A 64339-nucleotide genomic window follows, 5' to 3' on the forward strand; every position below is an offset into this window, starting at 1 on the left:
TTTGTTTAACTGGTGTAGGCTGAAATAACATCAATACAAAGAAGAACCCAGTCTGATAACTGACATAATCATATCAGTTATGTTTAGATTGGCAGTTTTTGCTAAGTTGCTGATAAAAAGTGCCAGTATAAACAAAACAGGAGGGCTAATTTTAGGTTTACAATGTAATGGTATTTTAACCATGTTAAGGCTAGATTGCGCCTGATCTCTGCTGAAAAGGATCTTCAATTTTTTTAATCTCTTGAGCCAGAGAAAGTCAATCACTATGATATAAGTACCTAAGGCCGACATTTTTCCCCAAATTTAATAATCCCAAAACAATGTAGGAGCTCTAGGATGATTTCAAGTAAATTACAGCTCCAAATTTGTCCTCAATGCTGATTTAAAGGTCCTAATCATATGAGATTAGACAAATAACAAGCACGGTTATTTTATTTTACAATAAAAACAATTCTTAGCAGTCACTGTTTGAAAATCATAAAACTAACAAGAGAACATCACTGTTGTGACAACATTAGTCAAATCTTTACTTCGTAATACAAATTAAAAAATTCATTGATAGCTGATAACCAGTTTTGTTAGTCAGAGAGTTGCCACTATATATTTCATAATTACACACTATTTTAATGTAAAATTAATTATTTGAGTCATTATAACAGCATGCTCAAAATGTTATTGGTAAATTTACAAATAGATACATTACCTTTTAATCTATCGTCATTAGGTGTGAAAAAGAAAGATTCTTTCCATGATCTTAAATCTACAAAATTTAATTTCTGGCTATTTTCTCCAAGATCATTACAGGTCTTCTCACTAACAGCATTGGAATTTGATGCTGATTTAGAAGACGATGGGGGATTATCAGTTTCATTATGATCATCTAAAATTATAATTAAAAATTATGACAACTATTACTTTAAAATGTAGAAAGAAAAATATAAGACACATTGATTACACATAAAGATAAATGAATTGTTTGTAAAAAACAAAATAAAACTTATATTCCTCAAAAGTTTCTGTTTTTGTTTATACCAATAGAGAAATACCTTTCCATAAATTAAATCTCTATGGTGTGAAACTGGCTGAGAATAAAATGAACTTATGCATATGAATAACAAAATCAGTTTTTAAAAAAGGACCTGTAAGCTTAATGAATAATGTAAAACCAACTAACATATATCAATAAGTAAGACAACTTACCATTCCCGACTAGGCTAAACAACGGTTTTTCACTGTTCTTCCAAATATCCTTCAGAGATTTATGAAAGAAGTAATTTGATTCTGGTTTTGGTTCACCCATCGTGTGCTTTATCAAAATTCAATTGTGTTAAAGCTCAACAAAAATATAAGCCGTTCGGGATCAGACTTCACAAAGCTTGTGTCAACCATAGAGAAAAGAACTGATACATTATCCTTACAAATTTGATTATGTATAGTTATCAATTTTTTTAGAAAACTAAAGTCGATTCATTTAATGAAAAATATTTAAAATTATTGTACAGTTAGATTGTACATACAAAAAAATAGGCCAAAATAACGAGGAAAAGTCTGGTATGAATTTTAAAAAAACTGGTCAATTTATAGATTCATCAAATGACTTGGACAAATTTATTAGAGAATCGTATAAAAAAATTATTAAGAAAAATAAGATTCCTTCAGAGCTAAAGGTTCTAGTTGGTCATGTATGACATGTAACTATCACTTTACTAAATATACACCCTTCAGGGGAAAACTATTCATTTAATTACCAAAAGTTATAGAAAACAAGTACACTGTCATTAATGTAAAAAATTATTGTTCGATTGTTAAGTAAACGATTGTTCTCGTCTAGCGATTTTGAGCAAAAGTGTTAGTTCCAACGATCCTAAGTTGTATGAAAATTTAGAAAATAATTATAGGTATGAATATATTTCATATCCGACTTCTAATAACATTAAACATTCGTGAAATTAAACGATGAGTACGGTTTAGATGAAAATATTTTTTTTTTCATTAAGAATAAGTAAAAGGGAAACCTACAAAGAAAGATTTATCCTTTTATTTCTTAAAAATGAAACTGACTCGTACTATTATTACATCACAAATTTAAGCCGGCTTGGTAGCAGTCAAATATCCTATGACCAAGAAAGGTCACAGATATTTAACATTTATTTCCTGGAGATAAAAAAAAAAAAAAAGTGCTTGCACTAGAATGATCATGTCGAGCCTAGCCTAAGCAATTTGTTGTTCGTCCATCCTCACCCTTTGTCCGCTTATCTGAGAGTTAATTCTCTACTCGCTCAGACGTTAGCATAGCTGAACCACATTGATGCGTCACTTTGCATTCACAATAACAATTTCATTTGGTGTGGATTCCATGTCTTCTGATATTGAACGCATCAATCTGCCAATTAATGCAGTCGATATTGGCTGTGTAAGTGCTCCTTGAACAATTAGGCTCTATCCAATCACCTTAAGGATTAATCCATTAGGCGATTAAGTTTTTTTTGGTAGTTCTCGTTTCGGAGGTTCTCGTGAACAACCGAGAGCGCCCAATCCCACTCTAAAACAATAAGAAGTACCCAGGAACTTGGAGGAGAGGCAAGTACTTGGCTTCGAAAATGCGTCAATGGCACATAGAAGATGACCATACTAAAAAATTTCCACCTCTACTCTTCCGTAATATGAGAGGAGGGAGGGCAGGAAGATTTATTATATCGGTTCTTCAATTATATCTCGAAAACGGTGCATCGTAAAGAAAAAAATGGTGCTAAAATAATTTAGAAATCACTCTTCACCTCGTTTTCTTCATCATTGATAGGTACATGCTCATTAATCGACAATGCGCAATACACTTGTCCTCTCGTTGGTTGGAGCGAATTTCATAACCTATTTTGCTGGAGCTAGCCTTGCTATAAATACAAAGCCAGCTGTTCCACTGTTTTCCTTTCTCCCTCTGTAGAACAGTGTGTGTGGCTGTCGATGATTGTTTAACCACCTTCTGGCAGTATTCATTTTTATACCGTTCTTGGCCATTTCTGAAATAGGGGGTCCTATATACCTAATCCTATAGGTTACCACCTTATCCTAATCAGAGTGGAACGGTTGAGTTTTCATTCCGTGGGCCACGAATAAAAGTTAACTTGCCCAGTCAAGAATCGAACTTGCGCCATTGCAGTTTCGAGATTTCTATGGTGATCCATTAATATACACCAAAAACGGCCTCCACTTTCTGGTTATCTTTTTTTTTATTTATTATTTATGTTTTCTACCATCTGTCTGGTCATTTCTTATATACAGGAGGGGGGTTATCAACCTATTCCAACTATGGCGAGGATATAAAGTTTTCATTCTGTGGGAGCACCACGAAATAAAAGTCAACCATGCTTCAGGCTAGGGCCGTTAGCCGAGGGAGTTCAAGCGAAGGTCTTAACAACCTCGAAAATACAACGCCACCGGTGCGAATCAATTGGGTGGGTCAACATTTATTTCGAGGAGGTCCCACAGAATAAAAACTTAGCCCCCTGTTCTGTGATTTATAAGACCAAAGCCTCATTTCCCCCGGCTACAATTGTCTTCTCTCTGACTATCTTACCATTTGAATAAGACAATATTAAATTACCGTCACTTTTAACCAGGTGAAGATAAATTTATATATTATTTCGGGGAAAATACAATGGTCTACAATTTCTGTTCAATCGATTAATATGTGAAACTACATATTTAATAACTGAGGGTTAAAAAAAAATAGGGGTTTAAAACAGATTTACAGAAAACTGTCAATTTTAGAAAGTGAAAATCTTGAAAACTGATACGAAAAAGTTGATATAAACATTGTATTTTGTCAGCTTTGATTTTTTTATGGAACATTTGTTTTTTGTACAACGCTCCGCTTTTAAGATACAAGTGAAAAATCGAAAAAAAGAGTCCTTTACTTCCACAACCATCCATGGCGGGAACTAGTATGTTCATCTGCTATGTACCTTTTTTTTCTGATCCCTCTAAAAACAGAAAATAGTCATGAATTAATATAACATTATATGAGGAGAACATAATTCAAATTGCATTCTACCTTTTTCTACCGTGGGTATTTGAAGATATGAGTGAAATACTTATCTAAATATTGAGATGCTCGTTCTGTAGAAACTCTTACTATAATGTCTGGAGGTAAGGGGCCTCCACGAGATGATTGTTATGTACCCTTAACAAATTCTAGAACTTAAATGCTTTTCCCTCTCCCCCCCCCCCGTTGGGACTGTTGTATAGATTTCAGAGTCTAGTCATGGAAATGTATCCGCTTGTTCTTTAAATTAACTGTTTGATCTTTATATTGCCTTTAATTGTATACCCAGATTCAGCATAGATTGAAGAGATGTATAGTTGTATAATAATAACAGATATAAATGTTCCTACTGCAATGATCGGTTAACGAATTCCATTTGGTTCTTATATAATTGTAAATAGCCAAAATATAATAACTCGTTGAATTTAAATGTAAATATAAATAAAATTAGAATTGGAGTACAGCTGTTATAAACGCTTCTTAACTGATTGATGTTCCTATTCGGCGCTTCAATGTGAACATTTGATCGGAATCACTAAAACCTTAGCAGTATTTGTACACTATTTTGTTTCTACCAAGTTTTAAAATTACATTCAAATGATGGATGAAGATGACACTGAAGTTATATTGGAGGTATAATTAGTAAACATTATAGTAGAAAGAAATATTATTCTTGATTTTAGAGAATTAATTATATTTTACAGAATGTGGATTTAGTCAATTTATAAATGTTATAATCATAGCTCTGTCATTTGTAGAGATTAGACCATTAGCCACTGCTTCCTATCCTTAATTACTTGTTTCAAATCCTAATTTGGTAAGTTAAATTATATCTTGGCCGAAAATTAATATACTTAAAAGGAGAACCATAGTTTGAAATATGCTTCTTACATTTTTCCAGAGATAAATAAGGTGATCGTATCTAAATTATTGTATTTAAGATAAATGCTCAGAAATATCATCTTTTGAGAGCTCGTTATCTCTGTGAGTGCCTGACTCCTGGACCCTATTGATTTACGGGAGACCGATTTATTATTTATGTTCAAGTATCTTTAAAAGATTTTTAAAGTTATTTTATTTTCCCTTATCTTATAGTGATATTCATCCTATGGAAATGATAAATGATGTCTTTTTTTTAGACTGTTGATGTGAGATATGCTGCCTTCTTTTAGTATTTGTTTGTTCTTCTTTTTTTTTGCCTTTATGATGTTTAAAATGGCAAAAATGTAACTTGTTAGTTGTTTATCTGTATTTTTAGGCTTCAGCTTAAATATAATTGGAAGCTATTATTTATTCTATCAATTATCTTTTGTCAGTTTCTGAGCTGTTTGTTCTTTTTTATGAAATTAAAAATTCAAGTTAGATTTTGCATCTATATTTTGTACATGAAATAAAAAAGAGCGGCTCTTTCTCAAAACATAAAAGTTTTTGGCAATGATGCGCTGTAAACAACAATTATTAAATTTAGAATCTGTATGTTTATGGATAGTCACATTTTAAGTGTTGCTTATCTCAAAAATAAATAAGGAACTATTTATCTCGATTTTATACTTTATCCATTTATATCTTTTTGTTTATTTTTAATTTTATACTCTGTTCTCTAATGTTTTAAACATTTTTTTTCTGTGTTTTGTTTTCTTTTCTATACTTTGTAGATTTTCGGAATATAAGTAGTTGGGTGTATCACTTTCATTTTTTAGTTTCTTGTAACTTTTACTGTGAAATATAAATTCTTCTAACCAAATAGCTAATTATTGTGACATATTTATTTATATAATGACAACAATGCTTATTTAGTTTTTTAATTATAAGTTCCAAGAACAGTTTTTGTTGTTATTTGAGACATCAACTAGTTGTACTTTTAAGAATCGCTTCATCAAATTACGTATAGTATATCTGTAAAACATTTAGTTTTATCTATAGTATATGTGATGTATCAGTAGCTGCTGGTGCAATCCATTTTTGGATTGTCAATTAGTCTCATCATGCTTTAAAAAAAAGATCTTACTCATTTTAAAGTTGGGTAAGCCATTTTGATTTTTTTTAGGGAGGAATGCTTAAATTTGACTTTTTGATTTTTCCTGTAGGTTTAGTGAGTTTGCCGATTTTCAAGTTCATAGCTTATCTATTAAGTAGGTTATAATTTGTACAGATAAGTGAGTGAGGATGTGAAGGGTATGCAGTACAGTAAAATTGGATAAAATAAAATAAAAAAGTAATGCATTTTGAAAAGCAAAAAAAAATGTGTGAATCAGCCTCCAAGGTTTACAAACTAACGATTCTGTGAAAATAATCTCAGAGAGTTTAAAATAATTTATAACTTGAGGTAAAATTAGAGAATTTTTTGAAGATGAAATTATAGATTAATGTGTTACAATTGGAGCTTAGTTCTTAGGTCATATATGTATGGCCAGGGATGGATAGGATTGAGTTTAAAGTTATAGTACAGAAACAGGTTCCGATTAATAAACTTGGTGTCACCATGATTTTATAGTCATCAAGATTGGCTAATGTTTCTGGGTGTTACTTTTGTACAACACATATTAATAAAATATAATAGAATTCATTAGGATTAAAATCTGTGTAATACAAATAAAATAGAAAAATATACATTTAGGAGGTGAATAATTTCACAACTTTTGTTATTTTGGTGTACCAAGTTGATCTATTTCAAAATTATTTTTCTTGTTTTTTAAAATTTATTCTTTACCAATTCAAAGGGAACAAGTTAATTGAATAACTGATTCAAGAAGACTTAATTAATAAGAAGTTCCTAATTGCCTGTTTGTTAATTTTGACTACAATTAGGAAATGAAAAGTTATAGACTAGATAAATCAAATGTTGGCACAAAACATTTTACTTTCTTTCTTCTTCACTCCACTAACCGCACCTCCAGTCATCTTCTTATATTCAAGAAGTTTTTTTATGCAAGTCTTGTCCATGTTGAGCAAGGGTCTATAGACATTGATTTGTTGATTATGGAAAGAGCTATTTTGGAGGAAAATCTGTTTGACAATATAGTGGTTGAAAACCACTGTAGACCTCTTGGTGCTCCTCCAAAGATTAGAATTGGTCGGAAGAATATTTCTTTTCAAAAAGTGTGGTGGAGTAAAAACACTTTACAAGGTGTATAATTCAATCTCATTCAAATACTCTTATCTGAAGGTTATCATCCTTCTCATTCATGGAATAAGTGGTTGCGATTCTTCGACAGCTATTTTATAGCTTTTATATTTTATATTATATTTGGCCAAGAAAAAAATGTGGACATAACCTCAACAGGCCAGGGATCTGGTTATATCAATATAATCAAAGATCTGGTTATATTGAACTGATTCCCAGACACAGAATCTTGACCAGCTGAGATACCAGTTATCTTGTGCAACAACCATTAAAACTATATGTAATGTCGTAAAACCCCAGTTACTGATACTGTAAAGTTTCATCATCGGTGTTATCTTTCACCAGATATAGTATTGGTTGGGAGTGGGGAAAAATCCTCTGGAATGAAGCTTGATAGTTAACTTATACACACATCAAAATAAGTTTTGCATCACCCCTGTTTTTACTAAACTCAAAAACATTGGAATTCAAGAAGCTAGGTAACATAAAGTAGCATCCTATATCTCCTCTGTGTTTATTATTACCTACTGCTGTGCTGCCTAGATCAAGAACTACTTTTGCTGTCCCTTATATGCTATTATGGAAAGAAGAGGTGATGCAAAACTTTTTTTTTATGTTTGTATATTCTTTGCCCAGTAATGACAGAAAATCCATAATAAACTCCCTAACCACCCAAACCCACTCGTTTCTAACCTTGCTTCCTCTTCCATTCCTGGCAATCCTCCAAGGCGCCTGAAAAGAAGATGGCCTCGTGACCTTATATTGTAAACTGTTTTAGAGTTCTACTACTGGGTAGTTTCTCTACATCTTGTATCATATCATATGTCATTATGATCAAATTTACTGGTTGTATTTTTTTATACAGTTGTAAATATCAACAAATAAATAAATAAAAAAAAAAAAAATAAATAATGACAGAAAAAGTACAATACCTCAGATCTTTTAAAATTCATTTCCTTCAACTGCTAGAAAGGTTGCAAAGCTGTTTGTAGTCATAGAAAGTCAGGATTGAAATTAACCACAATGCACTTTTTTTGAGTGCCAGTGTTGTGAAAATGTCACCAAATCACTCATGGATAGTGGCAAAAAAAGATAAAAAATTATCATTAATTTGAAAAGAGTACAAACACAGTTTAAAACTTGGTTACTGACTTTATTGAAGATATAGAGGAGGGGAAGGATTAACCTGTTGGACCACAGTGACAAATATTGTAGAATTACTTATCATGTATGTAGAATGTATATTTTTTTACATTTCTCTGTCTTGTACCGCTCAACTGCCCATCTCAGTCCCCCCTCATCACATCCGGTCGTCTTCTTTTTCTTTTTCCTTCCACATACCTAAACAATATTTTCTTAACCTTTCGATACAATTATGAAAAAATTGAAAAAACAAAAAATTTAGCCTTCAAATCTCTTAATGAGAAGGATGAAAAATACAATTTTTTGGGGGGCTTCCGACTACAAAATCTTTAAAAAAATTCTAACATTGCCAAAAGAATAAAGAAGCAAAAATAATGCTATAAACTGGTACAAACCTAACCCTATAACTAAGGAATTTTTGAGGTAATATTATTATTACTTTTATTTAGTTTATATATATATACATATAATTTATATATTCAAGCATATGTAAATTATTTTATTACACAATTATATGTTATTTGTCTTTTCATTAGTAATTTATGAATTTATCATCTTTCAGATGATATCAATCAGGCAAACAAATATTGTCTAATTTGTACTTTTTTGTTATTCCTAGGGGACTGAATGTCCCAGAATATAGATCAATTTTTCATTTTATATTTAGTTAATTCATGTAAACTTAAACTTTTCTATTTGATTTTTACTTATACAGGGAGGAGAACTCTATAAATATTTTACATCCCAGGGTGAGACTATTAATGATGTTTATTCTTCTAAGCCACTTGCTTATTCTTCAATTGACCCAACATTGGTGACTGAAGAAGCTTCTAATCCAAATTCTATTATAGTTGTGAGTTTTCAGTTATTTCATTACTTCATTTTTTATTTTATGTTGTTAATATGAAACAATTTAATTTTAATATTATGGGAATTGATTAAAGTTAACTAATCAATAATAAATAAATAAATGTTATTTATAATTAAAAAATAAAATAAATATTATTAAAAATGAATATACACACGTTTTCAAAAAGAAAGAAAAAAGTTTAACACTTCTGTTCAAATAAAAATATTAAAGAAAATAATTGCTATAGGATTTTACTAGTCTGACCCTATATCAGGATTGGTAGTACCACATGGCGGCAGTTGGCAGACTAGTGGAGATCTATTTAAAAACAAAACCAATTAATGTGAAAGTTTCTCGCCAGTTGAATTTCAAACCACCTTTATAGCTTATCCAACCAACTGACAGTTGCATGAAAGTCATCCTTTTTTCATAATTTTTGTATAAAATAAGCATGTATTTTTTTTTTCTGGAAACCAAGCATAAGGTGCATCTTCTACTTTTGGAAACTCACCTCCTTGACCATGATTATACCATGACCTCACTGTGACATTGATTATCAAAGCAGCCAGTTTTTGGTTCTCTTGATTCGAAACCTAATACTGCCTTAGTTTTATAGTTATGACGTGGGAACATACCTTCCATTTATCATTAATACTATCACTCTGAAGCTCAGTTGTCATTGATGTCCAGGGCTGTCTGCTATTTGATTTGAACATTTGGATCCTTGAGTCTGCACGTGTTATAGCCTCTTAATTAATTAACTTCTTCTGGCCTCATTCCTTTTGGTATTTGTTGTGAGTATTCTGGCTCTGATTTTGATGACACTCGTATGATCTGAATCAGTTCTAGCACCTCTGTGGGTTTTCAGATCTATTATGTCAGTTTTATGATAAGCATGTGATCAATCTGGCTTGTGAATAAACCATTGGGTTATCTCCATGTAGCTTGTGAATTTTTTTTTTTTTTTAAATATCCCACACACCACCTACCTGTTAAATGCTGCTAAGTTTACAAGTCTGTGACCATTGTCATTACAATGCTCATGTATCCTGAATCATCCAATAGTTGGTTATAGGCCAATTCATGTCCTATTAGGGCATAGAAGTCCTCAAGGAGAACTTTTATATCATTTTTAGGGCTGTTCTCAAAGATATTAGCCAGATAATCTTCAAAATGCCCTATTCCTCTTCGTTTGACACCTCTGTGGAGGTACTACAGCTAATAAGGCTGTAGTTAAAAAATTTTCTCCTGATCCTTAATCTACAGAGCCACGGGTCAATTTGAGTGAAGTTGATAATAAGTCCCAGGCCTGGCCTCATACTGTAAATCCTGTTTAAAATACGTGATTTGTATCATGGCAATGGTAATACCCATTGTGCTGTTTCTTTTCAATAATACCTTTTCCTAGACATAGTATTTCTTGAATAGCTGCAATGTCAATCTGGTAGGTGTCAAGTTATGAAAGAAGCACCCGAAAGGCTCCCAGTCTATGAAGGGATCTAACATTCCAAAAACAAAATTTTAGATCAAAGTAGCAGTTCCTGGGTTGATTCCAAAGAGACAGTCTGGCCTTTTTACTATGTGGAGATCTTGTGATTATTCAATAACATTATTAAAATACATTACCTATCTAACTAAAGTGAGACTCAACAAAATAGAAAAAATAGTGTATAATTAGAGTAGAATGAAAGAGGCTTTTGGAGGAGGCCTAAGGCCAGAATTCAGTAATGAATTGTTGGACCATTTATGAATGAATAAATTAACATATAACTAAAAAATGTACAAAAGTTTAATTTAGCTCTTTAAAAAAATTAAATTGTTGTCATTATGTTGCTTGTCTTAATTTAGATGCTTAAAAATATGTATATGCCCTTACCATCTTAATTTCAGTTTTATTTTTAATTTTTTTAACAATTGCTTGTCAAAATCCCTTTAATACTTAGTTGATTCCATATATATTTTACAGGTACCTGATAAAATATTAAATATTGTAAACATGATACTGAACAGTGACTTATTGTTGGAAGAAGATGCTAGTTATTTGTTCAAGCGATTTTCTGAACTTGTTCCACAAACTCAAAGGAGGATGTAATGTATTTTATATATATTTAGATGATTGGCTGTTAGTTAATTTGAAGATGGTCAGGGCTGTGGTCAAAAAGGAAGAAAAATAGTTATAACTATTTATTTATTTTAGGCTGTTTCGCCCTACATTGTAGTTCTTCATCAGGGCTACAATAAAAATATATAAAGAAGATAGAGTTAACATAAGGGTAAAAGTGTGATAAAAAATATAAGATAAAATTGTAAAGGTTGTAGTATATAAACATTCAAAAAATTTAAGTAAAATAATAAAGAGGATAAAGATAAATACAAAAAAATTATTAACTAAACTAATAAAGTGAACAGATGCATCAAAATATTAATTGATTGTAAAAGGAAACTTTAGGGGAAAAAAATTGTTTATTATATCTTATAATTATATCTCTTAATATCTTATTATACCATGTATGTGTAATTTATATATGTCCGATTACGGATTGATAAGTATGATTATGTATGATATCTGTGTGAGATAGCAACCTGATGTATTTAGGCAACATAGATGAATAAAGTATTTAGGCAACATAGATGAATATAGTATTTCTCTCTAATTAAAAAGATCTTTTAATTTAATTAAATTAGGAGCTATAATAAGTGCTATAAAATGGTAAGCATAACAGGTAAATTATTATTACAGGTTAGATAGAAATGTAATGTAGAAGAAAGAATGTGGGATGGGTAAAAGGTAGAATTGAGAATGATAAGAGTTTGGAACAAAAATTTTTGAATGTAAAAAGAATAATAAAGATAAATTATAATATAAACTAATTAGAAAATAATCAGAAAATAACATAAAAATAGTATTATAAGGGGGATTAACATTAGTTATAGTAATATAAGTTAGTTTCTTTCTTCTTGACCTCAGCCCTAATGTATTTTATGTTGATAATTAAGTATATAACAACATTTATTGACTTAATATATACATATATTTTTTTATTTAGTATTTTCTACTCTAGCAGTGGGTTTTCTGAATATAGATTTTGTATGGCCTCCTTCCAGATCATTCTGTCCAAGGCACATTCCTTTCTTAGGCTGTTCCATCAAGGATTTTTCTATTTCATTGTCTCAAGTTTTCCTTGGTCTACCTCGACCTCTTTCTACCATCTGTCTTCCATGAGTGTATCTCCCTTGGTAATCTTTTTTAAATCTCTATACCATTTTAAGCATTTTTCATTTTTTGAATGTTTTTTTAACTTTCATATTTTCTCTTACTATTGCATGTCTTTCATTATCCATTGTGGATATTCTAGGACCTCATCGCTCATAGTCCATTTTTGGAGCCAGAATTTTCTTCCTTTTATCACCTTTTATGGTCCAGGTTTCTGCTCCATTTGTCATAATGCTCAATATTATACTTATATATATTTATTTTGGCTTTAGAAATGATATTTTTACTCCATAATATTGAATTGAGCATTGATTCACTATTATTCTCATCCCTTCACATTGCCAACTACCTTCCAAGAATGGTTCTCTGTCTTCGTTCATCAATTCATTGAAATTCTTTTTCCATTCAAGTAAGTTGTTAAGATTGACGTATAATTTATGTGTTGCTTCTGTCCTCCACACACTTCAGTGCATCCCAAGCAGTGGCTAATCTTATATAGCCGAATTGACTCTATATATTTGCTCAAAGTTTGTTCCATTCTTCATATCTTTCACTGTTTTTGCTTTCTCAACTCCTGAAATTAGAGAAAGTATTTATCTTGTTATTTAATAATTCTTTATTTTCACTTATTTCTATACTTTATTACTTATTTTTAATCTTTTTATGTACTTCTTTTTACATCTCACCTTGTACTTTTATATATATTTTTATTTTATTTTATATTTTCACTTCCGATTTTTAAATTACCTTATTTCAATTTATATTATTCATATTACTCCTGTTATCTTAACTATTACTATTATCAGTGTAGATAAATGATTATTTTCACGATTTATATTATTGTTTCACATGTTTCAGGTCATATAAATTTGTATTACCTGGAATGATCATCGGATTTTCTGCCTATTGCTACTGTAAATTTAATTTAAGAAAATTGTATTCTTCACTTATGGCTTGTTCAACAGTTTATTTATTTTCACAAATCCTTCTTTATAATCCTCTAAAACAAATAGAAAAAATTAAACAAATACTATCTAACTTGAAAGAGATTACAAGTTACATCAGGAAAAATATTAAATTGGTGCAAGTAGAAGATTCACTTATCTATTCAAAAGGGAAAGTTCAACAGTTAAGGTAAAAAGTTTACCTTTTTATTTTTTTTTCATGTTTCTATCTAGAAAATTTAACATAAAGATAATACATATCCATTTGTGAAACTGGTGGTAAGAGAATATATGAAGTTTGTGATTCCCTGAATTCAATAGAGGATATCAATTTAAAGAATATATTGTCTAGTCCAGGAGTCCTTAATCCTGTGCCTAGGGACAACATGGGTTCTTTGTGCTCACAAGCATTAGCAATAGCTTAGCAACCTGTGACAGGGATCTTCATGGTAATCAGTGACTGTTCTACTACAAGGCTATTGTCTGAAAAAATTTCAGTAAAGTGTGTATGCGTGCATAATTTCTAGTAAAAATTGTAGTATTTATTTAAGGAGATTTGTTTGAAAATTGCTAGATATTGATTTCAAAGTATTCCATATATATCAGTACTTCTGCATTCCTCTTCATTATTATTTTTTTCTTCTCCTTGTGCAGTACAAAAAAACGGAATAACAATGTTCGCAATTGTGCATTCAACCTATCCTAAATATATCTAATTATGTGCCCATATTGCCCTCTCATATTTCTGTATTTAGGTCCTCCATTGTAATATTATTTCAAATGTTAATATTAAGTGTAAGATATTCTTGATGTTATCAAGCCTAATGACCAATGAAATAAAAAGATCACATGAACTCCAGTACAGTAGAGGGTCGATTATCCATACTAATGTTGTTGTTGTGTTCATTTAATTTAATTTCACTTACAAAACGGAAAATGTTCAAACAATAACCCTGGTTGAACAATAACCATTTGATGAATAAATCACTGTTCATTCATGCATTTTTTGGTTTGTGTATGTTAAAGGAACTTTTACATTTTTAAAAAATCTTGGGTTTTCAGATTTATCTATTAAAAGAAATGGAAATCTGTGTATCCTCGTCGCATTGGAACTAACCATGACTGTCACGCACTTCTTGCTCATCTTGTAACTTGGAGTTGTTGCTCTTCAAGATAACAATGACTTTGATAGCAAAACATTCCAGTATAGGCCCATTTATTGTCATTGTAGAGAAAATCCATGTTATATTTATTATCTCCAAGGAATTTCTTCAAGTTATTAGAAAAAAAAAACTGCTGCTAGAGGGTCAGCACTTAATTTTTTACCATGAATCTCGTTTTGCTGAATCCTTTGTCATAATTTTAAATTTTTTAATCAGTCAGAGCTTTCAATGAATGAAGAGTCACCTCCAAGCTCCATGTTCATGGAGCCACTGCTTTTTCATACTAAATGGGTCCTCAAAAACCAAGTGAATATAGTAATATTCAACAATTCATATTTCAGTGTTTTCTTGGTTTTACGACGAACTGCCTCACTTTCAAGATTATATGCATATGCCTGACCTGTTTCACCTTCTTCAACCGCATAATAATGTCTGTTTTATCTTTTAATGAAGGCACTACTTCCTTTCTTTTTGTTGACATGTAAGTTTTAAGTAAAATACACAAATATCTGTGATGTACATTTAGCAACAGACAGGTTTTACCTGGTTACAGTTGTTAATGTGAAAGAATTTATTGAAAAATCCATGGAACCAATAGAATAGAGCCAAGTAATCAACTGTGCAACAGTTCGTAGTAGCAAAATGTTGACAGTTTGTTTCATCATACTGATTTCATCGAAAAACTAACATGCCTCACACTGCTAAAAGCATACTTATTAAGAAATAAAACTGGAATTCCATTATTATAGTTCTAGGAAATCTAATTTTAGAGAATGTACTCTTCAAAATTATTTTCTAGGAATGGTTATATTAACCTTGTTTCTTTTCTGCTAAGCCAGTTGAGATCATTTTTAGTAGTGGCAGTGTCGACTCCCTCCTTGTAATTTTTCTGCGAAGCCAATTGGGATAATCAAAGCTCTATTGTATTCATATTTCTTATAACTAACTAACTTATATTATCAAATAGTTGTTCATTTTATATATTAAAATAAAAAATAATATTTATATGCTAACAATCTCCAACTAGAAACAAAGTAAAATATAAAAAAAATACACTGTTCCTGCCACCTGACTCATAACCTAGAAATGTGATTTCAGTTAGAAACAGATTGTGGACTCCCGGTCTGTTCTATCTATGAAAATGGGTTTTGAAACGACTAAGAAAAGTAGAGTATCAACAATGTTTTGGTATGCTCGTTCTAGTGTTGGTGTTAGTAATATGAATGAACCAGCTTAGATATTTTTGTTCAGAATTACATTAATATTCATTTATTCAAATTAAAAATAGTTTTGGAGTCTCCAGCTTGATACCTTATCAACCAGATCCACACGTTTCTCACTTGTCGCAAATCAAACGTATCCACAAATGCATGGTAAACAGAGAAAGTAACAAACGTTAGTACCCACACATTTTTTGTTCCAGAGAGGCATACATCATGGATATCAGACTCTTGTTGGCTATTACCTTTGATTTATATTATTTTCATTATAGAAAAATACAAAATAAAGATTGGGGAATTGACAGGAAACATAACTGGCTCGAAATTTAGTGTTAGATGACCAGAAGTCATAGAAATAGCACTAGATAACCAATAAATTCAACTTGTATTCTAGTATTTTTATCAGATATTTGTTAACTTAATTACTCAGACATATAATGTCTTTATAAATGTATATTTGTGCTTTATTAAATCAAACATATACTGCTAAAGTTAATGGACCAGGTTTAAAACAATTTATTTATTCCCAATTGATAAACCTTCTAAATATGCAAGGTTAAGCTAGAACAATTATTGATTCCTAAGGTTAGAAAAATCTTTAGTTAATTAAAATATGGAGAGCACAAATATTTATTTGTAAGCAATTATAAACGATACAAACATGGAGAAGCATCACAAACTCTTACCCTCAGGACCTCTGATTTAACCCTAAAAACCAACACATTTTAATTCGGGCCTGTATGTACCTGACTATCCTATATTAACTACCCTTATGCTTGCACATGTGGGAATTTACATCTATAGATATATAGGGTACCAGTAATAATTACTTTTAATTTCGGATCAATTGTTAATATCAATACTTACTAGGATATTTGTTCATTTTTTTTTTAACCTCTTGAACACACCCCATTCTTAAATGTTGACTAATATATGTATATATTTTTTTTTTTTTTAGAAATGATGTTAATATAATTACTGAACACTCATTAAGTAGGAAAAAGCTTGAAATTTTCATAATTTGCCAAAAACTAATTTGTATCTTGAAGTCACTAATATTGCTATCAAGGAATATTACAGTAGATCTATTAAAAAAGCAGAATCAAAAATCATTAGATTCTCATACTTCCTATATTGCATTGTACTCAGATGACCAACTTGGAATAAACAAGTATGGAGATGAAGCGAATGAAGAGACTAACGTATTGCCATTTATCGATGTGAGTTTTATTGGTTTTTAATTCAAATGTTTTCTTGTTATCAAGTTTTACTTGTATATATAAACCAAGATGTAGTAACCTACAAACTGTATTTCCTATGAATTATTTCTTGTTCTTGAAGAACTGAGTCATTACAAAAGTCTTAGTAAATGAGTTTTCTTCCAGTATTATACATTACAATTATTCTTCAAAATTTGGGCTATCGTTATTATCTACTTTAACCCATCTTTCTTCATTGACTAAGCACAAACAATGGGCGGGAGCTGCTGCCTTCATACTTATGTTGATCTTTTTTTTCCAGTACCATTCAAAGACCACAAATGACAATGTTTTTGTTTGAAATTTTCGGTGATATTTATAAAATAGAATGAAAAGCAGAAATAGTTAATATAAATAATTAAATAAAGGAATAGTCAGTTAACTACAGTAAGCATTGTTTACATCATCAGAGTCGAATAATGATTATAATGAATACTTAAATGTCAGCAATGAATATATCCATACTTTTTTAATGACCTAGTATATACTTATAAAAAAACCTTAAAATATAGCATAATTTTTTATATAGTACTATTTCTTTTATTGTAAGACTTGGTTGGAAATCCTAAATAATGTAACAAATGGTTTTGAGAATTTTAAAAAATAAAATTAATTGTATAAAATTATGGAAATGGGTCAGGGTTGCGGTAAAAAAAGGAACAGAAATAGTTAACTACTATTTATTTTCCAACGTTTCACCCCACTTTTTAGAGCTTCATCAGGGCTGTTTCAGTTGAGGTCAATTCAAAGCTGCTTTGAAAAAGCATTGACCTCAACTGAATCAGCCCTGATGAAGCTCTACAAAGTGGAGTAAAACGTCGAAAAATGAATAGTTGTGAACTATTTTTGTTTCTCTTTTGACCGCAACTCTGGCCATCGTCTCCCTAATTTAAAATTATTTGTTCAACTATTTATATATATAATCGTATAGAATCTATAAAACTTAAAATAATGGTCTATACATATTTTTTTTTAAACATGTATTTTGTAAGTATAATAATTATAAGCTGCAAACTATAATATTGATTTAATGTGCCAGCAATTAACATTCATAGCAATTTTTTTTTTTCAAAGGCAATGATTACAATAATTACTATGGTGAGAAGATGGTTGGGGGTGTGGTCAGTAAAAACACAAACGAGTTGAGAGGAATTATTTAATAGTGCCAATGTTTTGGCCAGAGTTTCTAGCCTTCATCAGGGCTAAGAACAAAGAGCAAGATAACAACCAATGAATATATTTTTAAAAAAATTAAAAGAGAAAATATAAACAGAATGACAAGTAAATAATTACATAGAATGAAAATTAGTAAAAATAAAGTGATAAAAGAAGTGGAAAATAAAATGTTTAATTAAATATGTAAGTAAAATAACATAATCAAGGAAATACAATTTTTAAAATTATATAATGGAAAGAAACGAAGAAATAAGAATATATTAATTTAATAATAATTAAATTAGATGTTTTCTGAAAGAGAGGAGATGTATGGTAGTGACCTGTATAAGGGGATAGAGAAGGGTTGTGAAGAATTAGGTGAAGTAGTGAGGCGATTTTTGTAGTTATTTATGAGTTTATGAATGATATAGAGGGGGAAAGTTATATATATATTTTTTTTTTATTTATTTATTTTATATTTTTTTATTATTTGATTTTATTTTTAAAAAATTTTTACTTCATTTAATTTATTATCATTACTATTATAATGTTTTATTTTTTTTTTAAACCCATTTGTTGTGACCATTTTATACTTTTTTTTTCCCCCTCTTTTAAATAAGTTTTTGATAAAGTAAAAAGTATGTAATAACCTAGATGTTGACCGCCCTGAATAAAAATCTAATCTAATCTAAATAAGTTTTTTAAACTATCTTCGACTTCCAAATAACATGTACGTAGTCTCGCCTTCCAGTAATTTCGCCATCGTCATCACCTATTTTTTAATTCAGAGTCTTACTGCGCTCTCACCAAGCTCACTTAGATTTCTGATCTACTAGTAGGTGAATTTTTTATCTTATTCTCTTTTCTTATCTTTCTTTTATCCCCTTCTCCTTTTCTATTCTCTTCTTATTTCTCCTTACCCACGTTATTAGTTATATTCACCAGATATTATTATTGTCATGGTTTCTTTTGTCTAACTCAACCTTATATTTTGTTTCTTTATTCTAGTATTTTACTTACATATTTCATCAGCTATATATATTTTCTTTTATTTATTTATTTTTTTCTTTCCATACTTTAATTTTTTAATTATTATTAAATTAATATATTCTTATTTCATCGTTTTTTGCATTATATAGTTTTAAAAATTTTATATTCTTGATTATGTTATTCTACTTACATATTTAATTAAACGTTTTATTTTCCACTTCTTTCATCACTTTATTTTTACTAATTTTCATTCTGTACAATTATTTACTTGTGTCATTCTGTTAATACTTTATTTTTATTTTTTTGTATTCTGGCCAAAACGTTGGCACTATTAAATAAGTTCTCTCAACTTGTTTGTGTTTTTTACTGACCGTACCCCCAACCATCTTCTCATCATATATATTATCTAAGGTCAACTATCTTCTCATCATTACAATAATTAACAATTTATTTGTCATTAAAAACACAAATCAATCAAATTATACTTAAGTTATAATTTTTTCACTAATATTTAAAAAAATGAAAACATTGGCAAATAGCCAAATAATAGGACATCTGCTGGACCTGGACAGTTTTGGAATTTTACACAAGCTAAGGTACATGAGTGTGAATTTACTGTTATTAATTAAAAACATTGTTTTCAAAAAAGTTTGCACAATAGTGATATGTTCGCTATTATAGAAATGACACATCGAACATATTATGATATGTTCATTGATTTTTCATGAAAAATAAGAATTATCAGTATTGTTTATAGAACTAATAGAACATTGTTGCTCTATTGTAAACCCTTTCACGTCTTTCTGATTTATTACCACATTAACTATTTTTGTTTAATAGGATTTTCAGGATCAACATACAAGAGGGGATGCACAATGTGTACTTATAAATGCTATATATCATAAATATTTTTTAATCAATTTTTTTTGTGATTCTGCATTGAAAAATAATCCACTCACACCCAACTATTTAGACTGGGAGAAATATATTTTTTTTTTTTAATATTTATTTATTGCTATTTACAACTGTACATTATTATACATTTTGTAAATCTGATCTACGTTAAATTGGAGTGTTACAGGCGTGTAGAGAAACTACCCATTGGTAGCACTCTAATGACATTTTACATTAGCTGGTCTCGTGACCATCTTCTTTTCAGGCACCTCGGAGGATTGTCAGGAATGGAAGAGGATGCAAGATTAGAAACTAGGGGGTTTGAGTGGTTAGCGAGTTTATAATAGAAGGAGTGATATCTGGTTCGGGCTAGATCGGTTACAGAGGGAACATTAAGGTCTTTATGTATGATTTTATTTGTGACAAAGTAAGGAGCATTGAGGATTTTATGAACGATTTTGGATAGTAAGGATTGAATACGAGAGGAATTCGAAGGTTTAGTGGAGCCCCAAAACAACTCCATATGTCCAGATTGGCCTTATTACAGTCATGTAGATCAGTCTTTTGTAATGTGTTGGAAGTTTAGACCGTTTGTCTAGTAAGTGCTGTAATAGTCGAAATCGACATGCAGTTTCCTGTCTTTTCAGTCTTGTGTGAGGATTCCAGGTTATTCGTTTGTCCAAATGTAGTCCAAGGTAGCGAATCTGTTCGACAGGAGTAAGAGCAACATCATTAAATGAAACTGTAGGGCAGTCAGTAGGTTTACGACGAAGGGTAAAGGTGATTTGATGGGATTTATTGGAATTTATCTTAATCCTCCAATTACGACACCAATCTTCGAGGGCTGTGATATGGGATTGGAGATTTTGGGATACAATTAATGGGTTATTCATCGGCATACGTGGTGAGGATAGTGTTAGGATTGGTTGGAATGTCAGCTGTATAGATGGTGTAGAGGATGGGACCAAGATTACTACCTTGAGGAACACCAGCGGACTGAGAATAGAGGGATGAATAGGAACCATTGTGGTTTACTTAGATAAATCTATCAATGAGAAAGGAACGACGAATGATGAGAAAGTATGTAGGAGGTAGGAATTTACGGAGTTTGTAAAGCAGTCTCGGGTGCCAGACTCGATCAATAGCCTGTTCTACATCGAAAAAGACTCCCGTGCAGTACATTCCGCGCTACAAAGAAGACGAGACTACATCCATTACACGATGACATTGCTGGATAGTAGAGTGGGATGTTCGAAATCCAAACTGGTGATCAGGGATTATATGATTGGAATCCAGGATGGGGTATAGGAGTTTCAAAATGAGTTTTTCAAGGATTTTGCCCATAATCGGTAATAGAGAGATAGGGCAATAGGATGATGAGTATTCTGGAGGCTTTTGGGATTTGGGGATCATTTTAACTATAGATAATTTCCAGGGGTCAGGAAAATATGTGGAACGGAGTACGGCATTATATATGTAAGTGAGGAAATAGGATGGCCGTCCGAGGGAGAAGTTTTAGAATGTGGGATGTTATTAGGTCGTATCCAGGAGCTTTGCGGGTAGATAATCTTTGAATGATATTTCAGAAGGATGAAATGCTTTAGGTGGGAGGGTCATTTGGAGCGGAATATTTAGTTCTGCTTCAATACATTCAAGATTAATTGGGTTAAGGATATCAGGATGTGGAATAAAGGTTTTAGAGAGGAGAGGTGTTGTCCGAATGTTTATGATTTTTCTGCGTTAGTTCTGGTCCAGGTAGTTGTAAGATTTTCAATAAAGTTAATTAAATTTTGAATTTTATATTTTCTGATTTCTACTTTTAGTTTGTTAGTCAATTTGGTGTAATACGTTTTGTCAGTTGGATATCTGGTCCTATGCCACTTCGATCTTGCTTGACGTGGGGGAAATTTATTTGAATGAATTTTTTTTTTTTTTAGTTCTAAAGACATATTTGTTGTCAATTTTGATTACAGCAATTTTTCAGTATACTTCACACCCTAGATGGACTGGACTGTACCATGTTCTCATTACATATAATTCGAGTGAATTCAACTGAACCTCCTAGAGTTCGATTATTTAATTTCAATAAATTGGATAGATCTACAATTTATCATTTCTGAAACACAAATATTGTTTTCATAGTACTTAAAACATTTAGGACAGCCTTGAATTTTGAAACCAATATTTAATTCACGTTTTCTTAAACATTTGCTCTAAAATTTCTGAATTACCAATAATGTATTTATATTATAATATGTTCAATTTTTAATTATAAAGGATTGATGGGTCCAATGAAATTATGTTATGAGAACTATTAATGTACGGAGTGAACTTCAGAGAAAAAAAAAATTGTATTTAATAAGTGTAATTAAATTTCCCCAACGAAAATTTTTAAAATAAATTACTTATTTTTAATTAATTTAGTTTGAATAAATTTTTAAATAGAGACTGTATTCATTGTTTTAAATAAAATTTCTAAATTTCTTTAAGATTCAAAGAACTGTCTGTAAGTCAGGAACCCTTGGAACCGTTTAAGTGAAATTTGGAGTGTAGATAAATTTCTTAAATTAGGTGATTTACCTTAATCAAAGTTTTTCTTGCTGGAGTAATTAATATTTTTACACAAAGCTTCTAAAATAATCCATATGTTTCTCGTATGAAAGGAAAGAAGAAACTCCCCTCTTTCTAACGAGTACATATATTTTGGAAATTGGATCAACTGTATACAAGTCAAAAGTTTTTATTTTTTATGATATTTTCTAAATAATGGTTGGTATATTAAGTAAAAATCTACCACCATTTTTGATGTTAAAATAATCCATTAGGTTAGTTTACTTAGTAATGTAAACATTTTTCAACTTTATTTGATTAAAAAGCATTTATTATTTAATTTTTGCTTTAATCTGCTTTAGAAAACTAATGTTTTGGTGGAAGAATCATGTCAATATCATTTTCCAAACTAGAGATGTTAAATAAAGCAGTTAAAGAGTTTTCAGTTCAGAATCACTTAATCAACATTTTGATATAAAATTGTTGAGGACATAGTGTATCCTCTCCTCTTAAGTCAGTTGCTAATGAGTGGCAACTTCAATCATGAACATGAACAGAAGGTTAAGTGTTAACTGTCAAATTAACTGATATCATTGTTGTTTTATTTGTTCATTTGGTCACTAGTTATAATTAATTACTCATTATGATATGTTGTTTATGTTTCAGATTTTAAGGAATGTTTACATGTTAATTCAGTCGGAAACATTAAGGGAATTGGGTATGTATTTATGTGGATTTACCCAAGTTGAAGAAACTTTATCATTGACTGATCTATTAAGTCAGTATATGTCTAAAACAGAAAAAATTTCATTAGAACTGAAAAAAATGTATGATCAATATTTTTACCCTACATATGTTCCTAAAAAAATTAAATCTATTGATAAAAATGTGCGGTACCTTGGTAACATAGTTAGTAGTATTTCATCTTCATTAAATTCTCTTTTGATTGATTCAAGAATCTTGGAAAATATGATTGATGATAATACAGATGAAATAAGTCTTGATACCAGCCAGAATATTGGCTTTAAACTATTAAAAATGGAGAGAGAAATGGCATACTTAACAGAACATATCCATACATCAGTCCAGAAATTTCTGAAACAACCTAATTATTTCAACCATAACATGTCTAGTCTTTCATCCAAAACTGATGAAAAAATAATTAAAACACAATGCATGGTTGGGACTTCTGATTTTTCTATTAGTGGACAAGATGAGGTATTTTTTGGTCTTGTCGAAGGTACTGAAAATACAAAAACTGATAACGACTATTTCACAGAATATGGAAAACCAAATGACCTGGGTCTTTTATTAGATGAATTAAAATCTGCTTTAATTACTAAACGTGAAGAATTTGAAAGGAGGGAAATTAAAGCTTTGAAATCTCTTGAAGATATTGAAAAATACAATTTATGTACGACTGAGAGTAATAAAATTTCTGTTATATCAAGGACAGAAAGCAATTTACCTTCTAATCAACATGCATCTACTTTAAAAAGTGAGTTTTCTGAAGAACTGAGAAGTGTTATTCCTCTAGATAAAGATCTAGCGTTAAAAGCTTGTGATTTTTTAAAATCATGGAACAAACCTGTCACTGATGAATCTTTCGGCGATGAAATAGATGATGATGGTGATGATGATTATGAAGATTACTAATTTTATGTTTTAGAATTATTTATTTATGATAATTTAGTTTCATTTTTCTTTTGTTTACTGAGTGAGCATATTCATACTGTCATGATTTTATGATAGTAAAATTATTTATTTTAGTTTATTTCATTGATCTATGGAATATTGTATCTGAAAATGACTTTGACTGTGATAATCCCTGTGACTTATATACCTATAAATGCTGTGATATTATAATAGTTTGTTTATTTTAAGGAATAAATGTTTTTGTTTTACTGTATTATATACAAAATTGTGTTCATTTTGTAAGCATAATAAGTAATCAAGGAGACGGTCTGGTTATTGATACAAAACACAGCACTTAAAAAAATGTTCACTAGTTATTAGGAGGCGATGTTTTGAAATTGTAGGTCATCTGGGTCAAAAGAAAAAAATACATTTAGATGAAGCTAATGTCGGAGTATAAAAGTGGTCTGTATAAAAAACTGACATTAAGTTAGGAGTATAACAATAATAAATGTATGAAAAACTGAGATAAAAACAAAGCAGATAATGAGATCTAGGTATGGAGAACAAAAATGAAATAATAATTGAAATAGGAATTAGTAATAATCAACTAAATAATACAGATAAAGTAATAACTAATACAGTAATATGGGATAGGTATTAAATATATAATGCAGGAGGAAGTATTGTAGAAATATAGGGGTAATAAAAAAAAAGTAAATGAAACTGAATGAGAATAACAGTGTGTCTAATGACTGGGAAGAGGCAGAGATTTTTTTTTGCTTCTGGAAAGGTTAAGAAACCCGAGGAAAATTCACTATTAAAACTCAAAAATGCCTTCTATTATTGCGTAAGGGTTTACTAATTAGATAGATCATTTGCATCAATAAATAATAAAACTTAGAATTAGCTTATTTAAACATTTTGTTATTTCTTCCTATTCAACATAAAAATGGGACTCTTAAAAACAAAGAAACACAAAGTAGCAATTTTCTCCTTTTCAGCAGAGAAATGGTCCATCATTTGTATGAACTTTGTTTGTTGCTTTTGAGGTCTATTTTATCTCCAAAAATATTGCATAACAAGTAATGGGACACTCTTTGTATGCGAATATTTCGCTTCACCATTTTTATCATTCATAAGTGTGATATATGTTTTGGCCCAATCATTACTGAGCTGAGACCCTTCTTGGTTCTTTCCATCTCATGCCTGCTTGGTGTTGTAACTAAATCCAGGTTTTCTTGTTTTGTCCAGGCCTTTTTATTCTTTGATGCCATAAATGCAACAAACAAATGGAAATATTTATTTGATAGTTGTTAATTATTAAGGATATTTCCTAGTTGTGTAAAGAAATAAATTTAAGTCAAAAGTTATTTTCATCACAACACTTACCACTTAGCACATGTTTGTACTATATATTTGTACTCTAATCGTTTTATCTTATGTTTATTGTGAGCTTTTCTCCTATTATTTGTTGTCAATATAACTGCTGAACATTTCAAAGCTTTCTTTGGGTCATTGTCTCGTTAGGTAACACAATTAGATTGAATTCATTTTAATGTTAGTGATCTTTAGACTGATGTGGTCCTTGGCCTGCTCAATTCGTTTTCGCCAGATCACCCTATCTTGTGCAGTTGCTCGCCGCTAGTTGTGGCTGTTAGGCAGGTCTTGGACATCATGGATGACAGCATCCTCCCTGCTAAGTCATGGTCTGTCACTTCCTCTTGTCTGATAGAGCCTTTCATCGAGTAACTTTGTCAGAATACCATCCTCCCACATTCTGACAATGTGTCCAGCACAACACAGTCTTAATATATCTATATCCCCATGAATGTAGTGATACAATATCCCATTCCTTGTAAATCACCATTATTATGAAATCTTAAATACAATTAGCTGGACTGAATTTACGGAAACGACTCAGGAATTGCCACAAGGACTTTAGACATTTAGACGATTTCAGCACACATTAGACTTGAAGTTTCTGATATTTGGATCCTGCAGTGCCCTAGAAATACCCTCAATTTCAATTAAGTACCATAGAAGGTACAAGTCACAAGTGGGGCATTTTTTTATGTGGTATAGTGAGAATAGATATCCAATCAATAGATAGAAAAACCTTATTTATATTAAATGGACCAGTAATAATATTATTGAAGTATAAGATTGTAATATATTGTTTAATCATGGATGAAAATAATAAGTCAATCAATTTTATTTTAGCTGTATACATTTGTACTTCGCAAAATGTATTAAATTTTTAGTTTATACCACACACATTGTTACTTGATAAACTTCATCCTCAAGTGGAATGATATGTAACCAACATGTGAACCTGATCAACATCAAACTTCAAATGATCAATTTGTTGGAACTTGTGTAATTGACATTAAGTTCATATTTACTGGTTGGCATATAGTTGATTTTAAATTTATTTCTAATCAGTTTATGGTCACAAAATCTAAAAACACTTTTAGGAACAAGAGAGCTGACCACTCAGATTTTCACTCTAGAAAAATTATTCAAGACACAAATTTATAATTTTGGGAGGCCCTCTGACTGTCTTCCCCTTTGTAGGTAGGTATTCCACACAGTTCCTGTAATATATTATGCATGACACTGCAAGGTCTAGATCCCCTACTGCTGAAGAGATTCAGAGGTGGGGGAGAGAAAAGACAAGGCACGAAACTCATATATGGAAATGATGTATTCCTTTCAGTTGCAGTTGTTGAGTAAGGAATGCTCCAGATTTTAGAATATTGTTTTGGTTCTTTAAATTACTGTTTCAATGTCATGAATGTTTGTGTACATGATCTCAGTGGTCATTTAAAAATAAAAATTAAATGTGAGCATGGTTGGAACTAAGAGTCCTTATATCCTGAAGGGGGAGAGTCTTTAATGACTTTTATTGGTTTTGAACTAAACTTTTGGTGCACATTGGAGTATTACTACCAGTCAACCTTATTAATACAGTTAGGTTAACTATCAAACGATTTCCTCATTACAATTAAACCATTTCATGATGAATACATGCTCATAAGTATCCTAGACCCAAATGCGACAGAAATGGAGGTGAATATCAAATGAAATCAAGGTGAAAAGGCAAAAAAGCTAAAGGAACAAGAAAAATGTTCTCTTGAAAACAATGTATAACAGACAAGAGCAAACAATATACTCAAATCGGTCAAAAAAATTCAGGAGAATATTTGGATTAATATTCAAAGATTAGATCAAGAGTTAAATCTCAAAGCTCAATTATATTATTGAAAACAATATGTCCTTATTAGACACGATAGAATAATAAAGTCCGGACATATGGAAATATGTCGATTCTAATACACAAAGCTGTCCACTAGTCACGTTTCAGAATGTTTATTATACGATCACGTAACTCATAGTTGAGAAAACTATTTCCGAGCTCATCTAGGGTCTTAAGCCACTCTTTAGCCAAAGTTTAATAGAAAAAAAATATCAATGAGCATTGAAGCAAGCCTGGCTGTACCTTCAGAAAACAGTGCGGCAGATTGGGAATGTAGCGAACAAAAATCTGAAAGTCGTGTTATTGATAGTGAAATATTTTCCTCTCATAAATACTAAATTAACATTGTTAAAAGAGGTGATTAAATGATTTCTAAACAATTTCTAGTGTGATAACATTAATGTATATATATTAGGATATTACATATTGGTATATAATATTCTTAAAAAATAAGTGTGCTTTCTGAGCTAAGCGCTATTAATGTTTAATTGTGTTCATAACTTTTTTGGTTACTAAAGAAATCAATGATTTTAGGAGCTTTAAACCTTCCCATGGCGACACGCAAAGTTGGGCAAAAGTTAGCTATAACTAACAACTAAAATCTAAAGCTAAATCAACTGTTGTTGCACTGGGAACTAAAAACTAACGGGTTAGTTGTTATCTCTTTGCTCATAGCTAACTTTTAGAACTAAATTAGCTATGATCTGAAATCATAAACTAACATTTAGCCATAGCTAAAACTGTTATTTAGTTAGTTCTATCTTTAGTTTCAACTGAAAAACTAAAAAATAATTTTATAATAAAAAAAAATCAAGTACAGGATTCATTTTAAATTTTCTTATATCTGTGACATAAGACCATGTTTGTTTTCTCAGGTCAATCGATTAATTTCAGAGGTGCTGAAAATGAAAAATAATTGATATTATGATAATGCGCTTGAGTATCGATTTATTTTAACTATTCAGATTTCGACCAAATTTGGGTCCCTTATTTTGTTTTCGGAGGTGCTGAAAATGAAAATGATATCAATTTTGTTATCTCGCGCTGGCAAATCGATTTATTTTAACTTTTCGGATTTCCAACATATTGAGATGCTTACTTATGTTTTCGGGGATGCTGAAAATGAAAATAATATCGATTTAGTGTCCTCGTGCTTGCGAATTGATTTATTTTAACTTTTCGGATTTCTAACATATTGGGATCACTTAATATGTTAACAGGGATGCTGAAAATAAAAAAGAAATCAATTTCATAATCGTGCACTTGCGTTTCGATTTAACCTTAAGGATCTCTGAAATATTGAGGCCCTTATTTATTTTGAAAAGTTACTATAGTTTTTTTTCATTTCTTACAAATCGAAAAAGTTATAAAGATGAATTATATTGATAAAATTTGTTAGAAACCCGAATAAAATAATATTGATTCGTTAAAATAAATAGATTCGGAAGCACGCGATCACAAAATAGTTTTTATTTTCGTTTTCAGCACCTCCGAAAACATATATAGGGATCATAATATGCTTGAAATCCGAAATGTTAGAATAAATCGATATGCAAGCGCGAGATCATAAAATCGATTTTATTTTCATTTTCAGAACCCCCGAAATGTTATGAAGGGATTCTAATATGTTAGGGAAACCACTAATAGGGTTAAAGAATTAGTTCCCCTAAAACATTGAAACTAATTGAGCTATTTACAGTAAGCTACTGCTAAATCTTACAACTAATTAGTTGTTAGTTGAAATGGACTACTAAAAACGAATTTAGTTGTGAGATTTAGTGGTAACTAAAAGTCAATAGCTAAATTAGTTCCAATTTTTTAAGGAAACTGATTTTGACAACTATTTAGCTATTAGTTTGTTAGTTACTAACCAAATATTAGCTAGCTAATGCCCAACTCTGGCAACACGGAACATTTTGAAAAGAAACAGCGCGTAAAAGAGTCCAATGTATCAAGATCGGCAGAATAGTTAAGCTTACAGTTAGGCAGGAAATTTACGATAAATGTTTTTTAAAATAGGATTTTAGGATTTCCAAATTACATCATTGTAAACTATACCACAAGTTCTTCAAAAACAAATATAATTTCCTTTTGTTGAAACAATTTGAAGCTAACTTTGAGCAGGTACTGGTATTTAGTGGGGGGAACAAGTCAGGCAAGTGGGCTTAGAGGTATGTTGTAATTTAAGTATTCCCCTAGTTTGATTATTGGGGGATGTTACCCGAATTACTTGTAATTTGCTAGTATCGATGGAGTGGACATTATTTGAAATAAAATCCTGGCTAGGTTGAAAAAACTATTCACTTATCCTGAGTGATAGTTGGCTACTAGTTACCCTTGATAGCCTATAGTTCACTCATCTGTGTCTTTGTTATCACTCATACGTGGTACCTGTCTAATTCTTCAAGGGTTACTTAGCTTACTTCTTTTTTCTCCCATTAGATGGCAGCATTTTGAGCTTCTCTTGAATATGTTTGAGGGGGGCTTCCTTAAACAAAGTAATTAATGCGATGTCTTGTTTTTTAGTTGTTTTTTTTATCAGCTTCCTATCGGACTCTAAATTCATCACTTTTAGAAAAAAAAAATTCTTATTAAATATACTTCAATTCCATGTCAATTAATTAAGTGGACTACAGTCCGATTCAATTTATAAAGGCAGGGAATTTTAGATTTTTTTTATAAGAAAATCACGTTTGTTTGTTGAATAGGAAATTGAGGCTTGGCTTTTAAGTAGAAAAAAGAAGTTTTTTTTTTTCTTCAGTGAAATCGTGGATTATTTATTCGGCTGCTATTACTCTAGAGATTCCCCATTTCGGGAAAAACTACCTTGTTTAATCAGATTTTTAAATGTATGTTGATTCATTTGAGGCTTCTTAAAGAATAAGCTGTGATTCACCTCGTTTTCAACAATTAAGTGATGTGGAATTCTGTCTTTTTGAAGTACTATTTTCACCAAAAATAAATACTAATTACTGAAATACACTTCTTGGAGCACAGTTTTAGTTCGACCATTAAATGAAATCTCAAATTCTTCCACACTTAATGACATCTACCCCAAACCAAACTAACTTGAAAAAACATGTATCCAGTCTTATCTTCACCAACTTAAAGTGACTGAATTTTCTTTAAAACCTCTTTAATATTCCCCTATTTCGTTGTGAGGTCTATGGGTATGGGGATGTCTCTGAGGATCTAGTGGGAAAACTAAAACAGTTGGTTGATTGATTTATACCTTTCCTGTTTGGGGTCTGGAGATATGCTTTCATAACCCAATTTTAGGAAGAGTTGAAGTTGCTTTATCTTTTTTCCATTGTAAATATTCCGTGGCACCCTTCATATACCTAGTTATCTAATCCCACCAATCATCATACAACTTCAATTCAAATCCTCAGTATGTTTCCACAATGTCCATTCTCAGCCTTCAGACTAATATGTAACAGCCCACTGACCAACACACTTTAACATCTTTCCTAGGAAATGTCATTCTAGCTCTAATACCCTTCAGATTTATAATCACTTCCTCTCATCTGTCAATCATTCTCAAAATATAGCAAATAAACGATTGACAGATTGATGATTTTATTTGTTTCCCATTTATTTTTTACATTTAATATAAAATAATAGTGAATGTTTATAATATTAATTTAAAATCTGTAAATATGTACATAAAACGTTGTTTGGTCCTTCCTGGATCATTATTCATTTTTTTTTCTTTTAATTTTATTATTATTATTATTAGAAGATACCATATGATTAATGATATATTGGTAGATTCAATTTTCTGTGGCCTTTTAATTGTTTTTTTTTTTATATTTGATGTTTTATATTCATTTAAAACTTGTAAATATGTATAAAAACTTTTATTTTTCATTTTATTATTAATGGAAGTCATATACTTTATGATTTTAGTTTTAAATTTTTTCCATTTTTTTATATATAACATAATACATTAGTGGATGAATATATTTATTTAAAAGAAGTACCTATATAAACATTATTTGCTCTGCTCCTTATTTTTGTCCTTTTTCATATACCTTATGATGTATTATTATTTGATTATTTATATTTTTTTTAATTTCTGTATTATACTCTAATAAATTAAGGTCCATTTTCATTTCCTGTTATATTATTCTAAATGGACAAGTCACAAAATAAATAAATACCATCACTATTATAATTAATATTTTTGCTAAAAAAAAAACATGCATTTTCAGGAAACAAAATTTCACAAAACTGGAGGCAAATTTCAGCTTATTCTATAACAGCTCTCAACTTAATTAACATAGACTTGAAGTTTATTAGATAATGATGTTTTGTTGGAGGCTGTTGTTGAAAAAAATGACAACAGCTATTTAATATTTTAAGTCTTTCTTATAATAATGTTAGACTAGAATCTTGTCTATTTCATCATAGAGCAAGCACAAGAGTAGCTCTAATTGTTTAGAAGTTTTCTTATTCTTTGGCTTCCACTTCATACCATTCCCAGCATCAAGGAGCCTTAATCAAATCGAGCCAAACCTCTCCATTCCTGCTTAGGTTCCACATTTCTCCCAGGATTTAGCCTGGAGTCTTCCCTCCTATCAGTTGTTTATATGACCTTACATTGCTTTCCGTGGTTCTCATTCATCCACCATTCAACAAATTAACCAAACCACTTTAACTGTAGATTTTAAACCAAGTCTTTAGCACATTGAATTTTTTAATGTTTTTATGTATGACAAGTGGTTGCTTTGAAATTAAGGCAGGAAACTTGTTGGTTATCAATGCCTATATGGCGAATGTATCCCATCACAAGTGGGGCTGGACCTCCCTTTTTTGATAAACCACAATTTTTATGTAGTTCTTTTTTGGTTTATCAAATAAAGTTATGTGTGCTACTATATGCTAGGCATTGAACATTTTATACTTTACAGGGTTACTATAAACTTATTTTTGTCATATTTTATTAAGTTCCCTCTGTAATAGCTTGATCCAATTTTAGTTTTGTCTAATTTATAAATTAAATTAAAAACATTCAAAATCTTATAGTTTTTTTTCCCGTAACATTCATAACTGAAATGTTGATACCATTTTTTAAAACTTATTTCAATAATAAATTAAATTTACACAGCTATTTAACACTATCATTTTTTACAATATTATTATTTAAAATACAATTGCAAGTAAAAGGAGTGATTAGATTTCTGTGAATGTTTTTTTTTCTTTCTTTTTTAATGGGTTAATATTACACAAATCAATTTGCACTTTTAAAAACTTTGAAATGAAATGAAAAAGATTTGTTTATAATTAAAGTCCAATTTTAATTTTTATTCAGAAAGAATCTTTTCAGTTTAAATACAATTATTTTTTAAAAGGTTTGTTGCTGAGTTTCTACTAGTTGAATTTAAGTGTTCCTATTATATATAAATAAAACACTTAATTTAGTGTTAAGGTGGTTAATACATACTGAAGCATTTGTAGCTACCTATTTAGAAAATCCTGAGGCTGACTTCTAAGTAGAACTTAACCTTTGAATAATTTTCATTTGAAGAGAAATACATTTTTTGGGAAGTCCCAGGATGTTTTCCCCAAAGGTAGCTACAATACTCAAGCAAACTAATTGAGCTTGTGTAGCCATCTTCAGGAGTTACACTTAAGGGGTTACATATAACCATTATGTGATTGGATAACCAATCGCATAAGTTTGTCATTAAATGCACCTCACTTTCATGAAAATAAGCTATGTTTATTTATTCTATCATACCTTATTTTCTTTTACAAATGATGAACCTTCAAAACCAAAATTAATTTTAGTAGTTTCGGTATAAATTTATAAAGTTCATTTAAAGAAAAAAAAAAAAAAGAAAAAATAAGACCAACATGAAAATACAATAAATTACTAAAGGAACTTGATTGTTAAACTTTTAACTAATGGTAAACAAAGACATTTAAAAAAATAAATAATATATTATTTAACATATAAAATAATAACATATCACTAAAACTTTCATTACAAAGTAAAGCCTAGTAATTTAAGCTTTAAATTCATGTAATCCCTAAATTTCTTCAGTGGAGAGCGGGAAGAGCTCAATTTTGAAACCATATCATGAAACTTATCTTCATTTCTTCTACAATACATTTTTGTATCCTGTTCCAATTCCAAAATTTTTAATTCACTTATTTCATCCATGGTCATTAAACGAGACATATGAGGATTCAGCCTAAAATATGTATCTTCTGGGAGCAAATCATTAAGTATTCTGTGTACAGCTACAAAAAGAAAAACAATCAAGGCAATTAGGTATCAATTAAATAGAGACAACATTTGCTACTAACTATCATTAAAACTAAATTGAACAATAATGAATGATTGCAAATAACAATGAAAAGCTTTAATATCTATTTGTAGTTAACAATAGAACATAAATAATCAAATTTCAGTTGAGTGAAAAATAGAACAGTTAAGATACCTTCAGTATCTGTAGCACTCTCCAAAATTTTGGTAAAAATAAGTTTCCATGATGAAGAACTCTTTGATGATTCAACTGTTTCATCAATAGTTATGATAGGCTCATACCTGCCAGTGCCAATAGAAACAACACAACTAACTGATTCCTCTGGCCATAATGTTGTTGCTTCATGTAATGCTATAGCAGTAGGGTTGTTGACTACTAATCCACCATCCTGTTTTAAACACATTTAGGGTTGCAATTCAATTATCAATATTTGTCTTTAAGTACCAAAACCTACCTTTCATAATACAGGCAACAGTATAATAAAATGTATTTAATATAAGATTATTTGCTAAACTTCAGTTAACATAAAAAAATTACTCATTATCTGACCAAGAGTTTTTTTTTTCATCTTGACAATAATTTTAAAATATATGTATTATTTTATTAATTTTATCCACTTTTTGTTTTATGGAGTCAAAACAATTCAGCATGTTGGAGGTGCAGCAATAGGAGCTACAATAATAAAAGTATCTGAGATAAAAATTCTCAGAAGTAGGAAAGAAATTGATGATAAGAAAGAACTAGTGCTAAAGTTTCCTTGAGACACGGGACTTTTAACTCCAAAGACCAGGTTAATGTTCGGCTGATGCTCATAATTATTTATCATATCACACTATCCATGGACTGACCCTGGAGTCCAGAAACCCTCCTGGGGAACTCCTGGCTCTATAAATCCCAAGACATTTTCCCTAAGACTCTTAATTAGGAAAAAACCTAATGACTAAGTGTTATCCTGCACAACCATTGATCAAGATACAAACAACATGAAACAATGAAGTTAATGACTTGGAGTAGAACTCAATTCAACCTCATACTCTATAAAACATGTCAACACATTCAGCAATGGATCTTATTTATAATTGATTACTCATTCTGTTTAGTTGTAGGCTCCAGCTTGAACAGACACAAACCCAAAAAATCACGGTCTACTACAGAAAAAAGTTTAAGACTAGTTTATTTCTCTCTACTTATAAACAGATGGTACGAATAAAACAAAATATAATGTTAGCAGTATAAATAGGAGCAGTTTCAGAGATATAGATAAAGGAGGAAATATATTTGAACAGGTAATAGTAGATAGGTTCAAGCACTAAGGTTCTTCGGTAGGTTTAAGTATTTAGGTCCTTTGGTAACTAAAAAAAATTAAATTGATGAGGAAATAAAAATGAGGTTAAAAACAGGAAATCCATGTCATTTTTCAATTTCAACATTGCTTAGCTTGGGCCTTCTGTCTAAAAATTTAAAAGTTAGAATTTACTAAACTATCATCCTTCCTACTGTTCTTTATTGATGCAAAACGTGACCTCATACAATAAGGGAAGAACAGCGCCTCAAGGTTTTTATTAGATAAAATATTAGGACCAAAAAAAGATGAGTTACCAGGGGATTTTAGAAGGCTACACAACACTGAATTGAAGGAACTGCACCTGGTAAACATAATTTAGGTTATAGCATTGCGGCTAAAACAAGATGGGCTTGTAAGGTTGTGGGACTTAGTAATGAACGAATCAATAAAAAGTTAATAAACACTGAACCAATGGGTAAATAACTGAGGAGTAGACCAAAATGTAGATGGGAGGATTGTGTCAAGACTAATTTAATAAATTTATGTTTAGAGTGGCATCCTGAACAGATATATGTAGAGAACAATTGGTGGTATCGGCATCAACCTTCAGTTTCATTAACCTTTATTATTATTATCATTATTATAAATAGATGGATACTGATAGGCATACTGTCATAGTCCAGTCAAATGGCGTTAAAAACCAGTGGAAAGTTCTGGTATAATTGCTTCAAGTTCCTTACTTTGTGTTTCTTTGAATTCTGAACATAAATCTGAAGTTGTTCAACAAACTTTTATTTGGGGAAATAAGAGAATTCATAAAAAATAAAAATAATAATAACACATTTTATTGGTTTTTGGTTTATAACTTGCAAAGTATGCTTTTTATGCAAAAGTTAATCCTATATTAAAATAAATATGAGAAAATAACCAACAATTAATGCTCCAAAATTTTTCTTATAAAGTGAAGTTTTCGGGCGATAGATCAAATACTAATACATTATAGGTTCGATGGTGTCAAAAAAGGGCTTGAGATGGAAAATCTTGTGTATTTGTTTTTATTAGTGGTTTACTTCATGTTTTTTTGAAGTGCAGAACACGATTCAGAAGTTGTCCAAATTTCTTTGGCAAATATGAGAAATCATAAAAAAAAAATTTCTGGCTTATAATTAAGACCTGGATTTTTATGCAACTGTACATTTTCTTTACATACTTTTTATGACTTGCTGACAAATCTAAATTCCAGATTATATCAAAGGTTAAATTCATTCAATGAGTATACAACGATATGACAAATGCTACCATCAATAATTCATTTCAAACATTAGGTATGAATTTTTTCATTCCCCTGAATTCCATTTCTCCATCCTTGTTCCTTTTTAGGATTATATTCCACTTCAAACTAAGTTGTTGCTTACTTTCTTTACAAGTTTTAATGTTTATTATTATTAAAATGCCATAAGTAGGTACGTCATATAGTTCAAAGTAGAAATCTTGGATTGACTCGTACAATCCAAAGATGAAAAAGTTTTTATAACTAATGCAAAAATTGTTTATTAAACCTTCTAAGGTAAAGTTATCCTATATCAAAATAACAATGAGAAAATGATCAAAAATTGATGTACATCATTTTTTTTTGGAAAATGTGTGATTATTGTGGAATAGGAAAGGCTTGAGAAAAAATTCTGTCATTTTCTTTTAAAATTCAACAGGTATAATTGAAAAATAAAAAAAGATTCATTAACTACTTTACTTAAATAAATAATATCAGAAATAATGATTTAATCGATCGAATCTCCTTTTCTGTATTTAATACTATATGATTATTTTCCTTCTTAGGTAGGTTATCAGACAGGAAACAATTTTCCTAGTTCAATAATAACAACAATACAAATTTAATATTATACTGGAAGGTACTTTTCCTAAATATATATTTCTCTCATAGGGTTACAACAAAATATGTAAAAAATAAACGAATCCACAACTGCATATACCTGGTGCATTAGATCTCCAATTTTGAATTCTTCAAAAACAGTAGGTGCAGCTGCAGAAGCACGTACAGCTTCAAAAATGGTATTTCGGCATGACCCAAGATACTCTGAGCTCCTGTTATATGGTTCTGCATAGTTTCGGAAAACGAATGGAATTATTTTAGACTGGTTAATAATTGTTGAAACTATAGCAACCTATTAAAACAAAATCATAAAAAATCAATAAATCGAAGCGTTAGAGAATAATAAACATATTTTTATTACTTTTATATTATCAGAACAGATAGTTGTTTATGTCATTGGGAAACCAAGTCACACTGTGTATTGGCTGCTTTAGAAAAAGCAACAAACACACAGGAGAACACATTATTAAAGTTAAAATGGGAAAATATCATATCACATTGAAATGTATAGTTGAATTCACTTAGTGAACATAAGATGATTTCGATCTTGGCCAGATATGTTAAGACAACACTAAAAAGTAATGTACTCAATGGCCTTTTTAGATCCACATAGTGTTTTTTGAAACAAAGTTAACAAATTGGTATTAAAGGATAATAACTTATATTTCCACAACATTTTAAATGTTGTTGGGTAGAACAATTCTTTAAAATTTCTAGAATTCTTGTTTTTTTTTTTTTTAAAAAAAGCTATTCAATTTTCAACTTTATTAGCACCTATAATATCAGAACTCACTAACTTATTTTGTGCTTTCCTAAATTTAATTTAGTCTTTTCTTAAGATTCTGTTTGTACAGTAAATCTAAATATTTAGAACAAAATCGATTACGGCCACAAAGATAACTTTAGAAAAAAAATCAACTTTTTCTGAGGCTAATGCCCTCAAAGATTAATAATAATGGATATCTAATTATTCAAAATCATAGTATTGTGGCCAAACTAAAGAGGCCAACAATTAAAATTCAAGCTAAAATGAAGGGCCATTCGTAGCTCAGTGGTTGGACACAGTCTTACCATTCTGAGATCTATTGGCAACGCCGGTTCGAATCCGGCCTGGGATGTTGTCTTTTTTTATTGAGTGGCAGTTCCACAAAATGAAAAACTTCGAGCCCCAATAATGGTGAAAATAATGGGAATACAAATAAATTATACCTGGCTGTATGGAAAACTCTAATACCATCAAAATATATATATAAAAAAAAAAATGAAAATGAGACGATAGTGATGTATTAAAGTGAATATGAATTAAAATAATGAGCAGGAGTGGTGTTAAAAATTCATTTGATAGGAACCTAGGAAGTACTTAAGAAATCGAAGATAACCAGCATAAACTTTAAGGTGCTAACAATTATTACGATAAAAATTCTTTCAAAACATACAATTAGAAATATAATTGAAAAAATCAATTACTAACCTTGGGACAAAGAGGATCTTTGGCTGAATCAATTAAAGTCAATTTACCAACATGGTCACTTAAAATTTTTTCCCACAGGGATGTATCATAATAAGCACCACTCCACAACAGCATACTCGCCCCCCAAAAAGCACTTTGGTTGAATACACGTGAGCTTAACTCTCTATAGAGGTCATAAATATGATTCAGTGACATGTTGTTAGGTGGAACTAAAACAATGGTATAAAAATATAATATATTATACAGTATGTCCTCGAACAATAATTGGACATCCTCAATTAAAAAAATAAAGAGGGTTTATACACATCAATTTACAAGTAAAACTTCCATTACTCATTAATATTACGGTTAATCCGATTCTGTTAAACTGTAAAAACTTCAGAATATCAGCTCCTTTCTGGCCCCTCTTTCCATAACAATACACCAAATACATCATCATGAGCAATCAATTATAACTACTTGTATAAATTCAAGATATTTTGATGTTGAAAAGAAAAAAAGTCATTTTCTTAGAAACATATAATTTTAAACCAAACAATTTTGTGGACCCCACCAAAGTAACAGAATCTTTTTAAAATACTGTCACTTGTTGCTTGGGATGGAATTATTTTTGTTGAAAATAAAATACACATACCAGTTATCTATTCTACCTCCAGTGGCAAATATTCTATTATTGTTTTATAGATATCTTAAAACAGCAGAGGACAAGAGCTATGATTTATTAAAAGCTATAATAGGTGTAATCTCTCTTTTCGGTATGACCAAAGCATGCTCACAACATTATAGAATTATTTTTAGTGACTTACATTTTGATTTTTTATTGTTTAAAGTTGTCCAACAATTTTTTCCTCCAGCAATATGAAAGATCATTAAAACAAAAACAAAGCACTAAAAAAGATTTTTGGCTTATAACTTGTGAACAAAGGAACAAAAAAGATAATCTTGTATTAAAATAAAAATGTAAGATTTTTTTTTTATAACTGATTAATCGGGTAGGACAAAACTGTTAATAAAATTTTGTCTATCCTACAGAACAACTAATTTCAGCTAAATATATAATACTAGGTTTCCTGATATTTTCATTTTTTAGTACAATTCAAATACAAGTGCACTCACATACATTTTTATGTATACATAAATAATCCAGAATTTCAATCATATTCTACAATAACTCAATCTTCAAAAGTAAGTAAACAATAAAATAAATACTTAAGTATTGACATTCATACATAAGAAGGGAAGTAGATCTGTATAGTTAATAACTTCGTAAAAGTGACTTTTGATAGGTAAAATAAATTATATCTTAACATTACTTCAGTTTGCCTCCTCTTCTTTTGGTACTACAGGCTGGAGTGGTCTCAGGCTTGCTTCAACATAGTTGACCATTGGTTCTTGACCTCCATCACACAGATCCCCATTCACTGCATATTCTCCAATACTTAGTTCTTGTTCCATTTTCTAGGCCCCCACTTTCTTCTTGCAAAGATACTTCCATGGTAAATCTTATTCACCTTCCTAAACCATTTCAAACTAATCATTCTTATGGAATCAGATAAACACATGACCCTAAATAAATTGTATACACTATTTTTCCTTATATTTCTGTCTCCTTCACATATGTTTCCATGCATTTTTTATAAGACTTTTCTTTCAAGCCTTTCAGTAGTTGCTTCTTCAGCCCTCACTTCCATAGGTTACCTCTGGTCTCATAAAGGTTTTATACAAGAGGGCCTTATTGATGCATGATATCAGCAGGTTACTCTTTACCAAGCTTCTTAGAGCATAGTGCTTATGCTCTATTACCTGCTAAAATATTTCTTTTTTATTTTTTTTATTCCTTTGCTTTAAGTGTCATTACAGACCCCAGATATAGAACACCTAAAACAGATATAAACACCTGCCTGAAAGGCAGACACTTTTTCAATATTTTCATCAGAAATGTCATAAAAAGGAGGGTGCTGTCATCTTATTATTTCTACAATCATTAGTTTAATCTTCTCAATATTCACTTTGAGACCAGTTCTTCTTGCTTCTCTTCTCAAAGCTATATAGACATCCTCAATTGCCTGGCTGCTTTATTCTAAAATTATTACATCATCTGAATAAGCCATAATTTGTACTGATTTATTTATGACTGTGACACTTCCATCACAACCTACTCCAGCACTAAATTGAACAACATGGGGCCTAGGGTGTCATTTTTTTATTTCCATTGATTAGGACAGGTCTCCTAGTCATCATCTTGGTTAAAGATATTGGTTGAGGGGGTATTTTTGCATCTTCCATTGCTTCATATACTATGGATCTGTGGGCCTTGTCATATGCAGCTTTAAAATCAATAAACAGCCACTAGGTCACATTGCTGTACTCCCAAATATTTTTATCTATCTGCCAATAGATAACTCTTTAGGTAAAGTTCTTAAATTTGCTATAGGCTAAAAAATTATATAATTTTTTACACACATATAAAATAAAATAATTACCATTTAATTCATGATTTATAAATAGAGTGAATTTATAATTCATAATTGAGTGAGAGAAGAATAAACTTACTTAAGCAACTTGTTATAATAGCACCTGTGCTCACACCACAAATAAAATCAAATAAGTCACATATTTTTTTACCAGATATTTCTTCAATCCTTTGCAACATTCTTATTACAGCAATTCCCCTAAAGAAAAAAAATACTTCCAATTAAATTTGAAGTAAATTTCATTTAGGGATATAAGCTGCAAAATATTACAAGAATATGAGTTAATAAATTCTTGAGTGTTTTCAAATCAGAACTGCTCTAAAGACAATTAAAATTATTTATTAATTAATGTTTCCAAAATAAAAATACTTTTAATTATGTTTGTCTTTATAATTATTAAATAAATAAATTTATTGCTATAAAGTCAAAAATAAACTTGAGAAAATGGATTTTGCAGGATCGTGCACTTCCTTATCGGTTTATTCTGACATCAAAGATTTTTTGTATCTTTTTATCAATGATTGGGTATTTGAAAATACAAATGCATTTTATATAGCAAGCTCACTTATCGACTTCTTTTTTTTTAAGTTTTAGTTTCTCTAATTTTGTAATTAAAAGTTGGGTTAAAAATCTACCTTACGGAGACTGAGTGTGACCAACAAACATTTTTTTTTTCACAAACTGAGGGGGTTAAGGTTTTGTAGAGGGTGAGTGAAACCAACCAATGAGAATTCGAGACATAAGGCTTCAAAGAGGCTGAGTGTGTCCAACAATCATTATGTTTTCCTGAAAGTATGTACATCAACCTTCAATGAATTAGAGGATAATCATCACTAAGACCATTAGCAAAATGGCAACTTGGGAAATAAAAATATTGGGAAGGTTATAAATAACGTAGAGAGATTAGTAAAGGTAAACAGTGGGAAGGTTGTATAAAATACAAACATCCATTGAAAATGTTTTGTAAAAATCCATAAAATGCTATCCTCTAATTTATTAAAGAGACAGGTACCAACCTTCAGAAAAAAAAAAGCATAATTCTTAAGCGGCAGAAAAAACAAAACAACAATTGGGCAAACTCAGCCTCTACAAACAGGGTATCTGGCATGGTATCTGCTGGCAAAGCAGTTTGAAGAAATACTATAGCTTTTCAATGTATTTTCCCTGACCGAAAATTCTCTAACTTGATTCGTTAATACTTGTAATCTCATTAGAAATGCATTAATTGATAACTATTAAATATTCTTTCCTACTATTTTTGCTTATTAAATTAGCAAATCAAATGTATTTTGCATTGCCTATTCATGAATCTCCTAAAAACAGCAAAAGGCAATGTCGAGTTCTAAGGATTATTCTGGGTGACCTGTGCCTTTGGTGCCAAATATGAAAAAAATCAGCAGTTTTGGAGAAAAGCCATGAACAACGGATGGGCTATTTTTCTTTTCAATTTTTATATTATACTTATCTTAAGTATTTGACATGTAAAAAATCATCAAATTTTGAGAGGGAACGGGTTATTTTTTTCTCTCAATCAAAAGTTTAATTATTGAAAATAATAAATCAAAATTAATAGAATTTACATTGTACATAAAAACAAAAAATCAGGTGAATAGTAGTTAAAAAAAAAGAAGAGAGAATTTGAACAACTGAAACAGGTCAACAATTCATCATAAAAATAATTAGAAAGCAATGGAACATGGACATTTAAGTACAGGTTTGTTGTGTGAACTTGCTTTGAGGTTAAATTGTGGCTTTGAGATGACTAAAATATAAGTAATTATGTACCCAATAGAAATGTTAAGGAAGCTATACTACCATAAATACTAGGCAGAGTTTTTTTTCTTCAAGGCTCGTTATAATAATGATTAAACAATGTTTTATTGATGTAATAAATAATTAATTTAAAGAATATACCAAGTGTTATAACTTTTATAGATATTGAACTGAGAAAATGCTATTATCAAATCTACATTATGGCCTCAGAAATATAATTTCCAAGAAAATAGAAATCATGTACAAGGTATATGTAAAAATAAATTTAGTTTATAAATATATTACTCAAAACTCTTCTAATCATAAGTGACTACAAGGTCTTATATTAGTAATGATGATTTTGCTATTCAATAACTGTTTTCTGTTTAATATTAAATATTGAAGTAGAACCACCAATACACTTCAATGATATTAATTATGCTCAATTACTTGACAACTGGAGTATCAAAATGAAAAAGTCTTATATGTATATTACAATCACTGAAATTTACCTCATGCCTCCACCATCTATTGACAAAATTCTAATCCCATTGGAACGTGGAGGATCAGCATAGCCAAGAATTGCAAGGATTTGTAGAATGGTTTCATGTGTAGGTCCATCGTTTGTATGTCTTCGAATAAATAACAGGATTCCAATCGCTCCTTTCTGGAATTATTAACAACTTTAATCTTTATTCAAATAATCAATTTAAGATAGAGTAAAAAACTTTGTTTTGTTTTTAAATTCTTCAAAAGAATCAAATCAAAACCCTAACTGCAAATTGGAAGTATTTGATCTGAAATGAGGAGTGAAAAAGAGAGGTAGGGCCATGAATGTAAATAAAGAAACAATTGGGAATTTCAGAAAAAAATAAGAAACATAATTATATAAAAGGTTTGTCAGAAGGAATAAAAAGGTCTTTTAAGGATTATGATATGGAAGATATTTCATTATATTTCAAACCAAACAATAAATTAAAAAATTATTATATACAGTTGCCAGCCTACCTTCTACGCCACAACCCCTGATAAAGACCTGAAACTCAGGTCGAAACGTCGGCATAAAATAAATAAATAAATAAATATGGTTTTGTTTATTTATGTTGTTCTTTGCTGACCGCACCCCCCGACAAACTTCTCCAATTAAAAAATTATTATAGTAGAACAAAGGACCCAATAGATAATAAATCTCAATCTGTATTAGTATATAAAATTCCATGCATTAATTGTCCAGCCATATATATTGGTGAAACTAAAAAATATATTAAAGACAGGATGTATCAACATGGGAATGATATAAAAAATATGGAAGAGGAACCAAAAAAAAAAAGCATTAGCTCAACATGTTGTTCATAATAAGCATAATTTTGATTTTGAAAATGTCAAGGTCATTCAAGAAAATAATATTTTTAAAAGAAAAATATAAAAATTGATTTATATCTCAGAAAATATAAATTATACGGTAAATTTCAAATCAGATTCTTAGGGACTAAACCACCATTATTCGGAAATTTTGAGCAAAATAAATTTGTACTTATATAAAAAATGTAAATAGATAAATATTCAAATCCTTAAATTGTACAGATGTATATACAATATATATACACTTATAAATGCATGCTCACCTATACATGCTTTCTATAAAACCATGTATAGGTGAGTAAATATGTGAAAAAAAAAAATAGAGAGGGGGGTATATGTATGATAAAAAGAATACACATATAATAAGAATATATTAATTATGGATTTTAAAAAATGTTAGGTTATAAGCAAAATAATTAAAATTGGATGTTAATTAAATTATATTAAATGTAAATTAATGATAAAAAAGTTATTTTTTATATGATAAGGTGATAACAGAGTCCTAACCTGTTGAAGGTAGGTTCTTTTATATGTGATAAATATAAGTGAAAAATGAGGAGTTTGTTTGTATAAAAGGGTTTTTAAACTTAAGATATAAAAAAAGTTATGTAAGTGAGTAATCAATTTAAAAACATTTTTTTTGAAGTTGTTATGATGTTATTTTAATATTTAATTTATTTTAAAGATGTGACATGGGCAATTACAATTAGCCTACAAATGAGATTAAAAACAATGACATCAATAATTAAAGTATGGCCAAAGAAATCAGTATGTAGTTAAGGAAATAATGTAATTATTATAAAAACAAAAAATTTGTATAGGTTGTCTCCTTGACAACGGCCTGACAATGGCCTGAGGGCCAAAACGTATGAGATTTTTTTAAGAATAAAAGTTGGGACTAAAATGGATCAAAATTGTGTATATTAATAAGGAGAAAGAACTTGGTTTAAGAGGTGGTCTATTATTATTAAAAAAAAAAAATTAATCATCTTCAGATAAATTATTCTTTGAGATAAATGGGTATTTATTTGATGTTCAAAATGGAGGTTTTAGAAAAGTTTCTGTTGGCTTCAAGTAGCATAATATGTAAGCAGATTGACATCATTTGATTAATAAGGAGGTTGTCTAGTACTCATAAGAACAGATAAGTAGATATTTTTGAGTTCTAAAAATTTTCTATCAGTAGTAAGAAGCAATAATAAGCTGGTAGATAAACCTTTTTTTGATTCAGTAGATGGCCTAGAATCATTTGAAAAAAAGGAATCGTGTTCAATTAATTAATTTTTATGATTTTTTTTTCATGGAACCACCATTTTTTTTATAGTATGATCCGATTGGCAGAATCTCATTTCTTTAATATTAATAAAATAAAAATAAAAAAAAATTGCAACCAAAGTTTTCTTCAGATAATGATTTTTTTCTCCCAGGCTATGATTAGAGCTTGGAAGATTTAGTACAAGAGCCGGGAAAAAAAATGCAGTTATCTCACCCCAATTTTTGATTACTTTAATGAAAACTATGTATAATTATTAGTCAAAATTGATGAGTCTGCCAAGTATAGGTAGGGGGAATAAAAAATGGCGGCTGTTTAAAAACCTTAAAAAAACACCAATTTTTCATTCGGAGCTCTATATCTTAAAAACTACCAACAACACTAGAAAATTTAAGAGAACATTATTTAAAGAAGAATAAATTTGCTGAAATATCAACCCTGAAAGAGCTATTTACGTCCAATAGTTCTCGAGATATAGCCTTTTAAAAAGCAAAATTTCTTAAAAATCTACTGAAAGATTAGTAGTTAGTTAATTTACAGATGTCTATTAGCACTTAAATTAAAGTTAGTTTAATGGACTATAAAGAAGTTTATGACCTTTACCTTCATAGGAATAGTAGTTTTCATGATATTTGCTAAAATAAATTGAGTTATAGTTGTTCGGACATTAAGTTTGATTTATGAAAAACTTCATTTCAGAAACCATTGGACGTACAGATGTTTGCCAGCATTCAAATTAAAGCTAGTTAAATTTACTACAAAACAGTTAATCATGTTTATCTTTGTAGAAGTAGTAGTTTTTATGATATTTGACAAAATAAACTCTAAAACTGTTAATTTATAGTTGTTCATATAAAATATTGGATTTTGGAAAAAATATCTCTAGATCCATAAGACGCACATATGTCTGCCAACACTCAAAATAAAGGAAATTTAACTTTCTATAAAGTAGTTTATGACACTTATCTTCATAGGGGGTAGTAGTTTATATAATATTTACAAATTAATATAAATTTGGCAAATGAAAATTTGTCCGAACAACTATAAATCAATTTATTTTAGCAAATTTCATGTAAACTATTACTCCTACGAAGATAAACATCATAAGCTACTTTATAGCTCATTAAACTAGCTTTAATTTGAGTGGTAATAGACATCTGTACGTCAAATGGTTTTTGAGATATAAATTTTTCAAAATACATTCACTAACTACTGATCTTTCAGTACGTCCCATGCAACATTTTTATGAAATGTTGCTTTTTAAAAAGCTATATCTCAAAACTATTTAATGTAAATAACTCTATTAGGGATCATACTTTAGAAATTTACTTTTCTTTAAATGACGTTCTCTTAGGTTTTCTTGTGTTATTCCTACTTTTTAAGATATAGAGCTCCGAATGCAAAATTAGTTTTTTTATCGCTTTGAAACAGCCGCCATTTTTTATTCCCCCTACCTATACTTGGCAGACTCATGAATTTTGTCTAGTCATTATACATAGTTTTAATTAAACTAATCAAAAATTGAGGTGAGATTACAGCCTTGTTTCTCCTCTTGGGCTCTTGTACTAATTGGATCAAGGTCCCTATACACCTATACAGCTCAAAAAAAAAAAAAGGAAAAAAAAATAACCTAAAATCCAAGCAATGGAAATGAGGAACCTGAGGAGCATAGAGGGGAAAACACGAAGGGATGAAGTCAGGAATAATACAATAAGCAGTAACCTGGGAGAGAAACCAGCCGAACATGTTATAGAACGAAATAATGGCTATGGTGGTTTCTCCATATAAAAAAAATACAGGAGGAAAGAATAACAAAAATAATGTATGAAATGAGAGTCAATGGAGGAAGGTCAAGAGGAAAGTCGAGAAACACTTGGGATGCTGCAGTCAAGGAAGCAATCAACAAGAGAGGAATTGACTGGGATAAATGCAGCCAGCTGGTACTATATAGGTACTGGTACTGGTACTGGTATTTGGTGGGGGGAACAAGTTCTGCAAGTGGGCCTAGTGGTCCTTTTTGCCAACCCCTGGCGGTTACCTAGGTTGTCGCCATGTACTAACCAAGGTGGGAGTGTAAAGGTTCATCCTTCGGGACCGCCACAAAGTGAATGTTTAACTGCCCCAGGTGGGAATCAAACTCACAACATTCCGAACCGAGCGTACTGGGACCTGCGCCCCAACCCCCAACCCGTCACATCCCTGGTACTATATACGATTATGGATCAGGCTCTAAATGCAAACTCCTCACACTGCTCCACAGTAGCTGAGACATAATTAAAAATAAGAAGAAAAATGCCATGTACTCAACTTAGTACTTAGAAGTATGAATACTAATACCAAAACAAGGATAAATATATTTAAAAGCATAATATAGAACATTATGACAAATGTAGCATAAAAATCAATCTTAAAAACTTTTGCTCACCAAAATGCACCACAGGTGATGGGGAACAGGAAAATCTAAAAGGGAAAAATTTAAAAAATGAATTAATGAGAAAAATGGAAACTTGAAAAAAAAAAATGCAAGATTGCCAAGGTATATTAGAATAGATATATGCCAGGTATAGGTATTTGGAGTTATCAGGTATGGTATTTACCAATGGTTAAGGAGTGGAGAAGTAAGATGTAGCTATCGAAAGTCCTCCAACAATGGGTGTTCGGAAGGATAGCAAATAAATGTTATCATAACAACTGTAACTATCAACACAGGTTATGAGCCTATCTATAGCTTGGCACTGAATCTATAACAAGTATATGCCTCATGGTAGCTTTATTCTGCTCAGTGAAGAGTGATGATGCAAGACCAATCAAGTGTGATTAAAATGTTTATAAGGTTATTTGTTATACCAGTTGGTTTTTAGTAAGTTAATTTACACTTTTATTTGATCAAATGTGACTGGATAGAACTTGGTTAGATTGTGAAAGACTAGATTGGCAGTGATGAGCTTTAGGTACTGCTTCAATGTTAAAATGAGGCTTAACACACATATGTTTATGAACAGAAAAAAACAAAAAAACAACCCCGTACCACTACAACCCATGAAGGGTCAAGGGTTCAGTACTTTGTAAGGAAGTATTGTTTTTTGAACAATGGTTGTGTAAAGGATGTGATTTGTTCATGACCACATTCAACTGCCAATTTAGATTTTTCCCCTATTTTGAGAACACACCTCATAGAGACTGGGTAGCTTCAGGAGGGCTCCCGAATCCATAGGGTTGACTCATGGCTAATATAACAGAATGAATAATTTTATTATTAACACAAACTTCAATGATCCACTTTTTCTCTCAACTTATTATTTTAAAAAACCTCCAACGTTTCGGGCCTTAGGCCATTTTCAAGGAGACAACCATAACCATTGATGTCACAATTCATTAAATTGTTGTTTTTGTGGCTAATTGCCCATGTCATGTATAAACCACATAATTTCAATACAAAAACTATTCGACAAAACTTGTTTTTCCTTTTCTATAGAATAGGAAATGCCTAAAAAAAAAAAAATTTAATGAATTATGACATCAATAGTTAAGGTTATCTCCTTGAAAATGGCCTAAGGGCCGAAACGTTGGAGGTTTTTTTAAATAAAAAGTTGAGAGAAAAATAGGATCATTGAAGTTTGTGTTAATAATAAAATAAACTATTCTTGAACAATCAATATATTAAATCAGTAATATAAGAATGAATAATTATCTGTTACAGCTGGAAACCCAGGCTTGGGATATGAGTAACACACACAGCACTTTACATATAGAGTTACTCCATACTTAACAACTGCACTGAATAAATAAAAATTAAATGTTTTAGAAAGGTTTGGTGAAGTGTGTTTTAACAAAGATGGTTAAATTTATCACACCAACATTCATGTATACCGCTAGTGTTGAAACAACAAGGAAAACAGGCAGCTGAAGGTCTCTGAGTCAGATAAGGACATCTCAAAAAAATTTAAACATTTTTTTATAATAAATAAATAAATAAAAGTAATAAAATATGTGGAATGAGGAGAAAGTTGAACAACCATCCAAATTCACTTAAACTAGACTCTGGTTAGACAGATAGAGAAGAGAAACAATAAAATATTTTTTTTTTAATAATTGATAACTTTGAAATTATAAGGAGTATGTTTAATCAAATAAACCAATATTAAATAACATGAAGAAAAAGAAAATGGAAAATAACTTCATCATATCACATTTTTATAATTTAAAAAATGATTAACAAAATTAAGATTAAAATTATAACTAATGATCTTTACTTGAACTCACATATGCAGTAAGGAGCCAACCAACATTTTTGAAGAAATGTGTTTTATAAGACACATCAATAATTTTCATTTCTGAATATAAATCTAAGGTACATTGCCCCTCCTAAATCATTTTTATTTTATGTTTTATGTAGAAATGGCTTGGAATTATATTGCAAAATAGACAAATTATTGAAGTAGTCTATAAAACACATAATAAAAAACGTTTTTTTTAATAGGCGGAAGAAAATTACCAACCCAATCTTCTTAACTAATCCTTTTTCGATAGATAGGAATTCAGAGAAAGATCCATGGTCAATAACACACACAGAAAAAAAGATTATCCTAATGATGTAATACACTTTATATCTATACATATATATATATAAACTGCTCACAAAATTAAGTGGTCACTTATAAAAATTAAGATACGACTAATTTCAAGAAAAAAAAATTATATGCCTGATTTCTTGTTCCTTCATCTTCTTTTAGTTCTTACTCTATGAGGTTCAGCATTATTATCAACAAGAATGAAGTTTTATCCAATTTCTTGTGATAAAAATAATAATAGGCTTTATAACGCTGTCTAGGTATGTTTATGAGGTTACGTGCTAATTCTTGAATAGCATGAATAAACTCATCCTTGAGTTTTTTTATAACTTAATATCCCTGTGTCTAGACTGTTATCAAACCTCTTCCATAAGACCATACTTGTATTAAATAGTTTTTTTTCTCATTGATATTATGATGTAAAACAAATTTCGACTCCTCAGTAAATAAACAACGTCCCAGTCTTATCAGTCCAATCAACACGAGCCTATTGGAAATTTGTTCCTCTCTGTCGTGTTGTGAAACAAAAAACCCTTTGTTTTTCAAACCAAATTTATGGAGGCAGTTTCCAACAATCTAATTATTCCTCATGCACCATCAAAACCACCCCATCGCCAAGTGTTTTGGATTCTCAGATATCAGTGCAGCTGAAGAGTAGTTTTTCAAACAAGGTCTCTTCCATGAGAGCAATGAGCAGTACCTCTTCTCTGGAATCATGACCAGGCTCTTCCAATAACTGTGTGAAAGCAACCAAGTCTAAGATCAATATCACTCTGAGAATGGTCTAAAAGGGCAAAAGCCCTCCTTAGTCTGCCACTAGTAAGTCTTTGTAAAGCCAATTTAAAAAAATGTCTTGTACGCTGCCTAAATGAGTACTGGTTTGAAAAGCAAATCTTTATCCCAATAAGAGGTTAAATTAAGAATAAATCCCAAAGATGCAAACAAAGTGAATTTATTTTTGTGTTTCGTCGAATCTCATAATGACTAAGATTATGATAAAGACTGCAGATAAGTTATGGAAATAGTATATAATAGGTGTAAAGAAAATAAATAATATCTAATTTTTTGATAGTTAATTCAATTTGTGAGAATATTATACTAAAGAATTATTTAAATTACCTTAACAGCAAAGTTTTTGGCAGTAGGATGGCGAGTTAAATGATTTAATAGGTCTTCCAAACGCTTTAACCGAACAGAAACTGATTCTGAAGAAGCCAAGGATACTAGCAAGCGTTGGGTTTGAGAATTGATTTCTTCCTTTAAAAAAATCAATAATATCAAATTAGTCACACAATGTAGTAATTCAAGAATTTACTGATAATAGCACTCTTCATCATTATTTATCATTGCTAGGATGGGCATAATTCCCAATATGGAAAAAGGATGATTATCCAAAATAATAGATTCCAGGTAGGATAAATATTTTTTCAGGGAGTTAAAGCTATTAAATAAACTTATAATACAATATAATTAAATAAAAATATCCAATATTATACTATTTTGTAGGGATCACAAAATACAAATAAAAAAAGAGGTTAAAACAGCAAGGCCATAGGGGGTGGGGAATAAAAACAGGAGTGATTTCCATTTGTTTAGATAATATGGTGTTGATTCAAATGGAATAATCTTGTTTCATTTTTACCATTAAAACTTTTTAAAGGAGCCATACAACATACATTTTAAAAATAAGAACTCTGAAACCTAGCTTGTTCGGTTAGTGTTAAACACCAGCTAAATTAATTTGAATATCCTTCTCCATACAACTATTCTTTTAGTTAAAATAAGGAAATCAAAGTTTAAGTTAGGGGTGTTGTACCTCGATTCCATCTGTAATAACATTAAAATTATGCACAATAAAACCACAGAAATAAATTTAGAGATTTGCCTACACAAATACAATTTGAACACAAAATTTCAAGATCTTCACAAGAAATAAAAAACACAATTAAAATTCAATACATACATGAGTGACAGCTGGAGGATGAGTTTTCCATCTTGGAGTTTTTTTTACACCAGCCTTCTTAGAAGCAGTTAAGTCACCTAACAACTTAGTTAAGTCAAATCCATAGCTTCCTTTTTTAACATCTTTATCCGCATTTATTTCTATTATCTGTCGGACCCCTTGTAATTTTCGTAAATCTGATTTGAAGTCTGATTTCTCATTTTCTAAAAATAAGTTGTAAAAGCTTGATCTTACATTTAAATAAGATTGAATAAAACTGTTGTTGTCTTTCAAATAATTTTGAAACGAACTTTTCTTCTTTACAACGTAATTCACAATTTCAATAAGTTTAGCAACAATACTCCGTTCTTTTGAGCCCATTAGTTTTAACTCACTAGTTATAGAACATAAATACGAAGTGGCATGAGCCTGCTCCTAACCGAAAAAATATGTTGACAGTCAACATCGCAATTTGGCATTGATCACACTATTTTAAACTAGCTGAAAAACAAAAGGAGTAATTCTAAAAATCATAAACAAAGAACTATTTGCGGTAATCTTATCAGTAACCAAAGAAGTACTTCTTAGGAACGAATAACCTGAGCTATTAAAACTATAAAGATATATAGAAATAGAAAGTTTCATAAAGTGTAATTTTTACTAAAACCAAATTTATTTTGCCATATAGAAGCAATAAACAATATTTATAATTTTATTATGTAGTCCAAAACGAGCTTTAATGATTTTAAAACAGATCAAAATAAAAAACACTTTTCATCTCAAGGAAAATTAAAAATAAATAAAACACTTTTTATTTGTATTTCCTAACAGCAAACTTGGGTTTCAATTGGCGCTGTGAAATTGACTAAAATTAATTTATCTCATATGTCTTGTATTTTTTATAATTCCTAAAAAATGCTGGACGCCACTACAGGTAGGAACACCCACTTGGGTCCGCGTCGCTCAATAAGGAAAGGAAAGTTTGATCAAAATCGTCAAAACCAATTTTCACTACAGCCTAACATGTTCTTGGTTTGGTAAATAGCCTCGGGGACTGACATCCAATAAAAATAATAATAATGTAACCAATCGGGCCACCTATTCAAGAAGTAATTGTTTTTCTAAGAAATGGTAGATGGTAATTATGAGCTCCTCTTAGAACCATCCTGTGCTGACTTATGCTTTTGGAGAAATCCGAGATAAAAATCGGTCAAGTAAACCCTGAGAAAAATAGTAGATGGCTAACAGTAGGTTTTTAAAAATTTGATTATGGGATTCTTTGTACATTATTAGGTTACTAAGTCAATTGACCCAGTATGATTCTATTTTTTTTTCTAGTTTAAGCTTTTAATTTAAAGTTTATGGTGATAGCAGTTCAGACAACCTGAAGTTGTCGCACTGGATGACACCTACGTTTTACGTATAACTCAACTGGTTATGTGGTTGATATAGATTACTATCTAAATTTTAGTGAAGATAATATTTAATTATTTATGGTTGTTTAGAGACAGTGTACATGAAATCAGAGTTGTTACATTTTCACAGTTCTAATATAAACAACTATATTTAACAAAATATGCCAGTTAAGAAATAAAATAATAATTATATATAAGAAGAAGGTCAGGGTTGCGGTCAAAGAAGAAACAAAAATAGTTTTTTAATAGGAAATAATTTTTTGTTTGTTTTTCCTTTGACCGCAACCCTGACCATCTTCTAATATATCAATTTTTATGGTCAACTATATATACATATATAAAATAATAATTATTTATAGTACTTTACAACTGAACAAAAAAATACAATAAGTAAATATGAGGAATGTTTCAAACACTAGATAATCTTAGGAAGGAGCTACCCACGTAGCATCTCTCGATAGATTTTAATAGCCTAGAGAGTTGACTAGGGGCAAATTGCAAAGTCTTAGTGTGAATTTCAACTTCACGGAATTCCTCTACTTAGGAGGCAGATAATAACAATGTCCATTGAGGATCAGTACATTCTAGTGCTATTTATGGAAATGAATATCGTCTTTTATTTATCTCTTCCTCCTCTGGATCTCTGCTCTTTCTTACACCTTTAATCCTATCGTAAGGACCTGTGGTTAATACCCAGTCAGTACTTACATTCGCGCCTGCAAACTAGTACTCTGTACAACGAAGTTTCCTTCCTGCAAGGATCTGCGTATAATACCCAGTCAGGACATGTATTCCCCTTCGCTGCTGCGAAAAACCCTTACATACGAAATTTTAAAATAATCAGGATATAGAATGTTTTTACTCCATATTTCCGCCTTACATGTTTTTCGATTTATTTTTAAAAAATCACAAAAATGGCAATAACTTCAATACGACTCAAACAATCTTCAACCAACTCAGGAGTGGTTTAGTGCTTGTAAACTACACCAAATGACACAAACCAGACTATGTAAAGAAATTAAAACTGGAGATATAAAATAAAACGTTTGAAACGGTTTTCTTTATTTCGCTCTTACAAAGACAATAAGTTAAAAGGTGTTAATATGGATCGGAAGAGCAGAAATTAAGCGTTCCAACAGTGTAGTAACGTGGGATTCGGATAAAATCCAAATGAGTTACGAGCAGTGCTACCGATTTCCGAGTATTTACTTGATTTTCAGGTATTTTTTACCTTAGTGGGTAATTTGGGTAAAATGGATTTATGTGATGTATAGGTGTGCTAGCGCAGTGTCGCAGGAGACCTTCAACTAGTTTTTTTAGTTAATCATAAGAGACTTGTTCTATTACTAACAAGTTATTGTTTTTCCTTACATATTAAATTTTAGGACATAGGCGTACCAAGACTATTTGGGGCCGATGACATATTTCTTTTTGGAGCCCCCGATTTTGAGGCGTGGGATGAATATAATATCGGGGCCTTGGATTGATCTGTTTGTGGGGATCGGGTCGGATTTATATTTGTGGCCCGGGGTGGATTCGTTGTTGGGCCCCGGGGTAGATAATTTTGTTTGTCCTGGGCCGATAATTCGGTTTAAGTTCTCGTGCAAAATTGTTTTTTGGGCCTGGCCTGATATATTTTAAGCTTTTGGGCGAATATATAGGAACAATGTTTTCCCACCGAACGCCATCACATTTGGTAAGGTTGATATATTGTAACAGTTCACTGTCAAGGCATATACATGTAACAGTTAAACGTGACAGTTAATGCGACTGTTAATCAACTTATATTACTTGTACTTTAAACGATCACGCCAGACCGAGTGCGATATTAATGTTACGACTGTCATGACTGTGACTATTAAATAGTTACCCCATGGTAGTGGCTAACACTTTTGCCCCATTAACGGAAACTGTACGGTAGCTCACTATTATTGCGTAAACATGTGATAGTTAACGCGACAGTCGCTTCACTGACATTACTTGCACTACTATCACGCCCGAACTATTGCGACAGAACAATCATGATTGTAACAATCAAACAGTTATAGTTATAACGATTTTCACAAGAGCGGGTATTTTTTAGTCAGGAGAATCGGTGGCACTGGTTATGAGTGTTTTCGTAAACAACTGACATCAGAAGATAAAAAATAATCGTCCGAATATTTTCTAATTGTTGATTTCCATGACAAATCTTATTTAAGGTTTTTAAAGAACCCTAAAAACGAATGTGACTTGATTTCTTCTTAAAAAAAAAAAAAAATTGTAGCCCGACTTTAACTGAAGTATCTTTGAGTTTCTGTAATTTTTTACACTTTCAACCTCATTCAAATCTAGCAGCAATTTTTTTTTTTAGTCTCCTCAACTTTTTTTCTCAACACCCTTAGCACTAAAAACATTGGTCTTGTAATATTGAGGGTCAGAAAGGGAAAGTAATCGGTGGGTAAGATTCTTAGGAACATTGATTTTTTGACAATAAGGGTGTTGGAAAAAAAAAGTGGAGGAGTCAGCCAGAATTCCATCCCTTTTCTTGACCTATTTATTATCAGAAATCCCGATGGCTCCCTATCCACTGATTGGATCAGTGGATTTGGTGATCCACTGAACACCAAACCTACCTATTCTGGCAGACTCCTCAACTTTTTTTTATCAACACCTTTATCACCAAAAAATCAATGTTGCTAAGAACCTTATCCACCTATCCCTTTCTCTATCTGACCCTCAATATCACCAGACCACCATACAACGTATTAAGCAGATCCTATTTAACAACAATTTACTACATAAAGTAACAAACTCTCTGATTCTTACGTTAACCCTGTAATTCCAGTCCCTCCTGTTCTCAACCTACTCCACCTCTTTTTCAGTACAAATCCCTTCCGTATATACCCATTTTTTCTAACAATATACAAAAATCCTAACGATCCATTATTCCTACCCTACGTCTTAGCTTGAAGTCCCACAAGAAAAGTTTCTACCTTTTTTCCAGTTTAAAAGACCCTATTACTTTTTTACACCGTTCCAATGTAGTTTACCAGATCCCTTATTCTACCACATGCTGTAATTCCTTCTATATCGACGAAATTAAGAATCACTTTAAAAACCATATTTTCCACTACAAAACTTCTATCAATTCCTGCAACCCTTTTGGCTCTAAATTGTCAGGATACTCTTTAAACCTCAATCATTCTTTAACTTCGATAATACTTCAATTCTTGCTACTGTCCCCAACGATAAAAAAACGCCTCATCTCGGAATCAATTCATATAAATTTAACAGAGAATTCCGTCAATCATAAAGTCGATGAGACTGCATCTCCCTGACATACCAACACATCTTAAACCTAATAAAATCCCCATAATTTCGTCCCAAAACTACGTTCAGCATTTCAGAAGCTCAGTTTCCTGTCATGTCTTTTAACTGGTTTTATTTTTTAAATTCTCATCCTCCATACTTACTTTTATTACTTTATATTTACAATCCATTCTTTTTCTTTTATATTTATATATCTTATTTTTAATTTATATTCAATGTTACTTTCCACTTAAGTATAATTACGTTAATTTCTTTATTATTAATGTTTTTTGTTTTTTTTTAGTTTTAAAATACTTTTTATTTATTGATAGATATTACAATCTGTCACACTGTTGTGGGCAATAGGCAATATAATGAATGATCACATTCATACTAAAATAACATAAAATAAGAATACAAATAAATAAATGAATGGAAAAAAAATCTCTCTTAAAATATATACAAACAGAAGAATAAACAAAATGATGAACATAATCAAACTATGTGCATGAAAAAAATAAATAAGATAACTTAATGATAAAATAATATAATCTCTAGTCACATTTAAACTCTTATATACAATATTTACGCAATCGACCTGAAGATCCCTGAGCCCACTCTATCCCCCAAGTGTGAGGGGTAGAGAAGAGCTCAAAAGATTCCCGTGCATCCCTCTCGCCGCATCACTGGTAGCCAGTGGAGGCTGAGCAAGTGCGCTAAAGCCGCAAACACTCAACTTGAGTGGAGAATCTGACTATTGCCAGAACTCCAATTGTCCATTTTTATTTTACAATAAGTCTCTGGGCCACTGCCTTTTCAACCTTCTAGGTGGGCTGTAGGGATGGGTGGAACTAGATAAGGTTTCAACCAAAGGTTTAGGATGGTTGGAGAGGTTTATAAAGAATTTTGAGAATTTGGTTGGTATGAGGTCAAGGACAAAAGGGATATGTAGGTCATGGTGTAGTGTTCTGTTGGAAACGTAATAGGATGCATTAACTATGGTTTTAAGGATTTTTGATTGAAAGGATTGGATACGTTTGATGTTCGACGGTTTAGCTGTTCCCCAAAGTTCAAGTCCGTAGGTCCAGATAAGTCGGAGTATAGTATTATAAATTAGCAATTTGTTTTCTAGTGAGAGATGAGAGGTCCGGCTGAGCAGTCGGTATAGTTGGTTGAATCCTCTGCTGAGTTCTTGTCTTTTAAGTCTAGTATGTTGGTTCCAGGTGAGTCTTAATGTTTCTATTATATAATTTACACACCTCTGTAACCCTATTTATTATGTATATTGTCTTTTCTTCATCACATTATATTTGTTGTATCCATTCTATTAACTTTATTTCTTGTTTTTATGTATTCTATCCGTGCATATTTATATTTTTAATATAATTTCTTCTAAATATAATAATAAATTTATTATTACGTATATTATCATTTAATGTTTGCCTATTTTAATACTTTCTTTAATTTACTATACTGTTTACTTTTAAATTATTTTCAAATGTAACGTCCTTTAAAAGTCAATTCCCACTACATTCTGTCAACAGTTCATTTTCGCTCTGACTTCGAGTTTGAAAGGTACGTTTTCTGTCTTGTTCATTATCTTTCTTTATTCTTGATTTTATTCGTAATCCCCTTTTTCCATCTCTTAGTTAGTAATGTATTTTATATTTCTTCTTTTTATCAGTTATTATTTCCGTTTTCATTAATAGCCTATAACCTTTTATTTTTACGTTTCATTGTACATCTTTTTAATTTTACATTTACTTTGTTCATTAATGTTTACATCATTTAAGTGTTTGAATCTTCTTTTTAGCCCTGCAACGTGGGGTGAAACATTGGCTCAATATAAATAGTTTAATCACTATTTGAGTTTTTTTTTTACTGCACCCAGATCATCATCATTTTATAATTACACACGGCCAGTCAGCGATCTACCAGCATTCCCTTTTATATATATATATATATATATAGACTTTTTTTGTGTGTAGAATATGGAATTACAGTAGTTAATTACATTAAATAAGTTTTAATTAAAAAAAATAAAATAAAAACCGTAAGATGCTTCCGCGTATTATGAAGGTTTCTATAGACACTCTTAAAAAACATTTCTAAAAATTAGTAAAATTAAATATATATATAAAGATTGATAAGAAAAAAAAGCGGGTGTGAGGGCTTGGAAAACCTAACGGAGCCGATCTTTACAGAACGAGTGCCACGCTAAAATGAGTTGTACTTCCAAGAATTATAATAACATTTCAACCTACCTTATAAGGAAAGCGAGAGTCGTTTGACAAGTGCCGCCCCCTCTCCCCCTTAGGCTACTCCCAAGTTTCCTAGGTTCATAGGTGCTGGCACTTAGTACATTTCAAGAAATATTGGGAGGGCGAAAGTTAGTGTACCATGATAGTAGGAGAGAGAACATATAACGCCATACATAAAGGTGTAGCCTTATCAACAGTTCTTCTCAGGGTACAAAAACAATAGAAAGTAAATATTTTTGCAATATATAAGTAGAGAATCGGGGAACAGAATAAGATTGCAGTAACGTGCTTGTCGAAACATCTTCCATTAATTATTAAGTATCGTTATTTTCGGTTAGCTTAAGTTTCACTATTAGATGTACCTTGTGTTCAACTAGTTAAGTTCCTTTTCTTTAACGTTAATGGCTTTAAAATGAAGATCAAACTGAGTTTCCTCTCCCGTAACACTTAGGGTTTCATTATTTTGGGTGTAAGTATGGAGGAACTCTGTAACCAGTGTAGCAATGCTATCTATGAGCGATCAGAAAAACTATCATCTTCATCGGCTGCCCGACAGAGTGCTACTTATAATTATCAATACATGGTGTGATATTAATTTTTTAATTTAATTGTAAATAAGTTGATCATTTAATTTCATAAACCATGTAAAATTTTATTGTAATTGTAAATATATTATTTCAATAAATAAGAAAATAAAAGAATATACTGATATACAATAAAGTGGCTTCTTACAGACTGTGTTATTATACACAGCCACCAATACTAGTGACCTTCCATAAATATATTTTATAACGATCGGGGACATCCAGACATCTTTGAATGGTCTTTTTTTCAAAAACACGCATTCGTCATGTTCAACGAAATTCTTGTTTCGTTCTATCGTTAAAAGACTTACTTAAGATGCTTTTGATGTTCCAGTTTTGTCTAGGTTTCAATGAAAATTTGTCAGGGTAGAAGAAACAAAAGAAAGGCCTAAGTACAAACAAAAAGACACGATCGAGAAAATTTTGCGTAACTAGGGCTTGGTTTTATCTAGTTATGCACAATATTATTTTGTCAACTAGCGCCACCCACGAATTCACAGAACGAGAGGGGCTAAGATACCCAAAATGACGCCTTCAGCCAGTGAAAGGTGCCTAGATATCACTGATGGTGGCTTGTGACAACATGAACTCTCGCCGTCTTTTCATTACGAATAAAGAAGCAAATTTACAATTCATAGTTAAACAATAAATACTTATACGGCGAGAGGACACATCGCCCTTTGCGTATTTCCACTGACATAAAAGGGAAATTAGACTACTTCTTTTCCAAAACTAATATTTCAATTTACATAACTATTATATTAACACTGGATTTGGGACAACGGCGTACTTATACCAAAATAAATGTTGTAGCCGATGTCTCGAAACCTATCATTGGCAATCGAAACCAGGTGGGTCCACATGTTGGCCGCTAGCCACGAATCGGAGGCTTGTACAAATGCTCGGTAAACAAAGAGCGGGCCATTCACATGTCAGTGTTATTCAGAGAGGGAAGCATGGCGGACGATAAGTGGTTTCAGCCATTGCACTGGGATTATATTATTTTTATTACAAAAAAAAAGGAAATTAAATATAAATAAATAAGATTAAATATAAAACTTATTATAAAAATAAACTACAACCTCCTAACAGCTCTCAGTTGTAACTAGACAAAGAACAATGGTAGAGATGCTACACGAGCGCTCTCACGAATCCCTTTGATCTGTGTCCAAAACCTGACTCTCGACGGATCGGCAACGAGCTTAGGCCAACTCGTACAATCCACCCATCCACATGCTCGTGCATGCCCGAGTTCGCCTTGGCTTGGCCAACATGTAGAGGCCCCTTTATAATCCCACATTTTTGCCCTTAATTATCAGTCTAATTGTGATCAAAATAATGATTGTTTCACATCATGTGAAAAACAATATGTATATACCATCTAGGACATATTATTCATATAATGTAAATAAGTAACAAAGGTCTAGGCCAATTCTCACTATCATGTACATATATTACTCAATAGGCTTTAGGATTAAGCTGGAACTTCATATTTATATCAACTGAAGGACTTCCTGAACTAGGAACATGACGGCCGTGCGCAATGGAGCGTGGGTCCTAGAACACCCAGTTCGGAACGTTGTGGGTTCGATTCTCACCAGGGGTTGTTAATATTTTATAATATAATGTTATTCTCGGTGGTCTCGAGAAATGAATCTTGACACTACCACCTTGGTTAGTACACGGCAGCCAGTATGGTAGCTGCCAGCGGTTGGCTATAAGAACCAATAAGCTACACTAGATCCCACCACCAGTTACCAATACTTCACCACCCAATGTAGCTTCATCAAAAATCCATGGAGGCCATTAATACCTTTTACTTAAGGAAGTATAGGTAATAAATTATATTAAAATAAGATTACATTTCAGAAACATAAGTCAAAATTGTAAATTATCACTAGTAATATACTTTGATATAAAACTATCAAGGCATAATTTAATTTTTAAAATACATATAAAGGATGCTGCAATTAAAAATATAAATGTGGCATCTTAAGTTTAATAGCGAGCATGATCAATTTGAGGATTAATATAGATTTATAGTAGTAAAACTATAATTATTTTTGCTTTAAAATTAAATAAATGTTTTAGTAAAAGATAATAACCACCAAGGCCCAATGCTAGTTTTACAGCTAGTACTCTAGTACAAAGTGTTTTAACTTACTTATTTATGTTTTTTAAATTTATGTGTTAATTTTTATTTATTTATTTTTTAAACTGTTCTACTGCTGTGACTATTTTTTAAAAATATTTATTCCTCCATTGATTATTATTATAATATTATTCCTCCATTATTGATAATATCTTTTAATTCGTGTAACAGACCAAACATGTGTTGTGGATCAGTGGAGAGGGGAGGTATGAGAAAGTAAAATGGGGAGAATACTATATTGAATGAATGGGTAAATTATAACACAGCATTGTGTGAGAAGAAAGGGGGAAAACAAATCTATATAAGAAAAAATAAAATAAAATTGTTTAAATAAAAAAAAATTGAAAATTTAGTTCATAGATGATTATTATTTGAAAAATGAAAAGGTAGGAAAAAAAATTGTTTTTGTACAATCTTAATATATGATAGTGCATATATGTCCAGTCATGGATTGATGAGTACGTTGTGTGTTCGAGCAATCTAATGTAGTTGGGCAACATTACCAAATAAAGCATTTTTCTAAATCAAATGATATACTACTATAAATAATAAAATTAGCCTGGTTTCATAAAGAATAAAGAAAGTCGATAACACCTTTAACAATTTCCTCAAAAAATAAAATATTATTAAGGATAGTTCAAGAGACAGTCTGAAATACTTGTCCCATAATTGTAAACTAATGAAGTTTTAGCAAATAACTAAGATATGATTAAATCTTAAATTCAGAAAAGCTAGATTTTTTAGTTTCAAATATTCCCTGTGGAACTGCAATATCTATTATGCTGCTGAGCGAATTTCAATAGTAACCAGTTTAAAATCATCTTTTGACAAAAAAATTGGAGTGACTAGAAAGTGTGTGTTTATAAGTATGGATATAAATGTAAACATACATATTAATCCAATTTTCAACCATCTTAAACAAAAACATCTTCAGTAAGATAAGTTAATCATATACAAATAAATTGGCATACCTTAAATGAATCAATATTTATTTTTAATGTACACCAATAGAAAATCAAACGCAGGAGATTCATATTTTCATAACAGAATTAAGACTTTGGCAACGAGGAGCAAGCTTGATTTTAGCCACTTCTTTCATTCTCTCTTTCAATAGAATCAAGTTTTGTTGTAGTATTTTAGGTAATATATATATCGAAATAAATGTCATCGAACATTAACTCAATTAGGGTAAAAAAAACAGAATCCGTTACTTTTTACTTAATCTAAAAATTTTGCCACCTAGTTCTATCATCCAGCCTAAGTGCTCTACTCTCTTAGCTCCCCTCTTCCAGTTCTGGCCTGGCATACTTAACTACTGTTTTCTTTAATATCCTATTAAATATTTATCATGAATTCCGTGAGATTTGCATTAATGAACGTGTTATGAAAAATTAAAATTATAAAACAACATAGGACCTATAAGTCTCATAGAAAATAATAAGTCCCGAATATTGTAAGAGATGAATACAATATCTAGGTGCGAGAACAATATATATTGTTAAGTTCAACTGTTCATCTAAAAAGAAAACATTTTAACAAAGATAATTAATAAGGTTCATAAAACCACTCTGGGGAAGAAAATGTCTAGTAAAACAATTTTACACATCTCTAAATGTTAACCCTGGGCTAAACTATTTAAAATCAAATGTTATATGATTTCTAACAATAACTTATGCAATAAAAGTTCAGTGAAATTTCATTCAGTAATCTTAACTATAGCAGGAGCTTAAGAGGTTGTATCACCACTAATTGCCAAGAAGGTTCATGTAAGTAGAGGTACATTTCAATTATACCTTTAAGATTTACACTAATACAGCATTTGCCCAAATCACTCTTGAGGTACTAAGTGAATCATACTTGTATACATTTCTTATCAAGTTATGTAGTTTCAATGCTGCATCATTAATCATTTCTTACACGGACTGTGTTGCCAAAAATACCTTCTATAAGAAATAGAAGGAACTCTATATCAGTAGTTGGTTCCCAAACTGGATGCTGCAAGCGGATGCCACTTTCTCAAATAATTATAAAAAGCTCAACAACAGTGCAATTTTTTTATAGCCTAACAAGGGTGTCACAAATTTATTTTTTATAGCTCAACAAGGGTGCCAAGAACTTTTTTTTGGCCAAACAAGGGCAATATGGCAAAAATACTTAGGGAACTACTGCCCTATATTATATGCACAGGTACTGATTTAATTTGATATGCACTGAACATAAATATCTCAGTAAGTGGCTGAGTTAAAAGGCGTTGGTGGATGAAACCATAACTTTCTAGGAGGAAATCTCTTGTAGTTTCATTAATACTATTAGGAGAATGTGCCAAATAAATTCTGAGAAGTACAGAAATCATTTAGGAATAAAAGAGACCATTTCACTTATTTGCTATAAAAAGTAACTCAGTTTACTAAAAAAAAAATTGCTTTTGAGAAGCTTTGGTTTTATTTTAGCTTTCATATTAACTGTGGTTAATCCAGCAATGTTGAGATCTAATATTGGGAAGTACGGTTTTTCCATTGTTTTGCAAAGGTAACTGCATTTCATATTCTACAAGCACCCATAACTGCTGCTGAGTTTCAAGAGGAATGTCCAATGAATGTCTTGCCACTTTTCAACTTTGTTACAATATAGTTTTATAACAATCAATTTAAAAAAGGCAAGTACACTATTCATTCCAACAGGGTTTCATTACAAAACAGCTAAGATTAGACAGAGCAGTTAATTTTTCACTGCACCTTCATTCTGGATGAATCATCAGTGGTAGGGTATGAACTGATGTAAATTTGGGATGAAAGCCAACCTATATATTCATTTTAGATGATCCTTCCAACATGCTCATCGAAATTGAACACTGTAAATAAACATTAAGCAAGAGAAAATGAATGCTGGCTGAAATTT

At 30.7% G+C, this 64339-nt stretch overlaps 3 protein-coding genes across 4 annotated transcripts in view; 1 reads left to right on the plus strand and 2 right to left on the minus strand.

The window, feature by feature from the left end:
• Positions 1 to 1376, minus strand: part of LOC106677942 (uncharacterized) — a 31410-nt gene extending 30034 nt beyond the window's left edge. The window contains exons 1-2 of one of the 2 annotated variants that reach the window (XR_010842656.1): positions 1201 to 1376; positions 704 to 880 (exon numbers count right to left, since the gene is read on the minus strand). Coding sequence is in view for 1 of the 2 variants with exons in the window: in XM_014416169.3 (XP_014271655.1) it covers positions 704 to 880; positions 1201 to 1300 (277 nt within the window). In the remaining variant the exon portion in view is untranslated. The remainder of the gene's footprint in view (positions 1 to 703; positions 881 to 1200) is intronic. The other variant, XM_014416169.3, reaches the window with a different exon arrangement.
• Positions 1377 to 4519: 3143 nt separating this feature from the next.
• On the plus strand, positions 4520 to 24886 carry LOC106677960 (uncharacterized). Its single transcript, XM_014416187.2, has 6 exons — positions 4520 to 4675; positions 9025 to 9162; positions 11126 to 11247; positions 13232 to 13507; positions 16659 to 16920; positions 23215 to 24886. The coding sequence occupies exons 1-6, from the start codon at positions 4640 to 4642 to the stop codon at positions 24202 to 24204; spliced, it is 1824 nt and encodes a 607-aa protein (XP_014271673.1). The 5' UTR covers positions 4520 to 4639; the 3' UTR covers positions 24205 to 24886.
• Positions 24887 to 33368: 8482 nt separating this feature from the next.
• On the minus strand, positions 33369 to 52291 carry LOC106677956 (calcium-independent phospholipase A2-gamma). The gene is made up of 8 exons (XM_014416183.3): positions 51760 to 52291; positions 50916 to 51053; positions 43103 to 43257; positions 40918 to 41036; positions 38365 to 38573; positions 36994 to 37185; positions 33892 to 34105; positions 33369 to 33691 (listed from the first exon to the last, which is right to left on the minus strand). Exons 1-8 carry the CDS (start codon positions 52117 to 52119, stop codon positions 33432 to 33434), a joined length of 1647 nt encoding a protein of 548 aa, XP_014271669.1. The 5' UTR covers positions 52120 to 52291; the 3' UTR covers positions 33369 to 33431.
• Between the last annotated feature and the right edge of the window lie 12048 nt (positions 52292 to 64339).

The sequence above is a fragment of the Halyomorpha halys genome, unplaced genomic scaffold (genome assembly GCF_000696795.3).
Source record: "Halyomorpha halys isolate HHAL.00 unplaced genomic scaffold, Hhal_1.1 Scaffold115.1, whole genome shotgun sequence".
Lineage (NCBI taxonomy): Eukaryota > Metazoa > Arthropoda > Insecta > Hemiptera > Pentatomidae > Halyomorpha > Halyomorpha halys.

Bases quoted from the DNA above. Each gene is read 5' to 3' on its own strand.
- LOC106677960 (XM_014416187.2), top strand. From the start codon at position 4,640: ATGATGGATGAAGATGACACTGAAGTTATATTGGAG. The intron at 11,248-13,231 runs GTAATGTATTTT...CACATGTTTCAG, and splicing joins CCACAAACTCAAAGGAGGAT to GTCATATAAATTTGTATTAC. The intron at 16,921-23,214 runs GTGAGTTTTATT...TTTATGTTTCAG, and splicing joins ACGTATTGCCATTTATCGAT to ATTTTAAGGAATGTTTACAT.
- LOC106677956 (XM_014416183.3), bottom strand. From the start codon at position 52,119: ATGGGCTCAAAAGAACGGAGTATTGTTGCTAAACTTATTGAAATTGTG. The intron at 43,258-50,915 runs GTAATTTAAATA...TAATAATTCCAG, and splicing joins CCAAAAACTTTGCTGTTAAG to AAAGGAGCGATTGGAATCCT. The intron at 38,574-40,917 runs GTAAGTTTATTC...CCATTGTTTTAG, and splicing joins TATTATAACAAGTTGCTTAA to TTCCACCTAACAACATGTCA.